Source organism: Acomys minous, assembly GCF_964271855.1.
Source record: "Acomys minous genome assembly, chromosome: 18".
NCBI classification, from domain to species: domain Eukaryota; kingdom Metazoa; phylum Chordata; class Mammalia; order Rodentia; family Muridae; genus Acomys; species Acomys minous.
The window spans coordinates 63,449,396-63,519,590 of NC_140501.1; the positions used below are offsets into that span (position 1 = coordinate 63,449,396).

The 70,195-nt window shown below is 44.7% G+C and overlaps 4 protein-coding genes across 5 annotated transcripts; all 4 read left to right on the forward strand.

The window, feature by feature from the left end:
• Positions 1–13,730: 13,730 nt before the first annotated feature.
• On the forward strand, positions 13,731–16,761 carry LOC311589636 (granzyme E-like). 2 transcript variants are annotated; one of them, XM_084768195.1, is made up of 5 exons: positions 13,731–13,878; positions 14,937–15,087; positions 15,526–15,661; positions 15,867–16,127; positions 16,520–16,761. In XM_084768195.1, exons 1-5 carry the CDS (start codon positions 13,803–13,805, stop codon positions 16,661–16,663), a joined length of 768 nt encoding a protein of 255 aa, XP_084624321.1. In that variant the 5' UTR covers positions 13,731–13,802; the 3' UTR covers positions 16,664–16,761. The 2 variants fall into 2 exon arrangements, with proteins under 2 accessions (XP_084624321.1, XP_084624322.1); XM_084768196.1 differs by lacking the exon at positions 15,867–16,127.
• A 22,273-nt stretch (positions 16,762–39,034) lies between these two features.
• On the forward strand, positions 39,035–42,005 carry LOC311589646 (granzyme E-like). Its single transcript, XM_084768207.1, has 5 exons — positions 39,035–39,174; positions 40,167–40,317; positions 40,783–40,918; positions 41,123–41,383; positions 41,777–42,005. The coding sequence occupies exons 1-5, from the start codon at positions 39,120–39,122 to the stop codon at positions 41,915–41,917; spliced, it is 744 nt and encodes a 247-aa protein (XP_084624333.1). The 5' UTR covers positions 39,035–39,119; the 3' UTR covers positions 41,918–42,005.
• Positions 42,006–50,444: 8,439 nt separating this feature from the next.
• On the forward strand, positions 50,445–53,906 carry LOC311589641 (granzyme C-like). The gene is made up of 5 exons (XM_084768201.1): positions 50,445–50,573; positions 51,570–51,720; positions 52,171–52,306; positions 52,434–52,694; positions 53,325–53,906. Exons 1-5 carry the CDS (start codon positions 50,519–50,521, stop codon positions 53,466–53,468), a joined length of 747 nt encoding a protein of 248 aa, XP_084624327.1. The 5' UTR covers positions 50,445–50,518; the 3' UTR covers positions 53,469–53,906.
• A 12,784-nt stretch (positions 53,907–66,690) lies between these two features.
• LOC311589637 (granzyme G-like) lies at positions 66,691–69,854 on the forward strand. The gene is made up of 5 exons (XM_084768197.1): positions 66,691–66,859; positions 67,918–68,068; positions 68,620–68,755; positions 68,960–69,220; positions 69,613–69,854. The coding sequence occupies exons 1-5, from the start codon at positions 66,784–66,786 to the stop codon at positions 69,754–69,756; spliced, it is 768 nt and encodes a 255-aa protein (XP_084624323.1). The 5' UTR covers positions 66,691–66,783; the 3' UTR covers positions 69,757–69,854.
• The last annotated feature ends 341 nt before the right edge of the window (positions 69,855–70,195 follow it).

Genomic DNA, 70,195 nt, shown 5'->3' on the forward strand with positions numbered 1-70,195 from the left:
AATAGCCTCGAAGGCCTGTTGATGGGTGGGCCCCCAGACAAACATCGTTCCTGGCTTGGTGAGGGGGTACAGGGGAGCTGCCAGTTCCGCGAACCCAGGGATCCAGAGGCGGCAAAAGCCCGCTGTTCCTAAAAATTCTCTGAGCTGACGGGGGGACCGCGGTGGCGGGATTTGGAGGACAGTTTGTTTTCTAGCCGGAGTGAGCCACCTCTGTCCATCCTTGATGGAGTAACCTAGGTAGGTTACTTCAGTCTGGCAAATTTGTGCCTTTTTGAAAGAGGCTCGATACCTCAGCCGTCCTAGGACTTGTAGGAGGGCGTGGGTTCCCCGTCGGCAGCTCTCCTTAGAGGGGGCTGTCAGGAGGAGATCGTCCACATATTGGAGCAATATGAGGTCTGGGTATCGTACCCTGAAGTCGGCCAAATCACGGTGTAAGGCCTCATCGAACAGGGTGGGACTATTTTTAAATCCCTGTGGCAGCCGTGTCCATGTTAGTTGCCCCGAAATCCCCAAGTCGGGGTCCTTCCATTCGAATGCAAAGAGAGGCTGGCTGGAGGGATGCAGTCTTAGGCAGAAGAAAGCATCCTTTAAGTCCAGCACAGTGTACCAGACATGGTCTGGGGATAGCCCCGTCAATAGGTTGTAAGGGTTGGGGACAGTAGGATGTATGTCTTTAACCCGTTTGTTGACTTCTCTTAAGTCTTGGACCGGCCGATAATCCCCCGTTCCGGGCTTTTTAACAGGAAGCAAGGGGGTGTTCCAGGGAGACTGACAAGGAGTCAGTATGCCTTGGTCCAGGAGTCTCCGAATATGAGGCCGTATTCCCAGGTAGGCTGCCTGTGACATAGGGTACTGCCGGATAGAGACTGGGGTGGCAGAAGCCTTAAGGTGTACTAATATGGGGGGCTGTTGGTGAGCTAGGCCCATTCCCCCAGTTTCGGCCCATGATGATGGATACAGGGCTTGCCAGTCTGGGCTAGGGGTATCGCTCCCAGGGGGGTCAGTCTCATACAATCTGTATTCATCCTCTAAATTTAATACCAAAGTCTGAATAGGCCGCCCTTGTGGTCCTGTCACACGAGTGTGCCCTTCTTCGAAGTGAATTTGGGCCTTGAGTTTGGTTAATAAGTCTCTTCCCAGGAGGGGATATGGGCAGTCCGGGACGTGAAGAAAGGAATGTGAGACCTTACCGGTGGCAAGATGTACTTTTCTCTCGGTGGTCCAGCGGTAAGGCTTCCCGCCAGTCGCTCCTTGCACCCAGGCAGTCTTTGTTGTCAGGGGCCCCGGTGCGGTGGTAAGGACGGAGTGCTGAGCTCCCGTATCCACCAAGAAGGTGACGGGTTGCCCCCCCACATTTAGAGTTAGCCGGGGTTCAGGGGGAGGCTCCTGACCCTGACTTTTTCAGTCTTCCAGGTTGAGGAGAGCCGCGGAGGGGGGGGTTTTACGGGGCCCTTTGGGACGCCTGGGACAGTCCCGTACCCAGTGACCTCTCTCCTTACAATAGGCACATTGGTCCTTATCCACAGGGGTTTTTCTCCGTCCTCCCTGGCCCTGACTATCCTGGCGTCCTGAAACTACGGTGGCCAAAAGTCTACTCATTTCTCTATGTCTCTTTTTATCTCTAGCATTTTTCCTCTCTTCCGCTTCTTTTTTCAATCTCTCTTCCCTTTCTTCAGACTCTTTCCTAAGCCTTTCTTCTCTCTCTTCCGGCGTCTCTCTCTTATTATAAACTTTCTCTGCCTCCTTTAAAAGATCCTGAACTGTACTCTCTTTAAGTTCCTCCAATTTCTCCAATTTGCGTCTGATATCTGGGGCAGACTGCCAGATAAAAGCCATGGCCAGGGTGGTGGCCAGGAGGGGGTCCTCCGGATCATATGGAGTATAGACCCTATAAGCTTCTTTTAGACGCTCAAGGAAAGCTGACGGCGTCTCATCTGCTTTTTGAGTAACCATCTTAACCTGGGCCAAATTGGTGGGCCGCCTGGCGGCTTTTTGGAGACCCGCTATAAGCAGCTGACGATAAAGGCGTAGGTGGGCCCTACCTTCCTCAGTATTGAAGTCCCAGTCGGGTCGTTCCAAGGGGAAGGCACTGGCTATCTCATTTGGCAGCTGGGTAGGCCGCCCATTAGCTCCTGGGACGCTCTTGCGTGCCTCCAGAAGGACGCGCTGCTTTTTCTCAGAGGTAAGGAGCGTCTGTAGAAGCTGTTGACAATCATCCCAAGTGGGTTGATGGGTGACTAGAATGGACTCAATAAGGGAGGTTAGCCGGGAGGGGTCCTTAGAAAAAGAAGGGTTATTATTTTTCCAGTTATAAAGATCTGAGGCGGAAAACGGCCAATATTGTACCTGGCCACCCATGCCAGCCCGAAGGGGGAAGGCCTGAGAGGTCTGGGGTGGAACCTCGCGCCGGCTGCGTAGTCGGCCGGCCATTGGTGAGGCCTCGGTTGCTGCGGTGGGAGCAATATCGTCAGGGTGAGGCATGGGTCCGGAGCGCTCAGGCGGCGGCGGCGCAAGATCTTCAGGTGGCCCCGGCAAGGGAGGAGCCGAGGGAGCCTGAAGTCCGGCCGGTGAGGCTGGGCCTGGGGCCCGATAAGGGGGTGGTTCTTCAGTCAGGAGATCCAGGAGGGGTCCCTCATCCGGTGGCAAGACCTTGGGGGGGGCGCGTACAATGGCGGGGTAGAGACCTGCCCCAGCGGGGGCCGCTGGAGTCTGGGCCGGCGGCTGCGTCAAAGCGGAATGGGGAGCGGCCCCAGGGGAAGCCGCTGGAGTCTGGGCCGGCGGCTGCGTCAAAGCGGAATGGGGAGCGGCCCCAGGGGAAGCCGCTGGAGTCTGGGCCGGCGGCTGCGTCAAAGCGGAATGGGGAGCGGCCCCAGGGGAAGCCGCTGGAGTCTGGGCCGGCGGCTGTTCTAAGGTGGGCGTGATAAGAGAGGTGGGGATAGTAGGGGGCTGAATGAGGAAAGGTCTGACCCATGGAGGAGGGTCACGAACGAGAGATTCCCAAGTCATTATGTAGGGGACCTGGTCCGGATGACCGTGTGGTCCAGGGTCTATAATTTTGGACTTGATCTGTAGAATGAGAGAAAGGTTAAAAGTGCCATCTTGTGGCCACCCGGTATAAAGCGTAGGCCATTCAGCGGAACAAAGAGTTTCCCATCTGCCCTTGCGAACTTCTACTGACAAATTGTGCGCTATGGCACGGACCTCTTTGAAGTGCTGCAAAGTAAGGGTTAGTGGGGTGACAAGAGTCTGACCCATGGTGCCGAAAATATAGAACGAAACACAACAGAGAAACACTACACACAGAAGACCAGACACAGCCTGCGCGGGACGCTTGCGCCAAAGCGAAAATAAAGCGGCGGTTGCAGGCGGCGGCTCGGCCGCCGCAGGGGATCCGTACCCCCCGCCTTCCAGATGAGGCGAATAGCCTCTCAGATGGGCCGGAGCCCCAAATAACCCTGGAGGAGACAGGGTTCTAGTACAGAATTCCACAGGGACGTCTCCCCGGGCCACAAGGGGGGAGTACAAGCTCGTCAGCTTCCCCCGCCCTTGCCAGATTCAGAGAGTTTGCGCAAACACCGAGACACGTAACGATTAACAACGATCAACAACGACAAAGCCGGCCGGCGCAAAGACAAAGGCTTACCTCCCGAATTTGGGTCGATGGTCCCCAGGCGGGGGTCTCGATCTCGGTGGAACCTCCAAATGTAAGACCCCCGACACGGCGGTCTTAACGCGGAGACCCCCACCAAGAACCAACGAGACCAAGGCTTCGGCTGCAACAAGCAAGAGGCTTTATTATTAAGGGGACGGGTACCCGGGCGTTTCAGTCTCCCAAGAGGCTGGCGCGCCGGGCGAGTCTTTAGGGGGTCCTTTATAGGGAGTTTGGCGGGAAGCTCGGTTACAGAAGCGAAAAAGCATAGTTACAGGGCTCTGATTGGTAAATTTAAATGAGGCGAGGTTATAGTCCGGTCATTAGGTGGGCTCTGGGAGCAGGGGAGTTTACCCGTTCTCTGGGCCAGGTGGCCATCCATAAATATCTTGTTTGACATGGAGCGAGGTTATGGCCCGGCCATCGGATGGGAACAGGGGAGTTTGTCCACTCCCTGGGCCAGATGGCCGACCATAAATATTTTGTTTGACAAGGACAAGCACGCTTTTATCTTTCTCCTCTGAGCTCCAGGCCTTATCTTACCTCGGGAACCCATTATTTTAGTCTTGCCTTGCAAGATAACGTTACTGCTGCTATGCTTGCTATGCCGGGTGCACAGGGGAGGGGGTCTTACAGGACGCTCTTGATCTCATTTGTTTTTCCTGTGAAACGATATTATGATGAGTTAGCACAGGCTCAGCTCCTGGTACAGCTGTGGGGAGATGCTGAGGCATTGGTGCTAAGGACAGCCATCATGTGGCAGAGGAGAAGGCTTAACATGTGATTTCATTTAGAAAAACTAGGAGGTTTGAAGGTGGTTGAGTCATTTCTCGGGCAACTTCCTTAAGCTGTGTTGTAGCTGTAAAGGCTTTGGCCAGGGAGGAGGCCTGGTAAGAGGCAGTCCCAATATCATAGGCATAAACCATTTGTCATAATGTTCATGTTTAGTCCCTGGCATGTTTGCCTGTACTCTGGGGTCATTCCTTCCCAGATAACATTGTTTAGGATCGCTGCTTTTGCAGCAGGGTCTGCTGTCTTTTGTCTAAACTGGCTTGTATCTTTAGTATAAAGTATTGGAGGGTCTCAGTTGGTTTTTTTAAAAGAGAGCCAGTAGAGAAACCTCTCCAGGGCCTGTGGATAAGAGAGTTAGGTGGTCCAAGGCCTGAAGTGCAATTGAACGAATTTGGGCCAGGAAGACAGCAGGGAGTAAAACCTGCTGAAGTTTTGTGGAGAAATTACCTTGGCCAAACAGTTGTTCGTAATTCCAGTTTATTAATTGCTCTCTGTGTGTGTGTGCGCATGTGTGTGCGTGTGTGTGCATGTGTGTGCGCGCATGTGTGTGTGGTTGTCCTTGCTGTAGTCCTACCTGTGGATTATATATTTTGTTTTCTCTGTCTTGAATTTGGCATTTATTCATCCCTAAACAGGGCCTCCCATTGTATAAACAGAGAGCTGGGGAGAGGAGACCCACATAAATCTTTCCAGTCTTGCAGAGTTAAAAAGTTTGCATTGAAAATTTGTAAAATAGATTTGGTCCATGGGGTATGAATTGTGTCCTCTCCCAACGGCTTGGTGTAGCTTTTAAAATTATGCTGTCTGAAGCGCGTACCAGACTAGTGAGTGTTGTCTTGTTTAAACATAAATTAACAGGAAAAATCCCCATGGGCAGGTGTCTCAAGGTTCCTGGAAATTAGGACCTAGGTGGCTGGGGATAGCTACTTCCAGGCTGGGGATAACTATTCTTAGCCAGCAAGTCTCTGAGTCTCTGAGTCTCCATGGTTAGAAAGCTGTCTTATGGCTGTGGGTGGAGGAGGTTCCTCAGGTGGAGGTGGGAGAGGTGGGGGGAGGGCTTATCTGAGTCTCGTTTTAAGGGTCTTCACCCTCTGCATCCAATGAGGAGTTAGAATCTTTGTTCTCTGTGGTCAGTGAAGGGTCATAAGGCGGAGGGGGAAGGGAGGGAGGGAGGGAGGGAAGTGGTGGTGTGGAATTAAATCATGTGCTTTATTTAAGAGCATTGCTTTTAAAAAGACAACTGGGTCATCTACGGGGCGATTTTTAGGGTCTTCCTCTTCATTTGAGACCTGTCATTTGGTTTTCTTTTCAGTCTTTCCCTCTGATGGGTCACTCTGAGGTTTGGGGGTGGTTTTTGTTACTCATTGTCTAATAGCAGCTATTACCGGGAGAAAGGAGGGAGGCAAATTGTAGCCTCCCTGGGACGTTCTCTTATGAGCTAGGTAAGCCATCAGGTCCAAAGATCTGAGATATCTGCTGATAGGACCCAAGGGATGAATTGAAGCATCTCACCGCAGAATTCTAAAGCTTTCTTTTTGGGAGATTTTAAGTCATCTGGACTTAAGTAAAGCTCTGAGGGAGTGAATTTGGATATCTCTTTGATGTGATGTCCAGTTTCCTGTGGTTAGAAAGGAAGGAAAGTGCTTGATAGAGACTTGATTCTCCCTCGAGAAAGTTGAAGTTTCCGTGAGCAATCAGCTTGGGGGAGTGAGTAAGCCCCAGGCAGCACAAGCTTGGAAGGAAAGTGACCAGTCCTCAGGATGGAAAGGCCAGGCAGAGTTTCACTACCCATTGCCTGGAGGGGGCGATGCGGGGGGTGTAGCAGACGCTTAGCAGAGCCTGGAGCCAGAATTCCTTATCCACTCATCTTGGTACCCGTTGCTCTCTACAGCGGGGGACCTCCAGACTCCTAATGTACAGTGGGGAGCCTGACTACCCTTCTTGTAAGGGGCTGCTTACCTTTCCTGGTATAGTCTCGAGCCCCACACCAGGCACCAGCTGTGGTTCTCTTCCTCCCTGGGGAGCTGATGGCCACCAGACCACCTAGGCAAGGGGAGCAAAAGATGAGATACAGGGCCTGGAAGACCATAAGCATGACAGAGATAAAACACTCTGGGATACACTTCAGGAGCTAGTTCAACTTTACTCAGGGAGAAAAAAGGTTATATACCCCTTGGGGAGTGTGTGTGGGGCTTCCAGGACAGCTGTTTATAAGTGGTTGAAACCAGACACTTTAGCATGCGTATTTTACATTTGGCAGCACACTCCTATCGTATGACTGGAACACAGTACCTAATTATCCTATAGGCGCAGGGAAGGGAAAGCCAGCAGGGAGCTGTGTCAAGGGCCATATATCAAAGGTGGTTAGGGACATTTATGTCTAAAGACACTCTCCAGATGGAGTCAGGCACAGAGCCAAAGGCCCTGCTGGGGAGAGGGAGTCCTGCACCTATCACTGAGCTCAGAATGGCTACCTGGACTGTAAGGGCTGCAGCCTCAAGCAGCAGGATTCTTCCAACAATCTCCCACATGCTACAAGTGGTGAAGGGGAAGGGAGAGGGAAGGTATCTCTCCATCACCCATGCTGCCACAAGGAAACAAGTGGTAGGGTAAGTCCTTTCATGCCCATGTCCTTGAGGCAAGCTCATGCACAACTCTTGGAATGTATGGGACTCCATTCTCAGGAGTACTACAGCTCAGCAGCATGAGGGTGAGGCCAGCTCTCTTGCTGTCATGCCTCCAGGGCCAGCTCTCTCATGATGCCCAGGTGAGGGGTAGGGACAGGTCTGCACAGCCTTCAGACATCAATTTGCCCTCAGAAGGCAGCCTAGACCGGGAACATCCACCTGGACGTTGGTGATAACAGGTGCTATGGTGCTGCAGGCTATGGACCCAGATGTGCTGCCTGATGGCAGCACAGGTCTGGACCGCATCATGGTTGCAGGTAGTACTACAAGAGGCTGTTCCTCACTACCCTCGGCTCTCCAGCTCTGCCTCTCTTTGTTGTGCTCACATTCTGTTTCTGTTTCTCTTCCATTTCTCTGCCACTTACTTTCTCTTCTTAGTGGCACCTGGAGTGTCTGTGTGTTGTCTCAGGAGTGGTCTCAGATGTGCTATACCCTGCTCTCTCCTGCGCTCATGCATTACAGGACAGGGAAGGGGTCATCTGTTGCATGATCTGCACCTCCCTGCCAGGCCTGCACTGTGATGGACTGGTGTTCATCTTAGACTAGCTCCCTGTCTGGGCCCCTTGGTGCGAGACTGGTGGTCGGTTCAAGGTTGGTTTTTGTTGTTGTTTTTTTGTTGTTGTTTTTTTGTTTTTTGTTTTTTTTTCCCAGAGAATGTTAGGCTAATCATTCAGATGTTCACAGGTCAAAACACTGAGTGGAGACATAGCCTCTCTCTTTGCCGCCACCTGCTGTAGCACATGTGACACAGCAGCCACCTCTGCAAAGCCTCTTGGGGTAGATAGGGGATTTATTTTATTTTATTTTATATTGGGTGTACATTTGAAATTTCCAGACCTGTGGTTCTTGTAGTTGGGAGGGGGAATCCGAAGACAGTGGGAAAAGGGAGAGGGCCAAGGAAAGGGGGAAGAGGTTCCACCCTCAGAAGTAGGCAGGTGGGAAAATTTAGGCTGCTGGTTGACAGGAGTTCTTACTTGGAGTCTATTTGGCTTTTGAGAGGTGGATTTAAATCAAATCCCTGAAGCTTTTAAGTTTTTTAAGATTTTAAGTTCATAAAAAGAGATACAATTTTACCACTGTAATCTTTACTGAAACCCATATTGTATAAAGGGTAGAATATTTATGTCTTTGAGTTATAGTAAAAGTTTGGGATCCCAAACAATAGCATAAAGAGAGGGAAAGAAGTCTGAAAATCTTAAATCATTTTCTCAGACCCATAATTAATTTTTTTAAATCCTCACAATTTACTTAAATTCTCACATCCTCAGTCATTAAAACATTTTCTTAGACCATTTTTCTACAGACTCTCACAACTTAGTTTATATATTTTCAGATCTTTACAACTTCTATTTATCTACATTAGAACTTTTTTTAGACTTTCATAACCTCAAACCTTTATAACTCGGTGAATAGGAAAACTAGCAGTTCATATAGTCGAGGTGAGGTTAGTTCGCTGGTATACATTGCAGGTTTGGGTTATGTTCTGTAAAAAAAAAAATCATATCTTCTGAGAGTCAGGTGGGTTTGAATAAATAATAAAAAGGATTTATAGGTTAGAGTAAAATATTTGTTATAAGTATCAGACAATGTCCTGTGTTGAAGGAGGGCCAGGGGTGTTGTTTTCTGAGTTAAGTAGTAGAGTCATGTGGAGGGAAGTGTGGAGAGCCATAAGAGATAAAAGAGCAGGCTGAAGGGCTGCCATGTTGGGACAATTATTGCCTTTACCAGCAATGGAGGGTTCTGTCTGATGTGCCTTGGAATGAACCAAGCCACTTTGAGAAAATAAAAGAGAGGCCCTGAGGAGGTCATGGATATATGAAGAGTTAATAATTGAGTTGGCTTCTTGTGTTTAGAAATCCTTGTTCCTTCCAGATGGTGGAGTGTGTTAGCAAGATAAGAAAAACATAAATGGAGAATAGGTAGACTCTGTTAATGATGTGGTTTTGGCAATTTGGAAGGCTCTGGTGAGGGCTAGTAATTCTGCCTGTTGGTGGGTAGCATGTGGGTATAAGGAGGCCTCCTCAATGATGGCAGCATCTGGGGCCATGCTGCAACATGGTGGCTATCAGAGAGGAAGAAATGCCATTTATATACAAAGTGTAGGAAGAAGTCACTAGATGACCCTCTTGTGTGTGAGATGGATGGCGGGGGGGGGGGAGGTATTCTAGAGTCTCTGACAGGAGTGAAGCAGGTCTGGAGGATGTTGGAGTAAAGGGATAAACATGGAGGGGTTGAGGGGATGTGAGGTAAGAAACAAGAGTTGTACTTTTTTTTTTAATAAGAGAAGTTTTGAGGGATAGAATCCAAGATGGTGGAAGTGATTGGAGTCCTTCATAAATTGGACTTGAAAGAGTGAGTGGTAGATTGTCAGGGGGATCTTAGTGTTAATTTGTTAGATTTAGAGATGAGCAGAGAGGCTGTGACAAGAGTACTTTAACAGGAAGGCCAGATGGGATGGTGTTGCCTAGGCTCTGGATAGATAAGTGTCAGGAGCAAAGTAGGACCTAGAAAGTGTCTGAGACCTCCTCAAAGGCATAATCTTGTTTTTGTAAGTCTAAAAATAGAAAGATCTGCATATCTGGGAGGTTGATGGCTGGGGTTAATAGGAGAGCATTTTTTAAAGAGTTGTTTCATCTAAGGGGAGGTCCCCCTTAGTCACAGTCAGAGGGGAGGGGAATAGGGTGAAAGCGGGAGGGAGGGAGGAAGGAATGGGAGGATACAAGAGATGGGATAACAATTGAGATGTAATATGAATATTGTCAACAAAAAGAAAAAAAACCAAAAGAAAAAAAAAAGAGTTGTTTGTCAGAGAGATTCAAGATGGCAGCGCCGATCATGCACTGTGTCCGACTGGAGAAGGGTTGGGAGCTACAGAGTGCCACAACAGGGGTGCACTGTGTGAGAGGACTCCACACTGTGTGGTGCACAGGTGGGTCTGGCCCGGGACCATCCAGTTGGTCCATGGAGGAGTCTCTGGGTCTCTGCAGGTGTGTGCCCAGTCCCCAGAGTCTGGATGCATGCCTGTCTACAAGCTGTATCTATGCTCTATCTACATCTCAGACTCAGTCTGGACTGAACTGTGGCCTACAGGGCACCAGAGTCTGGGTCGGCTAGCCCAGGGGAGACCACAGGGCGTGGAGGACCAGTGAATCTGACCTCGGAATATCAACTAGTCAATACAAGGAAGGCTCCAGTGTTCAGGAGGGCCCAGGCACAGTTGCCAAAGCCATATACTGGCTAGCTCACTGCACTCCCTCTCCGTCTTAGACTGAACTGTGGGCTGCAGGGTACCAACATGTGGTGTGGAGCATGGGCAGATCTGACCTCAGGTCACCTGGCTAATCCATGGAGAGTTCACAGGTTCAAGAAGGTGCAGGCACAGGTCAGGAGCAGGAGTGACTCCCAAAACTTAGCCACATGTGGGGAAGCAAGGAGCACCCTTGCTCTCTGTCTCGATCCAAACAGTAGGCCATAAGTCTCTGGTTCTTCTAGCCCAGAGGAAACCAGAACATGGAACACGGGTGGTCACCCAGCCAATCCAGAGAGAGGGCGCAGGCTCCAATGCTTAGCTAGCCACAGCATGCTAGCAAGCAGCACCCCTCTCTGTGCATCAAAAGGAACTGTGGACCAGAAGGCACCAGTGTCTGGGTCTTTTAGCCCAGAGGAGACCCCACGGTGTAGAGCACAATTGACTCTGACGTCAGGCCACCCAACCAATACATGGAAAGTTCCTAGATCTGAACTGAGGTTACCCACCTGATCCATGGAAGAGTTCGCTGATTCGTTGCAGCTGAAAACAATTTTATGAAGAGTGATGTTGCCTTGCTTTTACATTTGGCATGAGAATTTGAAAACAATTTCATGATTTCCAGAAATATTGTAACTACTTTGGTATTTTCACAAATCCATTTTTAGTCACCATATATATGGTACCAGCTGGTTGTCAAATGGAATGCATAGAACTGCAATTCTTCATTCAACTTAAAAATATTTTTGATCATGTCCATTCATGACCTTTATGGGGCTTTTATAGGTCCTTCTCAGAGATGGATGCTCACACTTTACAGTCACACTGCATTCACACCACTGCTATTTCACAGCAGCTACATTTGTGAGCAACCAATTTCAAGGACTGAGCACACAATGACTGGAGAGATGGTTCAGAAGACTGAACAGGATGGGTTGTTCTTCAGAGGATCCAAGTTCAATTCTGAGCAGCCATGTTGCGTACTTTATATCCACTTGTTATTTCAGATCCTCTAGTTTCCAAGGGCACCTGTACTCAAGTACACATACCCAAGCACCTGCACTCATGGGCACATACCCAAACTCAGATATGTACACTCAATAAAACGTTAAAATCTTTTAGCTCTATGCCCTCTAGAATTGACAAGAAAATCATACCCAGGAAACCTCAAAAATGCGGCTGCTAAAACGAGACCTGAGCGATGACAACAACCAGGTGATCTTCCAAAGAGGATGGGGAAATAGGAAGTGGCCCCATCGCTTGATGAGGAGCAAGAAACAATTATAAGCTGCTGAGAGGGAGAATCAGTCTTTCCCTAATATGGTCATCCAATCCCAAGTTGTCAGACCTGGTAGAAATATGTGTTCAAGAAATATTAAGATGACGTAGTAACTTGGATTTATATATTTACTCCCTTGTAATTGTGTGAGTGAGAATAATAATTAAAGAATAAGAGATCATGAATCTGAAGGGGGTTGAGAGACATGGGAGGAATGAGAGCAAAAGTGGGGGAAATATATCTTAATTTAAAGTGTTAAGCACACTAAGAGGAAAGCAAAACCAAAATATATGAGCAGGACTTTAGGAATTCACTGAGATCAGACCTATGTCCATCAAGCATGGGAGTGAAACATTCATTTCTCAAAAGCAATGTTGGATATCCGTGCAGATTCCTGTTGTCCTCCTCTCCTTTATGGCAAAAGCATAATGAAGTAAATGTTATGACTTATATGTTTTCAATTTATTTATTAGACATGACCAACATAGAGCTTGCTTCCTGGTTTTAAAAGATCATCTCCAAATGTGCACCCACATAATTAAGATTATTTTATTCTATAAGGGTGTTATAGCTTATCTGTGTGTGCAGATATTGTGTCATTTATATACAGTCTCTTTTCAGGGGGAAATTAGCAACTTTCCTTATAGCTTGTGTAAGAAATGTGTAGCCCAAAAGTTATCCCTTCAATGTGGCACAGAAAAGGCAAAAGATTAAGTACATGTGGACTACATGATTAATTTTAAATCCAATTAATATAAGCACTTTAGTTTACAACTAAGACAGGAAAACCTCCACTGGTATATGATGAAGAAATTTTTAAAAATCTGAAAAACATAAAGTAGTGATGGAAAAGCAGGAACTGAGTAGGTCTGTGGGTTACCTAGATACGCACCCTACCCCCCCACCAACACCTGTCTTCAGGGCAAGGCCAGCCTGTCTCACCCACAGCTGACCCCACACAGCTCTCAGCATCTTGTCCTCTAAGCTCATGTTCTCAGCTCCCTCCAGGCAAGTTCAGCCTTCTCAGCGCTGCATCCCTGTCTCTCTCACTCCTGACCTAGATCATTAAATCATCATTCAAGATCTTAACAAGATCCTGTTTGTCTATAGAAAATGCTAGGCAGACCTGTAGACAGTACCCTGAAGTCCTCAGAGGGAAGCCAATGCTGAGCTTGCTGACCATTAAACTCAATCTTGGAGCTCTTGCCCCAGACATAAATGACAGTAGCTAATAAACAAGTACCTACACCTGTCACTTGTGATTCGTTATTATACTTAACTACATATGACAGTAACGTGTGATCCTTGGATACAGGGCAAACACTTGCTTTGAGATTTCTCTCTAACTTCTTAGCAGTTTCAGAAGAGTCAGAGTGAGATATGATTAATTCATCAGATTATTCAAACAGATTGTTCCATAGTATGATCAGTTGTCCCAAAGGTTAGTGAGATGATGAACTGCAATACTGCCTAGCCAGTGGTATCAAGACTTTAAGTACTGTGTTATAGTAGTGCTATAATTGTTTTTAGGATAAATTGGTTGTCAGTATTATTTAAAAAAGAAAGTTTTTTTTTTGGAGACAGATTCTGTCTGTGTTAGTCTTGGTTGTCCCAGACTTCCTTTGTAGACCAGGCTGGCTTCGAACTCACAGCAACCTGCCTGCCTCTGCCTCCCGAGTGCTGGGATTAAAGGCTTGCATAAAAAAAAAACCTAACCAAACCAACAACCAACCACCAACAACAAAGAAGAAGAAGAAGAAGAAGAAGAAGAAGAAGAAGAAGAAGAAGAAGAAGAAGAAGAAGAAAAGAAGGAAGGAAGGAAAAAAAGAAACCCAAATAGATCTTACCACAATGTAAAAGGATTTAATAGAAAAAGACACATTTTTGTCTCAATGCAGCCACAGTAGACTTCCTGGGTGCTCAGGACTATTCAACCACAGTGTCTACACTCTCTACTTTCTTGCTAGCTTAGCTGATAATAGGTAAATGTGGTGACAGCGTCATGTTTACCCAAATCAGAAAACTTCCTTATATGATGTGACACAGATGAGAAGCAGAGCTGCACAGGTTTAAAAGCCCGTGAGGCCACTGAGCACACACCTGCTTCATCCCCTTCCCAGGGCTGTGTCTACTCTGCCCTCCTCAAACATGAGCAGCCCTCCTGGGAAGATGGCACCAGTGCTGATTCTCCTGGCCTTTCTTCTGCCCCTTGGAGCTCAAGCAGGTAAGTGAGCAGCCCTGTTGCAGAGGTGTCATCTCATGACACCACTGCTGTCCTTCTGCCAGGCAGGAGTCAGGAATGATTCTGACAGTGCACACAGGAGCTTTGTGAACCTCAGGTCCCTCCTAAAGCCAGACTTGGAAATTTGACACTGGCTAGATTCTAACAAGGTCTGAGGAAGGGAGGTGTTTTCAGAAAGCTTAATAGAGACTGGCTTCTTCCAGCTTTTCTTCATCACGTGGGGACTAGATCATCCTTAGAAAGAGTTGTAACAGAGATGCAAAGATAGAAAATGTATGTCATTAACTTTCTTGAGCCTAGGTTAATGGCAACTTTAATGACCAGCATGCAATGAGTGAGGCCACCAGGTCAAGAATACTAACATTCTTCATTAACCTCCACCATTAGCCTGCTGAAAATCATGCCCAGGGTAACAAGATGCCTGCACTGCACATGCCACTAACTCTTCTGTCTAGTGCTAGTTGGCCTCTTCACTCTTTTCTGCAGCTCACCAACTATTTCCATCTTTGCCAGCACACTGAATGTCCCCCAGGCTCTGAATCCCACCAGCACCGCATCACCTATGCTCCAACTAAGTAGAAGTCATCATTCATTCTTGTAGCCAAAAGCATTTGCTGGGAGTCTAAGATGTGTTGGGCACCAGAATAGGAGAATGTCAGAAAATCCACATCCATAGTGCTTGGGGGTAAAAGGCATAGAAATGACACCAATCTCCATGTTAGAGAGGTTAGGGTGACTCACTAACAAAGAAAGGACCAAGGTGAGCCATACAGGATCCCCTTGGCTTCTAGCATCATGAAGACAGGGATTATTTCTCCATGCGCTTGTAAAATTGAGCCTGGTGGACAAGGGCTACCCAAGCCTTCTCAGAGCAGGATCTGAGGCTTAAGATTCACCAAAGATTATTCCATGTGCAAGGAATCCTGTCTGCAACCGTCTTAGGGGACTGCCGATCCCACCCTCTATCATCCTCCTTTCTAGATATTATCTCCTGACCTCATCTGTTGCAAGGTAACTCATATTCTATCCTTTTCTTTCAGAGGAGATCATTGGGGGCCATGAGGCCAGGCCCCACTCCCGCCCCTACATGGCATTTATTGAGTCTAAGGATATTGATGGGAATAGGAGTCGCTGCGGAGGCTTCCTGATTCGATACAACTTCGTGCTGACAGCTGCTCACTGCACTGGAAGGTGAGGAGAAGCAGCTCGCCCACAGTTTCTGAGACCCCCACACAGGTGCTTCTGTCCTTTCCTGTGGCTGCTCCCCTGAGAGCTCACTAGAAGACAGGACTGTGAAAATGAAAGTCTGATGTATATGGCATCAGAGGGTGTGAGGGCTGAGCCAGCAGCACACTTGAGCTGAAATCAACTGCACTGGCCCAACTAAAGCAGTGGTTGAGGTGGAATGTTCACCTTAAATCTCAGTGCAAGCTTTACAATACTATCTAGAAGCAAGAGGGAGCCGCCAGGACTCTCAGAGCCCTGAGAAACAGAGAGAAGTTGGTCACATATTGAGGCCGTCTTGTGTCCTCAAGTCCCCTCAGCTAGAACCCCATCCTGTCTTTCACAGCACCTGGATTACATCCTCCCTGACTGCACATCTCTCATGTTCTTTCTGTCTCTGCACAGCTCAAAGAAAGTCACGCTGGGGGCCCATAACATCAAGACACAGGAGCAGACCCAGCAGATCATCCCTGTGGCAAAAGCCATTCCCCACCCGGACTATAATCCTAAGGACTACTCCAATGACATCATGCTGTTAAAGGTGAGACCTGCCACCCTTCCCACCCACACACCTCCACTCCCCCTCACCCTCCACCCCACCCCTGCTGCCTGTGTTCTTCCTGGTGCAGCTCTTCCCCTCCCTTCTGCTCTCATCCTGCTTCTTTCCTCCCTTCTATCCTGGCTTTCGTGTGACCCAGGGCAGCAGGCTCCTGGCTGAGCTGGTCTCTCCTGTCTCTTCCCATCAGCTGGAGAGAAAGGCCAGGAGGAGTAAAGCTGTGAGGCTCCTCAACCTACCCAGGCGCAATGTCCATGTGAGGACTGGGGATGTGTGCCATGTGGCTGGCTGGGGATCAAAATCCCTTAAGGAGTTTTCTGTAACTGACCTCCTTCAAGAGGCTGAACTGATCATCGAGGGGGACAAGGAATGCAAAAAATGCTTCCGTCACTATTCCAACACCACACAGATATGTGCTGGAGACCCCAAAAAAGAGCAGCTTGCTTTCACGGTGAGGTTCAAGCATTTATCAGACAAGACACAGGGAGAGAGGAACCTGAGAGAGGCCTGCCAGTGAGACTGGCCAGACCCTCAAGCCTCAGAGCAGAGAAGGCTCAGTCCAAGAGTGCACTTATTAGTCCCTTGTGTGGAGGTAGCAAGAGTGGGAGGTGGGGAAACTTCAGTCATCCCCCCAAATGCATCAATTATCCCACAGCATTCCTGAGGACTTCAGGGAATGCCTTGGACTGAGCTGGTAGGAAAAGTTGGGCTTCCCTGGAGCTCTGGCACTGAGGGAAGTTGGAAAGTCTGTCCTTACCCTGATCTGACTGTTTACCTTGCCAGGAGGAGGCCAGTGTAGAGCCAGAGGGAGCCAGGCTCAGTTCTTCCTTTCTCTGCCTACAGGGTGACTCTGGGGGACCCCTCATATGTGACAACAGAGCTTATGGGGTTGTATCCTATGGAAAATCCAAGAGGATCACTCCAGAAGTCTTCACTAAGGTTGCACACTTCCTGCCCTGGATAAACAGAAACATGAATCTCCCCTAACAGGTTTTAAACCATATGTGCCTGACCATCTTGTCTGTACTCAGACAAGAACTATAGGCATTGGACAGCAAAGGCTGAAATTTCATAATAAATGATCTCCTAAGTGCATATACCTGAAGTCTGTTGTTGTCTGAGCCACTTTATTTTTTGTGCACCTCGTTGGTCTAGGCAGCCATGTCCTGTCAGTTCTGGGCTTTGCTTCCTCCTCCTTCCCCAGCCCCTCCCCTCACTGGAACTTCAGGCTATAAAATTCCCACATATTTATCACCCATACATGGTGGGAGTAGGGGATTGGTTTTTTTTTTTTAATTTTTGATATAGGATCTCACTGTATAGTATGGCTGGCCTGGAATTTACTATGGAAACCATCCTGGACTTAAACTCACAGAGATCTGCCCCTCTCTACTTTGCCAGTGCTGGGATTAACATTGTCTGCCAGGACATCCTACCATACACATATTTAATTCTCAACTCTCCAAGGCTGGCTTTCTTACAATACATCCATCAGGAGGCTACAGCACTGCAGAGGTGCCATACACTCAGTCACTCTTCTTCATACTGGAAATGAATCTTCCTGGGCCTAGGACATTCATGTCATCTCTAACCCACTGTCATCAGCACCCAACATTTAGAAGAGAGCCGAACAAGGCTTTGAGGCAAAGGATGAGTCCTCTCTGGAAATTCAGTAGGCTGTGGGCAGGACCACCCATTCAATGTGCTATACCAGGACCTTCCGGTCTCTAGCAGGGCAGGCTACTTTCGTCACCTGAACTGTCAGCAGTCTAGAAGGCTGAGACATGCCTCTGATAGCCCCAGGATCACTTCAGTCCTATTTCCCAGCCCAGCACAAAGCTCAGTCCACTTTTGTAACCCTTCTGGCCTACCAGGGTTTGCCTTCTGACTTCTTCCAGCCCCTCCTGCCACAGGCCTGATTTCAGCCAGCCTTTCACTCCTCTACCTATATGTTCCAAACACTGTGGACTTTCCTCTTCCTCATATTCCAGCTAGACTTGGGCTGCCAGTCACCTGATGCTCACACCTGCCACCTAGGCTAGCTGAGCTCTCTTCCAACTCAATTCTTCCATGGAGAGAGAGGCTCAGCAATGACCTCCAGTCTCTCAACAACCCTGGTTCAGTCTGAAGTCCGGGCTTCCCCTCCTGGCCAGTGGGGATATGGCAGTTTGTGAACCTTATGCATCTAAGTGATGCTAGTATCTTTTGACACCATCAACTAACACATGCATGTCTATGGCTTTGTATCAGGTACTTGATAGACTCTTTCTTCGCTTTAACCCTCTTGTTTCACTGGACAGGTCAGTATTGATCTGTATTTGTAATTTAAAAAATGTTTTAACAAGGATTAAGTTGGGAGTACAGCCAGCATACTGTCCCCTGAGCCTCATTGCCCACACTCCTGGGGAGGCCCACAGGGCCCCAGGAACATCCAGGTTAGATATCTCCACCAATTCCTGCCAGTCTCCTTCCTGTTGCTTCCATCTAAGGACAGACAGCACACTGTCTCTCAAAACCTATCAGCTACTTTCCTGAGGATGTCTGTAGAGTTCCCAGAAACATCTAGTTTAGATACCTCCCTGCCTGCCTGGTCCTCCTGGGCCACAGAGAGCAGAGATGAGCTGTGTTCTGTCTCTTGAGCTCCATTGTTAGGCTCACAGCTCTGTCTCCCTTCATGAGGAGGCTTGCAGGACTCTAGGAACAGCCAGTAGAGGTGAGCCACAGGCTGTTCCCTGAACTGCATTGTGAGGACCAAGGCTCTGTCTGCCTCCTGAGTCCTGCCATCATGAGGAACATCTATTCCACTCTGGGGACAACCAGATGGCTAATGGTCAGCATGAAACACAATCAACAAGAGCCAGGGCACCAGAGGCCAGTTATCCTATTACAATAAACCCTGGATTTCCTAACAAAGACAAAGAACAAGAGATGACCTTCAATCCTACCTTATAAAGATGATAGAAGCTTTTAGAGAGGCAGTGAATGAACCCATTAAAGAAATATAGGAAAATTCAATCAAACAATGAAGCAAAGGAAATAGAATCAATAAAGGAAACACAAACTGAGTGAATCCTGGAGATGGAAAACCAGGGATTAGAACAGGAACTACAGACACAAGATCATCAACAGAATAGAAGAGATGGAAGAGAGAATCTCAGGCATAGATGATACAACTGAAGACATTGATGTATTGGTCAAATAAAATGCTAAATCTGAAAAGTTCCTGACACAAACATGTAGAAATCTGGGATACTATGATAAACCCAAACCTAAGAATAATAGGAATAGGAGGAGAAGGAGAAGATGAAGAAGAGGAAGAAGTGGAAGACAAGGAAGAAGAGGGAGAAGGAGAAGGAGAAAGAGAAGACCTTCAGCTCCAAGTCCCATTTTTAAAAAAAATTGTAGAAATTAACTTCCCCAATCTAAAGAAAGAGATGTCTATAAACATGTAAGAAGCTTACAAAACATCAAATTGATTAGATCAGTAAAGAAAATATCCCACCACAAAATAATCAAAACATTAAATGTACTGAACAAAGAAGGAATATTAAAATTGCAAGGGAAAAGGACTAAGTAGCATGTAAAGGCAGACATATTATAATTACACCTGACTTCCCAACAGAGATTCAGAAAGTCACAAGGGCTTGAGCAGATATACTGCAGACTCTAAGAGACCACAGAGTCAGCCCAGACCACTATACTCAGCACAACTTTTAATCATCATAGATGGAAAAAACAAGATATTCCATGACAAAACTAAATGTAAACAATATTTATCTATAAACCCAGCCCCACAGAAGATACTAGAAGGAAAACTCCAACCCAAGGAGGTTAACTATACCCAAGAAAACATGAGAAATAAATTACTCCATACCTGCAGATCCAAGAGAATGGACACCCCCCCAAAAAAACCCCATCAATGTAATCCACCAATAAATAAACTAAAATACAACAACCACGTTAACTTTGCATTAGATGCTAAAAAATCTTTGACAAAATCCAATACTCCTGCATGTTAAAAGTCTTTGAGAGACCAGAGATACAATGTGCATGCCTAAACTCAATGATTCCAGTACAACAAGCCTATAGGCAACATCAAATTAAATGGGGAGAAACTTAAGGCATTTTCTTTCAAATCTTGGACAAGACAAGTGTTTGAAGTTCTAGCTAGAGCAATAAGACGACTAAAGGAGCTCGAGGGGGATATGAATTGGGAAGGAAGAAGTTAAATTTTCAGTATTTGAAGATGATATCATAGTATGCAAAGTGAGCCCCAAATTTCTACCAGAGACCTCCTCCTGCTGATAAACATCTTCAGCAAAATGGCTTGAATCAAAATTACTTCAAAACATCAGTATCCCTCCTTTAGATTAGAGATTAATGGGCTGAGAAAGAAATTAGGGCAACAACATTCTTCACAATAGACACAAACAATACAATAAATCTTTGTGTGACTTTAGCCAAGCAAGTGAAAGACCTGAATGACATTAATTTCAAGTCTTTGAAGAAGATATCAGAAGATGGAAAGATTGCCCATGCTCATGCATCAGTAGGATTGATATAGTTAGAGTGTCATCTTCTGAAAAGTAATCCATGGATTCAATGCAATTTCCATAAAAATTCCAACAAAATTCCTTACAGACTTTTAAAGAGCAATTCTCAACTTCAAATGGGAAAACCAAAAACACAGGATAGCTATAGCAATCCTGCACAGTAAAAACTTCAGGAGGTACCACCATCCTTCATTTAAAGCTGTACTACAGAGCAACAATAATACAAACCACATACTATTGGCATAAACACAGATAGACCGATCAATGGAATCAAATTGAAAGTACAGAAATAAAACCACACACCTAAAGACACTTGGATTTGGACAAAGAAACCAAAACCATACAATGGAAAAAAGAAAACATCTTTAAAAAATGGTCCTGTTATAACTGGGTGTCTACATGGGGAAAAATGCAAATAGATCTGTATCTATCACCCTTTGCAAAACTCAAGAGCAAATGGATCACGTCTTCAACATAAACCAGATACACTATATCCAATAGAAGAGAAAGTAGGGAATGGCCTTGAATGCATTGGTACAGGAGAGCACTTTCTGAACAGAACACCAACAACCTAGGCCTCATGAGACCTCATGAAGCTGAGAAGTTTCTGTAAGGAAAAAAAATCCACTGTCAATAGGACAAAAATGGCAGCCTACCAGATGGAGAAAGATGTTCACCAACCCTCCATTTGACAGATGGCTGATATCCAATATAAATATATATTTCAAGAAATTAGATACCAACAAACCAAATAACCTAATTTAAAAATGAGGTACAGAGCTAAATGGAAAATTCTCAACGGTGGAATCTCTAATGGCCAATAGGCACTTAATGTTCAATGTCCTTAGTCATCAGTGAAGTACAAATCAAAATGTACAAATCAAACTTGTACAACCACTTTAGAAATCAATCTGGTGGTGTCTCAGAAAATTAGGAATAATTCTATCACAGGACCCAGCTACACCACTCCTGGGAATATACAGAAAAGATGCTCCACAATACCACAAGAACATTAGCTCAACTGTGTTCCTAGCTGCTTTATTTGTAATAGGCAGAAGCTTGAAACATCCTACAGTCCCTCAACCAAAGAATCGATAGAGAAAATGTGGCATATTTATACAATGGAATACTATTCAGGTATTAAAAACAAATATATCATGCAATTTGGAGGCAAATGGGTGGAACTAGAAAATATTAGCCTGAGTTAGGTAACTCAGACCCAGAAGGAAAAACATGTCATGTACTCACTTATAAAAGGATATTGACCATAAAATACAAGATAACAGTGCTACAGTCCACAGACCCTAAGAAACTAATAAGGAAGACCCAAAAATGGCTGCTTGAATATAACTAGAAGAGGAAATAAAATAGACCCTGGAAATGGATGGAGGGAAGGAGCTGGGAGCCAGGGTGGTTTGTGATGAAAATGGGGATGGAGAACAGGTGTGGGGAGAAAGGAGAGTTCAGAGGAGAACTTGGAGAGATAATAAAAAGATGAGAGGGCATCTCTGTGACAGCAGAGGTTCCTAGGAATCTATGGGGATAATCCTCTGTGGTGAGACTCCAAGCAGTGGGAGATATGGAGCCTGAAGTCGCCACCTCCTCTAGCCAGGTGGGACTTCCAGTGGAGGAATGGGGACACCCAAAATTTGTCTTGCCTACAAGAAGTATAGAGATAAAGATGGAGTAGATATTGAGGGAATGGCCAAGCAATGACTGGCTCAACTTGATCTACCCCAAGGGAGAGAGCCAGCCACTGACAATATCAATGATATTCTGCAGTGCTTTCAGACAGGAGCCTAGCATAACTGTCTTCTGAGAGGTTTTACCCAGTAGCTGATGAAAACAGATGCAGAGACTCAAAGCCAACCATTAGACAATGTTCGGGGAGTCTTGTGGAAGAGTGTGAGGAATAACTGAGGAGCCGGAAAGGTAAATCACAGCATAAGAAGACCTACGGGGTCAACTATGCTGGGTCCATGGGACTTCACAGAGACTGAACCACTGGCCAAAGAGCATGCATAGGCTGGACCTAGGTCCATTACACATATATAGCAGATGTACAGCTTACACTGGGAGTAGGGGCTATCTCTGACTCTGCTGCCTGGTTTTGAATCCATTTGCTCTAGTGCCTTGTCTGTCCTAAGTGGGAAAGGATGCTCTTAGTCCTTCTGCAAATTGATGTGCTGGGGTGAGTTGGTATCCTTTGAGGGGGGAGATTACCCTTCTCTGAGCAGAAGGGCAGTATGGAATAGGGCAGGGGATGTGACATGGGACTGGGAAGAATGGGGGAGGGGCTGCAAAGTGATTAAATAGATAAATTAATGAAGAAAATTATTAAATTCTCTATATTATAACAGTGTCATGTACATATCTGATTTGGATCAGAATGCAATGTGTGAAAGTAGGAGAAAGATAGAAAACCTTCAACCCTGTGGTTTTCAATGCCCTCAAGTGGAGCTCTCACAGAAAGAGGTGAGCAGGAGAAAGACAGAGAGACTTTAGCTTGCTTGATATCCAAAGCATAGACCACAATATGCCAACTGTCTTATAAAACAGTGTATGGTGACCATGAGACCATGTTTAAGTCCCTCACAAAGCACCACTGGCTTATTATACTTTTTCCTTCTCTTATATCCTAACCATAGTTTCTCCTCCCTCCAATTCTCCCAGTGTGTTCCCCCAACTCTCCTCTCCCAAGATCCCACTTCTCCCCTCTTTCTCTTCAGAAAAGGGCAGGCTTCCTAGGCATTTCAATTGAACACAGATTAACAAGTTACAATAAGACTGGGCACAGACCTTCATATCAAACCTCGGTGAAGCAACCTAGTAGGAAGGAAAGAATTCCAAGAGTAAGTGAAAGAGTCAGAGACATGTCCACTCCCTCTGTTAGGAGTCCTACAAGTACATCAAGCTACACAGACATAACAAATGTGCAGATGACCTGGCTCAGACCCATACAAGCTCCATATTTGTCATTTCAGTCTCTGTGAGCCCCTATAAAGCCTGCTTAGTTAATTCTGAGGGCCTCGTTCTCCTAGTGTCCTTGACACATTGCTCCTAATTTCCTTCATCCTCCCTTCAAATGAGGTTCCTCCAGCTCTGCCTAATGTTTGGCTGTGGGTCTTTGCAGCTGCTCCCATCAGTTGCTGGATGATGCCTCTGATGACGTTTGCTCTTGGCACCCATCTGTGAATTTAGCAGAATACCTCTAGGAATCATTTCATTGACATCTCTTCTTATGGCAAGTTGTATTTGCTTCTCTTTTCTCTCTGACTACCAAGCCTCTGGTTCCTGACCATCTAGGCAGTACCAGGCATGGGCTCCTTCTTGCGGTATGATCCTCACATTGGACCATTCATTGGTTGGTCACTCCATAAGTGCTTTACCCCAGCACATCTTGTAGACAGGGCAAATTGTAGGTCAAAGGTTTTGTGGCTGGGTTGTTGTCCCAGTCACACCCCTGGAAGTCTTGCCTGGTTATAGGAGATGCAAGTTCAGGCTTAGTATCCCCAAGTACTTGATTCTTCCCTAGGGTCACCCTTATGACAAACAAAGCTACTATGCACAGAGTTGAGCAAGTTTCCTTTTGGTAGGATGGAGCATCATTTGTGTTTATACCCAGGACTGGTTACCTGGGCCTTGAGTTAGATTGATTCCCAATTTTCCAAGAAAGCACTATATTAATTTTCATATTGGTTGTACAAATTTTCACTTTTGCCAGCAATGGAGGAATGTTCCCCTTTCTCCACATCCTTGGTAGCATGTGCTGTCACTTTAGTTTTTGATCTAAGCCATTCTGACAGGAGTAAGATGGAGTCTCAAAGTATTGATTTACATTTTTCAGATAGCTGAGGATGTTGAACCTTTATTTTTTAAAAATAATTTTAATATATTATAATTTATCCATATTATATCCTGAATGTTATTGCCTTGCTTTTATCCTCCAGTATCCAGCATCCCTCCCTCTCTCCCTCTTCTGTCCTATTCCCTCTCCTACCTCAGACAGAAGGGGACCTCCTCCCACACCATATGGCTATACCATATCATGTCTCATCTAGATAGCCTGTTTCCCTTCCTCTTTGTGCCACCATCCTCCCCACCAAGGGGAAGTGATCAAACGGGGAGCACCAGAGTTCATGTCAGAGGTAGTCACCATTTCCCTACAGCTGTGGAGAATGAGCTCTTCATTGGCTAGCCCTGAACATGGAGTCTGGGTTTACTGCATGCATTGTCTGTAGTTGGTGCAATAGTTTCTGCAGCGCCCCTGTGTCCAGATCCTCCAGCCTTGATGATCTCCTTGTGGGGCTTCTGAATCCTCTGGGTCCTTCCATCCCTCCATTCTTCCATACATTCACAGAGCTTCCTCAGGAGTCCAGCAGTGAGTTCCAGCATCTATCCTGAGCCCCCTCTGGGTGAAGTCTTTCAGAGGACATCTATGTTGGGCTGTTATCCACTTATAAGTGTATATATACCGTGCGTGTTTTTCTGGGTCTGGGTAACCTCACTCAGGATGATCATTTTTTTTGGTTTTTGTTCTTTTGGTTTTTTGAGACAGAGTTTTTCTTTGTAGCTTTCGCTGTCCTGGACTAACTTTGTAGACCAAGCTGGCCTTGAACTCACAGTGATCTGTCTGCCTCTGCCTCCCAAGTGCTGTGATTAAAAGGATGATCATTTCTAATTCCATCCATTTTCCTGCAAATTTCAGGATTTCCTTCTTTTTAATAGCTAAGTAATACTCCATTGTGTAAAAGTACCACAGTTTCTTATTTCATTCTTCAGTTGAGGGACATCTAGACAGTTTCCAGATATTGGCTATTATGAAAAAAAAACTGTTATGAACACAGTTGAGCAAATGTATATTGGATCATCTTTTGAGTATATAGCCAGGAGTGGTATAGCTGGGTCTTGAGGTATCACTACCCCAAGTTTCTGAGAAAGTGCCAGATTGATTTCTAAGGTGGTTGTACAAGTTTGCACTCCCATCAGCAATGGAAGAGTGTCCCTCTTTCTCCACATCCTGGTCAGCATGTACTGTTACTTGAGTTTCTGATCTAAGCCATTTTGACTGGTGTATGATGGAATCTCAGAGTTGTTTTGATTTACATTTCCCTCATTGAGCATTTCTTTAGGTGATTCTCAGCCACTCTATATATCTCTGTTGGGAATTTTCTGTTTAGCTCTGTACCCCATTTTTTTCCTTTATTAATTTATTCTTGTTACATCTCAATGGTTATCCCATCCCTTGTATCCTCCCATTCTTCCCTCCCTCCTCTTTTCCCCTTATTCCCCTCTCCTATGATTGTTCCTGAGGGGGATTACCTCCCCCTGTATATGCTCATAGGATATCAAGTCTCTTCTTGGTAACCTGCTGTCCTTCCTCTGAGTGCCACCAGGTCTCCCCCTTCAGGGGACATGGTCAAAGGTGAGGCACCAGAGTATGTGAGAAAGTCATATCCCACTCTCCACTCTACTGTGGAGAATGTTCTGTCCATTGGCTAGATCTGGGTAGGGGTTTAAGGTTTACCGCCTATATTGTCCTTGGCTGGTGCCTTAGTTTGAGTGGGACCCCTGGGACCAAATCTGCCTATCATAATGTTCTACTTGTAGGCTTCTAGGACCCTCTGGATTCTTCTATTTTGTCATTCTCCCATGCTTCTCTCATCTAGAGTCCCACTAGAATGTCCTTCCCTTGGTCTCAGTTTCTTGGTAAGCGAAGGCTTTTGTGGGACATGCCCCTTGGGCTAATATGCAGATATAAGTGAGTATATACCATTTGAGTCTCTCTGCTTCTGGGTTAACTCACTCATTATGATCATTTCTAGCTCAATCCATTTATCCACAAATTTTGGGAATTTCTTGTTTTTAATAGCTGAATAGTATTCCACAGTGTATATGTACCACAGTTTCTTTATCCATTCTTCTACTGATGGACACTTAGGCTGTTTCCATGTTCTGGCTATTATGAATAAGGCTGCTATAAACATGGTTGAGCAAATGTTCTTGTTGTGTGCTGAAGCATCTTCTGGGTATATTCCAAGGAGTGGAATAGCTGGGTCTTGAGGAAGCGCTATTCCCATTTTTCTGAGATAGCACCAGATAGATTTCCAAAGTGGCTGTACTAGTTTGCATTCCCACCAGCAATTGTATCCCATTTTTAATTGTATTTGGTTTGGAGGTATTTAATTTCTTGAGTTCTTTATATGTTTTGGATATTAGCCCTTTTTCAGATGTAAGGTTACTGGAGATCTTTTTCTTTGCTTTCCAGAAGCTTATAAGTTTCAGGAGATCCCATTTCTTAATTGCCGATCTCAGAGCATGAGCTATTGGTGTTTTGTTCAAGAAGTTGTCTCCTGTGTCAATGAGTTCTAGGCTCTTCATCACTTTTTCTTCTAACTGATTTAGTGTGTCTGGTTTTATGTTGAGATCTTTTATCCACTTGGACTTTAGGTTTCTGCAGGGTAATAAATATGAATCTACTTGCATTTTTCTCCATGTAGACATCCAGTTAGACCAGCATCATTTGTTGAAGGTGCTATCTTTTTCCATTGAATAGATTTGGCTCCTTTGTCACAAATCAAGTGTCTATATGTGTGTGGATTCATTTCTGGGTCTTCGATTTGATTCCGTTGATCAACCAGCCTATTGTTGTGCCAGTACCATGCTGTTTTAATTACTATTGCTCTATACTACAGGTTGAGATTAGGTATGGAGATTCCTCCAGAGAATCTTTTATTGTACAAGCTTGTTTTAGCTATTTTGGGTTTTTTGTTTTTCTATATGAAGTTCAGAATTGATTTTTCAATGTCTTTAAAAAATGTGTAGGTATTTTGATAGGGATTGCATTGAATCTGTAAATTGCTTTTGGTAAGATGGCCATTTTTACTATGTTATTTCTCCCAATCCACAAACAAGGGAGATCCTTCCATCTTCTGATACCATCTTCAATCTCTTTCTTCAGAAATTTAAAGTTTTTTTCAAACAAGTCCTTCACTTGCTTGGTTAGAGTTACTCCTAGATATTTTATATTGCTTATGGATATCATGAAGGGTGTAGTTTTCCTAATTTATTCCTCTGCATGATTGTCATTTATATATAGGAAGGTTTCTGACTCTTTTGAGTTAATTTTGTATCCAGACAATTTGTTGCAGGTGTTTATCAGCTGTAGAAGTTCCCTGGTGGAATTTTGAGGGTCACTTATGTATACTATCATATCATCTGCAAATAGGGATAATTTGACTTCCTCCTTTCCCCTTGCATGCCCTTTATCTACTTTTGTTGTCTTATTGCTCTGGTTAGAACTTCAAGAACTATATTGAAGAGATATGGAGATAGTGGGCAGCCTTGTCTGGTGTCTGATTTTAGAGGAATTTCCTTGAGTATCTCTCCAATTATTTGATGTTGGCTATTAGCTTGCTGTATACAGCCTTTATTATGTTTAGGTATGTGCCTTGTATCTCTAATCTCTCTAGAAATTTAAACATAAATGGGTGTTGGATTTTGTCAAATGCTTTTTCTGCATCTAAGGAGATGATCATGTGGTTTTTCTCTTTCAGTTTGTTTATATGGTGTATTACATTGATTGATTTCTGTACACTAAACCTATATTTAATGAATGAATGCCGCCTACTTGGTTATGGTGAATGATATCTTTGATATGTTCTTGTATTTGCTTTGTGGGTATTCTATTGAGTATTTTTCCATCTATGTTTATAAGAGAAATTTGTCTGAAACTCTCTTTTTTTGTTGGGTCTATCTGAAGTTTAGGTATCAATGTGGCTGTGGCCTCATAGAAAGAATCTGGTAATGTTCCATCCATTTCTATCTTTTGGAGTAGCTAGAAGAGTGTCATTATTAGCTCCTCTTTGAGGGTCTGGTAGAGTTCTGCACTGAAACCATCTGGCCCTGGCCTTTTTGGTTGGGGAGCTATGAATATTCCTTCTATTTATAAAGCAGAAATAAGGCTATTTAATTTGTTTATCTGACCTTCTTTCAATTTTGGCAAGTGAAATCAGTCAAGAAAACTGTCCATTTCTCTTAGATTTTGAAATTTTGTGGAATACATGCTTTGGAGTAGGATCTTATGATTCTTTGTATTTCTTCAGTGTCTGTTGTTATGTCTCCTTTTTCATTTCTGATTTTGTTGATTTGGATAGTATCTCTCTGTCTTTTAGTTAGTTTGTCTACCTTGTTGAATTTTTCAAAGAACCAGATCGTGGTTCTGTTGATTCTTTGAATTGTTCTCTTTGTTTGTAATTTATTGATTTCAGCCCTGTGTTTGATTATTTCCAGACATCTACTCCTCTTGGGTGTTTCTGCTTCCTTTTTCTTTAGGGCTTCCAGATGTGTTGTTAATTTGCTTATGTGGGATGTTTTATTTATAATGTCACTTAGTGCTAAGAATTTTCCTCTTAGCACTGCTTTCAAAGTGTCCCACGAATTTGGGTATGTTGTTCCTTCATTTTCATTAAATTTCAGGAAGTCCTTAATTTCTTTCTTTCTTTCTTCCTTGACCCAGGTGTCATTAAATAGAAAGTTGTTTAGTTTCCATGTATATGTAGGTTTTTATTATTTCTGCTGTTGTTGAAGTCCTTCCTTAGACCATGGTGATACAATAGGATACAAGGTATTATTTCAGTGTTGTATCTGTTGAGGCTTGCTTTGTGACCTACTATGTGATCAGGTTCGGAGAAGGTTCCATGAGGTGCTGAGAAGAAGGTATAATCCTTTTTATTTGAGTGAAAAGTTCTGTAGATATCTGTTAGATCCATTTGATTCATGACGTTGGTTAGTGTAGTTATTTCTTGGTTTAGTTTCTGTTTCAATGACTTATCCTTTGATGAAAGTGGGGTGTTGATGTCTCCCACTATTAATGTGAGAGGATCAATGTGTGGTTTAAGCTTTGTTAATAGATCTTTTACAAATGTGGGTGCCCTTGTATTTGGAACATAGATGTTGAGAATTGTGATGTCATCTTGGTTGACTTTACCTTTGATGACTATGAAGTGTCCTTCCTCATCCCTTTTGACTAATTTTGGTTGAAAGTCTATTTTATTAGATATTAAAATGGCTACACCAGCTTGCTTCCTGTGACTGTTTGCTGGGAATATCTTTTTCCAGCCTTTTACCTTGAGGTAATGTCTATCCTTGTGCCTGAGATGTGTTTCTTGAACACAGAAGAATATTAGATCTTGTTTATGCATCCATTTAGCTAGTCTGTGTCTTTTTATTGGCAAAGTGAGACCATTGTTGTTAAGAGATAGTAATGACCAGTGACTGTTAAGTCCCTTGATTTTGATGTTGGTTGCAACAGAGAGTTTGTGTCATTGTGTTATTGCAATGGTGTAGTTATCTACTTCCCATGTAATTTTTGTTGTAGCTTGTTCCTTTGTGGTGGAGTTTTCCTTATAGTAATTTCTATAAAGCTGGATTTGTGGATAGGTACTGTTTGAATTTACTTTTGCATTGGAATATTTTGTTTTCTCTATCAATGTTTATTGATAGTTTCTCTGGGTATAGTAGTCTGGCCTGGCACATGTGGTCTCTTAGGGTTGGCAGGACCTCTGTCCAGGCCCTTCTGGCTGTTATGGTCTCTGCTAAGAAGTCGGGTGTAATTCTGTTAGGTTTGCCATTGTATGTTACTTGGCCCTTTTCCCTTGATACTTTTAATATTTTTCTTTTTTTCTGTATATTTTGTGTTTTTACTAATATGTGGTGGGAAGATTTCATTTTCTATTCTAGTCTATTGGGTCTTCTGTAGGCCTCCTGTATGTTTATAAACATCTCCTCTTTAAATTGGGAAAATTTTCTTCTATGATTTCTTGAATATATTTTCTGCATCTTGGAGTTGGGCTTCTTCTCTTTCCTCAATGCCTATTATCCTCAGGTTTCCTCTTTCATGGTGTCCTTGATTTTTTGGATGTTGTGTGTCAGGAATTTTTCAGATTTAGCATTTTCTTTGATGGTTGCTTCAAGATCTACTTTTGCATCTTCTAGTCCTGAGTTTCATTCCTCCATCTCTTTGATTCTTTTAGAGAAGCTCACCTCTATGTTGTTTGCTTTCTTCTCTAAGCTTTCACATTCCTGTTTTCTTTCTGTCTGTGCCTTTATTATTGTTTCCATTTTCATCTTCAGATCTTGAACTGTTTTATTGATTTCCTTCATTTCATTGTTTGTATTTTCCTGAATTTCTTCCAGTGCCTCTCTATAGGCCTCTTTTATGTCTTCCACCTGTTTGATTGTGCTGCATTTATTTATGGATTTTAATCTTTAACTCCATTATCATCTTCATTACTAAGGAGTTGAGGTTATTTTCTTGTATAACAATTGTTTTTGAGTTCTCTGGGTTGCTTTCTTTTGGATAGCTAGGATCTGGAGTGGCCATATTGTTTTTGTTTTTGTATTTTTTTGTTTTTATGCTAGCCTTTAGTTATCTTGTTGTTGCTGATGTTGGGAGGTAGTCTCTGGTGTCTTTCACTGGTCATTGAGAACAGTTTTTCTGGTGTGTGATTATAGGTCGACGGTTTTTGCCTGTGGTTGTCAGAGAACTCTTCCCCGAGACAGGCAGGTGACCTGGATTTGGCTCCTTGAGACTTTGCTCCCCACACTGAGCTCCTCACTGGATCAGCCAAGGTAGGTTGGTGCTGGTGCTCAGCAACTCTAGTACAGTTTGAGGCAGTGTATGTGTAGAGACTGTTATCCTGTCTTTGGCTGGGCTTTGGATTCCCTGCCCTCAGGCCCTGGGCCTTTGGGTCCTAGGCTCAGATAGCCCTCGAGTCCCTCATCCCCTGCTGGCTTCCAGAAGAATTTTTTAGCTTTCTGCCTGCTCCAACTAGGTAGTGGGGCCTAGGTTCCGAGAGAGAGAGAGAGAGAGAGAGAGAGAGAGAGAGAGAGAGAGAGGGAGAGCAGATACTGCCTTCTGATTGTTTGTGGTTGGGTAGATTTTTGCCCTATCTCCTCCATCCTGCTAAGCCCCACCAAGAGCACCTGAGTCCTTCCTAGGCTGGGGAGCCTGGCTACACTGGGTCTGTTGTGACCAATTGTGCTAGGACTGTCCTCTGGGGCCAGCAGTTAGGCTCCTGCACAGCCCTGCTCAGATAGCTACTGTGGTCAGTGACTCCTGATAGCATCTCTGGTATTAGACCACTGCATGGTGGCTGGATGTCTCTGGTCTCAGACCTCCCTGCTGTAGCTGAGCAATGTTCCCACAGCTGTCTGGGCCCCAGTGTGCCACCTGGACTTTCTGTGGACTGACACAGAGTGGATAGCGGGGTCTGACGACAGATCCACCCATTTACCCGAGACTTCCCTGGGCCAGGATCTCTGATGCTTTCCTGCCAGGATTTCAGTCCCAAATACAAAGTTTGTGCTGCCAAGCAAGGCCACAGCTCACAGCTTGCAGCTTGCAGGCGGGGACTGGACTGCTATCCTCCATGGGCCACTGCATGACACAAGGTCATACCCACCCACGGTCTGTACTGTGCACATCTCTCTCACCCAGTGATCCCCAGATTCTGCGGTCCATGGCTCCCAGTAGCATCTGTGGTCTCCTCCCTGCAGATCAGACACTGAGTGTCTTCGTCATCACCATCTTGGAACTTCCCCCAAAATACAAATCTTGGAAATGTCAGATAAATTCTGTTGAAAGCTAAAAATGTAGATGGCATTCTTCACAGAACTCTAGTTCATATGGAAGCACAGAGAGACTAGAGAGATGGCTCAAGCATTAAGAGCATGTCCTGCTCTTTCAGAAGACCAGAATTCAGTTCCCAGCAACCATGTCTGATATCTTGTCCCAGGAGAACCAGTGCTCTCTGGCTTCCACAGACACTTGTGCATGTATGGTATAAACAAGTCATTGTCAGAGGGATGAGTCTCTTGCTTCCTCAGAAGAGCGGCTATTCAGGGCTAGGCAGCATCTTGCTGACATCGAGGTCCCAGTTTTTAATTGTTGATCTTAGTACCTGAAGTATCCATGTTCTGCTGAAGAAGCCATCTCTTTTGCCAATGTGTTTAAGGTTATGCCCCACTCTGTACTACCAGGTTCAGTGTATCTGGAGTCATGTTGAGGTCTTTGATCCACTTGTACTTGAGTTTTGTGCAGGGTGATAGATATAGGTCTATTTGCATTCTACATGTTGACATTCAGTTAAACCAGCACCATTTGTTGAAGGTGCTTTCTTTTCCATTGTATATTTGTAATTTCTTTATCAAAACCAGCTATCCACAGGTGTTCAGATTTACATTTGGGTCTTCCATTCAATTCTGCAGATCAACATGTCTATTTTTATGCTAATACCAGGCAGTACTTATTACTAAAACTCACTACTAATAGAAATCAAAGGTTGATATTCTACATTTCTAAAGAATAGTTATTAAATATTTCTTCTTTCATTCATACTTTCCCCTTTTTTTTTTTAAAAACCTGACTGTTCCCTTCCAATGCTCATTTGTGGTCTTGAAGTTTTACTTCCTTGGTATTTAATTTCTGAAATTCTTTGTCTATTTTGGATAATAGTCTGCGATGACTAATTTTGTTTTTCTACTTTACTGCATTCAGAAATAACTAAAACCTAAGGTTCTGGGCACACTAGTGAGGGATTTTCTTCATTGGTTTATTTGAGGTGGAAGGTATACACTAAGTCTAGGCCCCACCTTCTAGCATCAGCCTACATAAAAGAACATGGAAAAAGTTAGGGTTACTTCTTCCACATGCCCTCACACTTTCTGGCTGTGTATACCGTGTTGTTGTTCCATCCTTGGTATGAGAAACCACTTCTTTAGGAATCCATAACAGATGAGACCAGCAGCTCTGTAGGAATCCTCAGGTCCAGCAGCAGATTGGGACATCTGACACATCTGGTCCTGGGGACGGAATCACTGGACCCTTGGCTTCCTGTCAGGAGGCTGTCACTATTCTTTCTTTTGCTGCACAGAATTTTATTTTCATGAGGTCTCACCTGTTGATCCTTGAGTCAGTTCCTCTGCCTTTAGTGTTCTGTTAAAAAATATTGCTTTTACCAATATATTGAAGGATTCCCCTTGTTTTTTCTTCTAAGGCTTATGTTTCCAGCTTTAAAGTAAGGCTTTTGATCCATTTTGAAATGTTTTTTGTAGGACGTTAAGGACAAAAATCTAATTTTGCTTTTCTCCAGGTGGGTGTCCAGTTCTGTCAGCACATTTGTTGGACACTTATTTTCAAATGTTGTTTTGGTTGTTGTTTAATTTTTGTTTTTTGATCCTTGTCAACAATTAAGTGGGCATTGTGATGCATCTTGATGCCCAAAACCTCTGTGCTATTCATTGGTCTTCCTGTCTATTTTTGTACCACTTGCAGGAAGCCTTACCACTATGGTTGTGTAGTACAATTTAGCATGAGATACTGTCATATTTCCAGCAGTGTTCTTATTCCTTAGGACTGCTTTGGTATTTGTAGTCTTTTGTGGTCCCACTTGATATTTTTGTTATTTTTCTAAGCCTGTGAAATATGACATGGGAATTTTGATATGTACTCCATTAATTTTTTATATTAATTTTGGCAGTATAAATTTTACTGACAAGGCTGTTTCTGCCTATTCAGGAACAGGGAGTATCTTTCTATCCTGTATCATCTTCTGTGATTTCCTCTTGTGATATTTTGAAACTTCAGAGGAGTCAACCCCATTTTCTCTCTCACATTTTGAAAAACCAACATATAGCATAATGAAAACTGCACATATGAGTACAGTATAATGTGAGGAAAAGACAGCAAGAAAGATGAAAATAAGAAAACGAGGAAGGAGCACAGGCGATGGGCAAGAGCAATGAAAGAGCACATTAAAGTAATTGTTTTTTATTTCTTTTTTATACTCTTTATTGTTTCTTACTGAATTTCTCACTTACATCCCAATCCCATGCATCCCATCCCCTTCTCATCTGACCTTTGTCCTTGAAAACCCCACATGAAAAAAATGAGAAAATAAGAGAAGATTGAATTTGGAAGGAGATTTAAATAATTCCAGAAATAGTGTCACTATTCTGTAATATCCAGAAGTTTATTTTTAGTCACCAAAAATATGGTGCCTGCCAATTTTTCCCCAAGTGGGTTGCCACATTTGAAGCTATCTCCGTGAGGAGGTTCTGCAATGCTCATTACCTTCTTTGAGTTAGGCTGGGTGTTGCCAGGAAACCTGGAGTCCTGCCAGGAGACAGTAAACCTGTCTCATTTTCAAAACAATAAGAAACTTTAGATGCCATATTCTGGAGGTCTCTGAGGTTTTTGAAGACCTTACCTATCTATTGAACCTAGAATATGTATTCTTGTGGTAAAACTGAGTAGTGCAATGAGTTAAAGATAAACCTTATGTTACATCAACATATAACATTCTATACCAATGAATTAAAAAATAACCTTGTGAGTAACAAATTAGGCCTTAAGTTGAGGAGTAGATTCAATAATCTACGTCTTGTCATATCATCCTTATGCATTTCTATATTCTCAGAGAGAAATCCCCGAGTCCAATCTCCTTCTCTCTCTCTGAATAAGACCAATAGTAATGTAACTAACTCCCAATGAAAACAGACATCCATAGCTCGAAACCTTACCCAAAGCCCCTTTAAGGGAAATGGACATAGTCCTCTTTTTAAGGCTTCTTCTGGCTGATTTGGGATGAATAATACTATGTAGGGGCTGAAATAAAAATGGTAAAATGGTTAAACAAGCTAGAGACAGCATTTGTAGTCCAGTCCCTAAATGTTGAAATTCCAGGCTTAATAAAAGTCCTGTGTGAGACAGTTTGAAGTGCTGGACCAATTGTCTACCAGGAGCTTTTCTTTGAAGCTGTCCTGGGAGATCGTCTGTTCTGATGACGAACAGCAACCAAAGCACTTGTGTCTGGATCATGAAGAATGCAGGGTTTCATCATTTTAGCATGCTGGAGGATGAATCCTGTCATGTCTGATCCAGCGCCAGTGTCTGGTTCTTTTGTTCTGAAAATATATAATTTCTCACAAACATTATACAGTTCTTCAACTACAAATGCATGAGGTGAGCAGGATGCACAGAGCAATCAAAGCTGGTTCTGTAGTTTGAATTCTTGTACATACAGACTGACTTAAATTAGCAGTCTCCCTTTCATCCAGTTCTGTTTCGTTTTGACCTCTTTCAAGGAGGAAGTATAATATTACCACTACCAAAGACTGTACAACCCTTATTTAATTGAAGTGAAAATGAGATTGTATGGTTTTAAATGTCCTCTCTAGGTTCTGTGTTGCTTGATATATAGGACAGGATGCTACTTGTTTCCCAAGAAAATGTGTCTCATTTTTAGAGACAAGGTGGTTTCCCTGAGCAAAAGACAAGGCATTAAGCTTTAAATAAACTTATACATACCCTAGGCATCTTGTACCCGGGTTTTCACACTTGTGGAGGGCATTTTTTTCTCATACCTTATCTCCATAGGGACATTTTCACTTTTTAGTTCTGAATGTCCTTCTCTAGGCTCTATGCTGCCTGACGTATGGCCAGGCCACTACCTGTTTCCCAAGAAAATGTATCTCATTTTAGAGACAAGCCAGTTGCCCTGAGCAAAAAAGAAGGCATTAATCTTACCTGAGGCATCTAGTACCTGGGATTTTGCACTTGTGGAAGTGTTTTTGTCTCACTCTTTCTCTCCATAGCAGATCGATGCTGATGTGTAATTTGTCGCCTGTAAGTCCTCGGTGTCTTTTTGCATCTGGTGTGGCCGTCACCTGTCCCCCATGAAAGTAGCTCATGTTTAGAGGGATAAGCTGGCTTCCAGAGCAGTGACACAACAACTCACCATATGAAGGCATGCAGCTTGCTTGTCTGTCTCCCCACCCAACCTTGGTCCTTACATAGACCAACAGAATGTATCTCTTAGGCCAATTACCCCTTCCCATCCCTTTTCCCAACTGAAGATCCATTTTTTTTTGTTTTTTTGAGACAGGGTTTCTCTGGGTAGCTGTGGCTGTCCTGGACTCACTTTGTAGACCAGGCTGGCCTTGAACTCACAGCGATCTGCCTGCCTCTGCCTCCCGAGTGCTGGGATTAAAGGTGTGCGCCAGCACGCCTGGCTGAAGCTCCATTTTTAAGGAGATTGGCTGGCCTTTTTTTTCAGAGCAGTTACATCATTTTCTTTACATAAACCTAAGATTAATGTGTATCCATCCTTTAAATCAGTAAGGACATATAATCAATTGTTAAGAAAATGGAACTTACATAGTAAAATGTAAGGAAAAATTTTGTCAATTTAAATCCTAGGCTGTGTCTGCAAGTAACTTATCAGTAGGGGATTATGCTTAGAACTCACAGAGATCAGCCTGTATTTTTCTCTATTGTGTTAAGATTAAGGGTGTATGACATGACAACTCTGCACAAATATTTCATTTCAATTCCAGTCAAAATCTATAGAAATATCAAATAAAATTCAAAAGTTAACAAAAAATACTAAGTCTTGGGTCAGTTGCTCCAATTTAGGCTTCAGTAAGCAAAAGCCTGTCCACCATTATTTTGAATTCAGTTATTGCTAATTTGCATAGGTGGACCCTTTCCAGAGAAAGCTGACAAACATCTTGCAGCTAATGAGTTCTGAATTCCAGCCGCTATCAACTCTATGGAAAATAGTTTGGCTTCTTCTTAACTTCTCATTTTTGGTAAATTAGCTTTGCGTGTCCCAGCTTTCTGCTGTTCTCCCTGAAAAACAAAAGCAAAAACAAAGCCTAAAAAGGATCCAGGGGCCTTCTGCCATAGTGACTTGGAGAGTGACCACAGCAGTCTCTATTATTTGCGTTATTTCTTTGGGAGATATTTCCACCACCAAACTATATCAAAGTATGGGTTTTCAAGGGTGTGGATACACGAAATTCATTGGGCATCATTTTCTTGCAGATATGTATCTGTATGGCCTAGGAAGCCAATAGCTGACACAAAGAAACTGAAGTGTAATTCAAAGTTGGTAGCACTACGCTGGGCAGAATCTAAACTACTAGTAATGTACTAGTAAAGTAAAACTAAACTAATCTAATATTATGTCCTCATAACCTACTCTATTCTAGGCACTTGCCAATCTGATTGTCCTTGGGCAGCTTCTCTCCACCAACCCCTCTGTCAACTGTTCATCTCAATTGTCAACCCCTGGCTCCTCCTCCTCTCCAGGAAGTCCCACCTTATACTCCCTGTCCTTCTGCCCAACTGATTGGCTAAACAGCACATTATTGACCATTGCTACATCCACTCAGGCATTCCTGCACTCATATAATTGAGATTATTATATGCTGAAAGAATTTTTTGCATGTCTGCCTGTGAAGATATCCTGCTATTCATATACAGTTCCTTTTCAGGGGAATTATCAACCTTCATTATACCTTGCGTAAGTAACGTACAGTCAAAACCAATTATCTCTTTAAGGAGGATCAGAAATGCAAAAAGTTTTATACCAGTAGATTATGTGAGTAATTTTGATACAATTAATATCAGGACTTTAGTTCATAGCAAAGGAAACAGCCTCTATTAGTCCCACAATATGAAAGGAGAAGATTAAAATATCCAGAAATATAACGTAGTGATGAGCAAACAAAATCTAGGTAGCTCCATGGGTTACCTGGATACACACACACACACACACACACACACACACACACACACACACACACACACAAACACAGCTGTCTTCAGTGCAAGAGCATCCTGTCTCTCCCACAGCTGACGTCACACAGTTCTCAGCATCTTGTCCTCTTAGCTCAGATTCTCAGCTCCCTCCAGTCCAGTTCAGTTTTCTCAGGGGCTGCATCCCTGTCTTTCTAATTCCTGATCTAGATCATTAAACCATCATTCAAGATCTTAACAAGGTTCTGTTTGTCTATAGAAAATGCTAGGCAGAGCTGTAGACAACACCATTGCATCCTCAGAGGGAAGCCAATGAGATACATGGCAATACCTAATAAACATGTAGTTTCATCTGCCATTTTTGATTCATTATAATACTTAACTATGTATGACAGTAACATGTGATCAAAGGACACATGGAAAACAGTTGCTTTGAGATTTCTCTGTGACTTCCTAGCAGCTTCTGGAGAGTCAGAGTGAGTCAAGATTCACTCATCAGACTATTCAGACAGATTCTTCCTCAGTATGATCAGTCATCTTGATGGTTAGTGAGATGATGTGCAGCAGGGCTGCCTAGCTGTATGTGGAGCAGTATCCAGTCTCACTGAGCACTGTCAAACTGTGCAGGTATACCTTAGTGCTGTAACTGTTGTTAGGACTAACAGGTTGTTGATAGCAACTTAAACAGAGAGACAGAGAGAGAAAGACAGAGAGAGAGAGAGAGAGAGAGAGAGAGAGAGAGAGAGAGAGAGAGAGAGAGAGAGAGAGAGAGAGAGAGAGAGAGAGAGAGAGAGAGAGAGAGAGAGACAGAGACAGAGACAGAGACAGAGAGAGACAGAGACAGAGAGAGAGACAAAGAGAGACAAAGATAGAGACAGAGAGACAGAGAGACACAAAGAGAGAGGAGAGAGAAAAGGAAGAAAAATATCATTGGTATCAAAAGACATATCACCAGAATGGGAAGGGGTGTAAGAGTTAGAAAATGACACACTTTGGTCTCAGTTCAGTCAGTGTGGACTTCCTGGGGTCTCAGGCCACCAACCACAGCCTCCACACCATCTACTTTCTTGGTATTCATCCAGCTTAGCTCATAGGATGTGAATGTGGTGACAGGGTCATTTTTACCCAAACCAGAAAACTTCCTTAAGTGATGTGACACAAATCAGAAGCAGAGCTGCATAGGTTTAACAGCCCGTGAGGCCACTGAGCACACACCTGCTTCATCCCCCTCGCCAGGGCTGTGTCTACTCTGCCCTCCTCCAACCTGACCAGCCTTCCTGGGAAGATGACATCAGCGCTGATTCTCCTGGTCTTTCTTCTGCCCCTTGGAGCTCATGTAGGTGAGTGAACAGTCCTATTGGAAAGGTTCCATCACATGACACCTCTGTTGACCTTCTGCCCAGCAGGAGTCAGGAATGATCCATGCATTGCACCTGGGAGCTTTCTGAAGTTCAAGACCCAACTAAATCCAGACTTGGAAATCTGACACTGTCTAGATCCTCAACAAGATGTGAGGAATGGAGGTGTTCTCAGAAAGCTTAGTAGGCACTGGCTTTTCTTAGCTTTTCCTCTTCATGTGGAGACTGAATCATCCTTAGAAAGAGATGTTGCAGAGAGTTCTATGACAGAAAATATACACCATTAACTTAGTGGAGTCCAGGGAAAGAACAGATTTAATGACCAGCATGCAATGGGTAAGACCACCAGCACAAGAATATTACCATCACTGTTAACATCCATCCCCAGCCTGTTGAGGAAAGAGGCCCAGGGTGACAAGATGCCTGCACTGCAAACTACAGTTGCTCTGCTGTGTAGTTGTAGTTGGTATCTCCACTGCTGTTTGCATGTCCTTTGCTTTTTCTATAATTTCCTCCAAATCCCAGGCTCTGCATTCCACCAGCATGGCATCACCAGCCGTCTGGTTAACTAGAAGTCACTCCTTCATGCACAGAAAGCAGTTACTGAACCACAAATAGGAGAATGTTAGAAAATCCACCTCCATAGGCTTAGGGAAAAAGCTGAGAAAATGACACTCACTGACAAAGAAAGTTACAAAGAAGCTGCCCAGGATCCTCTCAGCTTCTGGCAGGATGGAGAGAAAATGTACCCCCACTGTAATTCTAAGCAGGATTGGGGGACAAGTGCTACCCTCTCCTTCTGAGAACAGCATCTGAGGTTTAAGATTCAGCAAAGGTTTTTCTACGTGTGAGGAACCCTGTCTGCCACAGTCTTGGGGACAGCAGTTCCCACCCTCTATCTTACCCTTCTCAATCTTCCCTCCTGACCTCATCTGCTGCTCCCAGACACCCCATATCCTTGCCTTTTCTTTCAGAGGAGATCATCGGGGGCCATGAGGTCAAGCCCCACTCCCGCCCCTACATGGCATTTGTTAGGTCTCTGAAAGAAGATGGGAGTAGGAGTCGTTGCGGAGGCTTCCTGGTGCAAGACAACTTTGTGCTGACAGCTGCTCACTGCAGGGGAAGGTGAGGAGATGCAGCTCGCTCACGTTATCTGAGACGCTCCCCCAGGAGCTTCTGTCCTTTACTGTGGATGCTCCCCTGGGAGCTCACTGGGAAGCAGGGTTGTGAAAAAGGAAGTCTGATAACATTAATATTTGAGGTCACAGGGTGAAAGGTCAGAGGCAACAGCACACTTGCGTTAATCAACTGCACTGGCAAACTAAAGCAGTGGTTGAGGTTGAAAGTTCAGGTTAAGAGTCGATGGAATCTTTGGAGTATTGCCTAGAAGCAAGAGGGAGCCTCCAGGAGTCTCATGATGCTGAGAGGAAGGGAGTAGTAAGTCAACACTGAGCACCCTGGGTCCTCACATCCCCTCCCTGCCTATCCTGTGTTCTCCGTGTTTCTGGAAGAGCTCCACCCTGCCCACCCACTCTGCACTGCATCCTCCCTGATTCCACATCTCTCATGTCCACTCTCCTCTCTGTGCAGCTCAATGAAAGTCACGCTGGGAGCCCACAACATCAAGGCACACGAGCAGTCTCAGCAGATCATCCGTGTGGCAAAAGCCATTCCCCACCCTGATTATAATTCTGAGAACAAGATCAATGACATCATGCTGTTAAAGGTGAGACCTGTGCCCAGTCCACCCACATTCCTCAACTCACCCCTCACCTCCCACCCCACCCCTGCTGCCTGTGTTCTTCCTGGTGCAGCTCTTCCCCTCCCCTCCTGCTCATCCTGCTTCTTCCCTCCCTTCCATCATGGCTTTTGTGTGGCCCAGGGCAGCAGGCTCCTGGCTGAGCTGGTCTTTACTCCCTCTTCCCATCAGCTGGAGAGAAAGGCCAAGAGGACTAAAGCTGTGAAGCTCCTCAAGTTGACCAGAGCCAATGCCCGGGTGAGGCCAGGGAAGAAGTGCCATGTGTCTGGCTGGGGGATAACATCCCTCGATGCTACTAAAGCATCTGACGTCCTACAAGAGGCTGAACTGAGCATCCAGGTGGACCAGCAATGCCAGAAACGCTTCCCTCACTATTCAGAGACAACACAGATATGTGTTGGAGACCCCCGAAAGATACAACTGGCTTTCAAGGTGATGTTCAAACATTTAACAGACAAAATATAGGGAGAGAGGAGCCTGTAAGATGCCTGACTGTGAGAATGGCCAGACTCTCAAGCCTCAGCTCAGAGAAGGGACAGCCTAATAGTGCCCCTGCTAGTCCCTTGCTTGGAGCTAACAGCAGTATGAGGTGGGAAACATCAGTCATCTCACATCTGTATTAATTATCCCAGAGTATCCATGAGGACTTTAGGGAAAGCCTTGCACTGTGCTATAAGAAAAAAAAAATCAGACTTCCCTGGAGCTGTGCAACTGAGGGAAGTTGGAATGCCTGTCTCACCCTTATCTGACACTTATCCTTGCCAGGAGTGAGAGCAAGAGCAGATATGGGGTTCTAAGCTTAGGTCTTCCATTCTCTGCCCACAGGGTGACTCTGGGGGACCCCTTGTGTGTGAAAACAGAGCCTACGGAGTTTGTGCTCGTGCTACCAAGAACACCACTCTAGACATCATCACTAAAATCTCCCCCTTCCTGCCATGGATACGCAGAAACATGAAGCTCCCCTAGCAGGTGTTAAACCACCTGTGATGACCAGCTTTCCTGGCCACAGACAACAACCGAATGGAGTGGGCAGTAAAGGCTGAAAACTGTTAATAAATAAACCCCTGATTGCATGTAACTGATGTTGTTTGTTATTTGAGCCAATTTATGGTTTGTGCATCTCACTGGTCCAGGCAGCCATCGCCTGTCAGTTCTAGGCTTTGCTTCCTCCTCCTTCCTCAGCCCCTCCACTCACTGGAACATCAGACTGCACATTTCCGCACTGTTATCACTCTACATGGTGGGCAGTAAGGATTGCTTTATGTTTTAACATTTGATATAGGCTCTCAGTGTATAGCTCTAAATTGCCTGGAATTTGCTATGGAAACCACCATGAACTTAAACCCACAGAGACCTTCCCCACTTTGCTCTCCTAGTGCTCAAATTAAAAGTGTGTGCTACAGCATCCCATCATGATCGTGTTTTAATTCTCAACTCCCCAAGGTTGGCTTTCTCATAACGCAGTCCTCAGGAGGCTACAGCACTGCGGCGGTGTCCTACACTCAGTCACTCATATTTGTACTTAGCCCTCCAGAAACGGTTCTTCCTGGATGTAGGAAATTCCTACTATCTCTAGGCCACCTTCATCATGCCAAGAACACTAGCCAGAGAGCCGTACAAGCAAGGCAATGGATGGAGGGAGATTTTTATCTGCGAATTTGGAGCCTATGGATGTGCCACCCTTTCAGTGTCCTATTCCAGGACCTCCTGGTATCTAGCAGGGCAGGCTACTCTCACCATCCGAACTATCTGCAGTCTAGAAGGCTGAGACATTCCTCTGAAGGCCCAGGCACCACCTCTGTACTGTTTCCCAGCCCGGAACAGAAAACACTCAACTTCTGTATCCCTTTTGGCCTGCTAGTGTTTTCCAATAGACTACCCCCAGCCCCACATTCCCCAGGCCTGGTTAAGCCAGCCTTTCACTCCTCTATCTATAAGTTCCAAGCACTGTTGACTCTCCTCTACTTCATATCCCAGGTAGACTTGTGGTGCCAATCACTTGATGCTCAGACCTCCCACCTAGGCCAATCTTCCCTGCAAAAAGTGGCTCTGCCATGCCCTCAGGTTTTTCAACATCCTTGGTCAGCCTCCCCCTGCTGGTCACATGGTGATATGGCAGTTTGTGATCCTGAGGGAGCCAAGGGATGCTAGGCTACAAGTATCTTTTGACATCATCAACTAACACTTGTAGGTCACTGGCTTTGTATCAGGTGTTCAGTAGACTCCTTCTTCACCTTCATCCTTTAATTTCACTAGACAGGTCAATGTGCCACAAATGGATCTATGTTTGGAATAAACAAAAAAAACCATGTTGTAAAATAGGATTAAATTCTGCATGTTCTAACAGTGCCATGTGCCTGGGCTTCAGAATGCACTGTGTGAAGTTGAAGCAAAGTTGTAAACCCTCCAACCCTGTGGTTTCAGCTGTACCCAGTGTGGAGCCCTCATAGAAAGAGGTGAGCAGGAGAAAGGCAAGCAGAGAGGCTCTAGTTTGCTTGATGTTCAAACCAGTGACCCTGCCACTGCAGTTGGCCTAAAAGATATTTCATGGTGACCCAGGTGACCCTGTTAAGTTCCTTACACAACAGCACTGGTGAGTTATACTTTCTTTCCTTCTCTCATACATTACACCCTGAAAACCATTTTCCTCCATCCACTTCTCCCCGAGCCCCACACACCTCCCTCAGATGCACTTCTCCCCCATTTCCTTGCTGAAAAAGGTAGGTTTCCTAGGATTATCAACTGAACACAGATTAAACAGTTAAAATGAGATTAGACACAAACCACCATACCAAGACTGGAGGAGGCTCCCAGCATGAGAAAAAAGGCCCCAGCATAGGCAAAACAGTCAGAGACTGCCCCAGCTCTCACTGTTAGGTGTCCCACAAGAACAGCAAGCTAACAGACATAACATTATGCAGAGGACCTAGTTTAGTCCCATACAGGCTCCCTGATGGTCACTTCAGTCTCTCTGAGCCCATATGAATCCTGCTTCATTGATTTAGTGGGCCTTGGTCTTCTAGGGTCTTTGCATCCTTTGTCTCCTAAAATCCTTCCTCAACCATTTCAGAGAGTTGCCCCCCCAAGTTCAGCCTAGGGTTTGGCTGTGAGTCACTGCAACTGCTCCCATCAGTTCCTGGATGACGCTCTCTGAAGGACAACTGGGAAAAGCACCCATATATAAGTTTAGCAGGCTGTCATTAGGAATCATTTCATTGGTTTCTGTTTTTATGGCCCAGTTGTGTTGGTTCTATCCTTGGTCTCAGGGATACCTGGCCTGTTTCCTGACCATCCAGGCAGTGTCAGGCATGGGATTCTGTTTTATGAAAATAAGCTTACCAGGCTTCCACTCATTGTATTATCTTACAGTTGAATTACTCATTGGTGGTTTCTCCACAACGTCTGCTCCACCTTTACCCCAGCACATCATGTAGGCAGTAAAATTGTAGGTCAAAGGTTTTGTGGCTGCTTTGGTGTCCCAGTCACACCACTGGAAGTCTTGTCTGGTTACAGACAGACAGTAAAGGCTCCATAAGCTGCAGTCCTTTGAGTCTTTGCAAATGTCACCCTCATAGCCTCCAGGGAGTTTCTAGTTCACTAGGTTTCCACATCACCCTTCAAGTGCTCCAACCAGTCGACTTCTTAGGGCTTTCTCCCTTCATTGCCCCTCCCTCACCTGATTCTTCCTCTTCACATCCCCACCCACCTCCAGGTCATGTGCAAATTCTATTCTATTTCCTCTTCCCATGGAGATCCATGATTCTTTCCTTGAGCCCCATTGTCACATAGGCTGTCTGGGTTGTGGATTGTAGCAGGATGATCCTTTACAGCTAATATCCTGTCATGTTTGTGAGTAGGTCATGTTTGTCTTTCTAGGTCTTGGTTCTCTTGGGTAGGGTTTTTTCTACTTCCATCCATTTGCCTGTAATTTCATGATGTCATTTATTAACAGCCGAGTAACACTAACACATCTTTTTAACAGTCTTTTTATGTGGTGGGAAATCTAGTTTTTTTTTTTTAACCAGTTCTAACTATTGCAAACAAAGCTACCATAAACATAGTTGAGAAAGTTTCCTTTTGGAAGGATGGAGCACCCTTTGTGTGGTTTAGCTGGGCCTTGAGTTAGATTGATTCCTAATTTTTTGAGAAAGCACTATATTAATTTTCATACTGATTGTACAAATTTCCACTTCCATCAGCAATGGAGGAGGGTTCCCCTTTCTCCACATCCTTGTCAGCATGTGCTGTCACTTGAGTTTTTTTTTTTAATCTAAGTCATTCTGACTGGTGTAAGATGGAATCTCAATGTATTGATTTGCATATCTCAAATAGCTGAGGATGTTGAATCTTTCATTATTTTCAAATTTATTATAATTTATTCGGATTACATCCTGAATGTTATCACCTTGCTTTTATCTTCCCATTCCCACCTTCTCTCCCTCTTCTGCCCTGTTCTGTCTCCTAGACCTCCGACAGAAGGGGGCCTCCTCCCTCACCGTATGGCTACAGCATATCAGGACTCATCCAGGTAGCCTGTTTCCCCTTCCTCTTTGTGCCACCTGTAGCTCCCACCAAGCGGAAGTGGTCACATTGGGAGCACCAGAGTTCATGTCATATGCAATCATGCTTCCCCACAAGGATGGAGAATGAGATGTCAGTCGGCTAGCTCTGAACATGGAGTCTGGGTTTACTGCATGCGTTGTCCTTGGTTGGTGCAATAGTTTCTGCAGTGACCCTGTGTCCAGCTCCTCCAGCCTTGATGGTCTCCTTGTGTGGCTCCTGAACCCTCTGTGTCCTTCCATCCCCCCATTCTTCCATACACTCACAGGGTTTCCCCAGGAGTCCAGCAGTGAGTTCTGGTATCTATCCTGACTCCCTCCTCTGGATGGAGTCTCTCAGAAGACATCGATGTTGGGCTGATACTCACTTACAAGTGAGTATATACCATGCGTGTTTTTCTGGGTCAGTGTTACCTCACTCAGGTTGATCATTTCTAGTTCTGTCCATTAGTCTGCAAATTTCAAGATTTCCTTGTTTTTAATAGGTGAATAATACTTCATTGCCTAAAAGTACCACAGTTTCCTATTCCATTCTTTGGTTGAGGAACATCTAGGTGGTTTATAGATACTGGTTATTATGAATAAGGCTGCTATTAAAGTAGTTGAGCAAATGTATTATGGTGGCGCATCTTCTGAGTATATGCCCAGGAGTGGTATAGCTGGGTCTTTAGGCAGTACTATTCTCAATTTTCTGAGAAAGTGCCAGACTGAGTTCCAAAGTGGTTGTACAAGATTGCACTCTGCCCCCAGCAATGTAGGGGTGTATCCCTTTATCCACATCCTTGTCAGCATGTGCTGTCACTTGAGTTTTTGATCTAAGCCAATCTGACTGGTGTACGATGGAATCTCAGAGTTGGCTTGACTTACATTTCCCTCATTGAGCATATCTTTAATTGCTTCTCAGCTGTTCTGTATTCCCCTGTTGAGAATTCTCTTTTTAGCTCTGTACCTCATTTTTAATTGTGACATTTGGTTTGGTGGTATTTAATTTCTTGAATATATATATTTGATATTAGCCCTTTTTAGGATGTAGGGTTAGTGGAGAGCCTTTCCCAAGCTGCAGGCTGTCATTTTTGTTCTGTTGATAGTATCTTTTGCTTTACAGAAGCTTTTCAGTTTCATGAGGTCCCATTTATTAATTGCCTATCTTAGAGCCTGAGATGTTACTATTCTGTCTAGGAAGTTGTCTCCTGTGCCAATGAGTTCTAGGCTCTTTCCACTATTTCTTCTAAGTGATTTAGTGTGTCTGGTTGTATACTGAGATCTTTTATCCACATGGACTTTAGGTTTGTGCATGGTGATAAATATGGATCTATTTTCATTTTCCTACATGTAGACATCCAATTTGATGAGGGCCATTTGTTGAAGATGCTATCTTTTTTCCATTGTATGGTTTTGTCTCCTTTGTCAAAAACCAAGTTTCCATAGTATGATGGTTTTTTTTCTGGGTCTTCTACTTTTCCTTTTTTTCCCCCTTCCAATGCCCATTAGTGGAGGGGTAGTTTTACTTTCTTTGTATTTAATTTCTGAAATCCTTTGTCTATTTTGGATAATAGTCTGTGATGACTAATTTTGCTTGTGTACTTGAATGCATTTAGAAATAATGAAATAACTAAAACCTAAGTATCTGAGGGATTTACTTCATTAGTTTATTTGAATCGGAAGATGAACACTAAATATGGGCCACACATTCTAGTACTATCCTAAAAAAGAGACATGGAAAAAGGATGAGTGTACTTTTTCCACTTACCGTCACACTTTCTGGCTGTATATACACTGTTGTTGTTCCTTCCTTGGTATGAGAACCTACTTCTTCAGGATTCCATAACAGATGAGACCAGCAGCTCTGTAGGAATCCTCAGAAACTCCAGCATCAGATTGGGACAGCTGAGACTTCCAGTGCTGGGGGCTGAAACAATGGACCCTTGGCTTCCTGTCAGGAGACAGCCACTGTACAGAATTGTTATTTTCATGAGTTCCCACCTATTAATACTTGAGTCAGTTCCTTTGACTTTAGTGTTCTATTTATAAAAAACAGTGTTTTCGTTTCCCAATATCTTGGAGGATTTCCCCTGTGTTGTCTGCTCAAGTTTAGGTTTCCAGCTTTAAACTCAGGCTGTTGATCCATTTTGGAATTGTTTTTGTAGAAAGTTAAGGATAAGAACCTGATTTTGTTCCTTTCCAGGTGGATGTCCAATTTGCCTGCACATTTGTTGAAATTTTATTCTGAAAGATTTTTTTGGGGGTGTTCCTTGTCAATACCTAAGTGGACATTGTCTTGTCCCTTGATGTCCAAAATCTCTGTTTTATTTATTGATCTTTCTGTCTATTTTTTACAACAGTACTAGGCTGTCTTATCACTATGGTTGTGTAGTATAATTTAGAGTGAGATATTGTACCATTTCCAGCAGTTTTCTGATTCCTTGGGATTGTTTTGATATTTGTGGTCTTTTGTGGTCTCATGTGAACTCTTTTTATATTTTTCTATTCCTGTGAAATATGACATGGGAATTTGGATATGCACTCAATTTATTTTATATATTAATTTTGGTAGTATAAATTTGATTCACAAGGATAGTTCTGCCTATGCAGGAACAGGGTGTATTTTTCTGTCATGTATCATCTCTTCTGATTTTCTTTTGTAATATCTTGAGACATCAGAGAAAAACAAACCCGATTATCTGTCTCACATTTTGAATATAGCCAATGTGTAGCATAATGAAACCTGCACATATGAGTACATTATGATGGGAGGAAATGCAACAGCACAACCAAAAATAAGAAAACGAAGAAGAAACACAGGTGATGGGCATGCTCCATGAAAGAGTATATTAAACTAATTAGGTTTTTCTTTCTATTTCCTTTTTAAACTATTGTTTCTTCTTGAATTTCTCAAATGTGTCCAAATCCCACACATCCCATTCCTTTCTTATCTGACCTCAGTTCTTGAGAACCCCCCCACCCAGAAAGGAGAAAATGAAATGAGACAGAAATTGGAAAGAGATTTCAATATTTCCAGAAATATTATCACTATCCTGTAATATTCAGAAGTCCATTTTTAGTCACCATAAATATGGTACCTGCCAAGTTTTCAAATGGAATGCATAGAACTGCAATCTTTCAATCAAATTAAATATATATATTTTATCATAGCCCTTCATGAACTTCATGGGCTTTTATAGGTCCTTCTCAGACATTGCTACTGACACTTTACAGTCACACTGCCTTCGCACCACCAGTGTTTAACAGAAGCTACATTTGTGAGCAACTACTCTTAAAAACTGAGCACACAGGACTGCATAGATGGCTTAGAAAACTGAACAACACAGGCTGGTCTTGCAGAGGCTACAGGTTTACTTTGAGCAGCCGTCTTGAGTAACTCATCACCACTAGTAACTTTAGCCTCTCTGGCCTGCAAGAGCACCTCTACTCATGGGCACACACCAAATACAGACACAAACTCATAATCAAAAGCTGAAAGTCTTGTATCTATATGTCCTCTAGATAGGGCAAAGAAACCACTCCCAGGAGATCTCCACAACATGACTGCTCAAACAAGACCTGAGCAATGACAACCAGCTGACCTTCCAAAGTGGATGGGGAAATAGGAAGTGGCCGCACCACTAGAAGATCAACTGAAATTATAAACTGCTGATAGTGGGAGAATCAGCCTCTTTAAAGAAGATCAGAAATGCAAAAAGGCCACATACCAGTACGCTATGTGATCATTCAATCCAATTAATATCAGCATTTTAGTTTATTTCAAACAAATCAAGCTTCCATTGGTATCAAAATATGAAAGGAGGAGATTAAAACATCCAGAAACATAACATAATGATGAGAAAACAGGATCAAGATAGCTCCATGGGTTTCCTGGATACACACACACACACACACACACACACACACACACACACACACACACACACACACCAGTTCTCAGGGCAAGAGAAACCTGTTTCACCCACAGCTGACTTCACTCAGCCTCAGCATCTTCTGATCTTAGTTCAGATTCTCAGCTCCCTCCAGTCACGTTCATCCTTCTCAGGGGCTGCATCCCTGTCTCTCTCACTCCTGAGCTAGATCATCAAACCATCATTCAAGATCGTAACAAGGTCCTGTTTGTCTATAGAAAATGCTAGGCAGGGCTGTAGACAACACCACTGCATCCTCAGAGGGAAGCCAATGAGATACATGACGACACCAAATAAACCTGTAATTACACCTGCCATTTCTGATTCATTATAATACTTAACTGTATATATGGCAGTAGCATGTGATCAAAGGACACATGGAAAACAGTTGCTTTGAGATTTCTCTGTGACTTCCTAGCAGCTTCAGGAGAGTCAGAGTGAGTGGAGATTCACTTACCAGACTATTCTAACAGAGTCTTCCCCAGTATGATCTGTCCATTTGAAAGTTAGTGAGAAGATGATCTGCAGGAGTGCCTAGCCAGAAGTGGTGTGCTGTCAATTCTCACTTAGTACTATCGAACTGTGTGAATGTAATTGTAGAGCTATAACTGTCCTTAGGATTAACTGGTATTGGTATTACTTTAGAAGAAAGGAAGAGACAAAGATCAAGAGAGAGAGACTGAGGCAGAGACAGAGAGAGGGAGGCAGAGAGAGACAGAGAGAGGAAAGGAAGAAAAATTGATACAAAAGACATCTCACCAGAATGCAAAAGGGTGTAAGAGTTAGGAAATGACACCCTTTGGTCTCAGTGCAGTCACTGTGGACTTCCTGGGGTCTAAGGCCTCCTCAACCACAGCCTCCACACCATCAACCTTCTTGGTCTTTATCCCAGCTTAGTTCATAGGATGTGGATGTGGTGACAGTGTCATTTTCACCCAAGCCAGAAAACTTCCTTAAGTGGTGTGACGCAGATCACAAGCAGAGCTGCATAGGTTTAAAAGCCTGTGAGGCCACTGAGCACACACTTGCTTCATCCCCTGGCCAGAGCTGTGTCTACTCTGCCCTCCTCCAACCTGAGCAGCCTTCTTGGGAAGATGGCACCAGTGCTGATTCTCCTGGCCTTTCTCCTGCCACTAGGAGGTCATGCAGGTGAGTGAACATTCCTGTTGTAGTGCCATCCATGACACTTCTGCTGTCCTTGTGCTCAGCAGGAGTCAGGAATTTTCCTGGCAGTGCATGTAGTAGCTTTCTGAACCTCAGGTCCCTACAGAATCCAGACTTGGAAATGAGACACTGGCTAGATCCTCAACAAGTGGGGGTGTTCTCAGAAAGCTTAGAAGGCGCTGGCTTCTCCCAGCTTTTCTTCATCATGTAGAGACTGGGTCGTTCTTAGAAAAAAACATGTTGCAGAGAGTTCAATGATAGAAAATGTACATCAATAACTTCCTTGAGCCCAGAGACAGAGAAGCTTTAATGACCAGCATGCAATGGGTAAGGCCACCAGCACAAGAATATTACCATCATTGTTAAAACCCATGCTCAGCCTGCTGAAGAGAGAGGCCCAGGGTGACAAGATGCCTGCACTGTACACTACAGGACTCTGCTGTGAAGTTGTAGTTGGTCTCTCCATTTCTTTACACAGGTCCTCTGCTCCTTCTGTAATTTCCTGCACACTACTCAAAATGCTAGGCTCTGAATCTGAACCCCACCAGCACTGCATTACTAAGTCTCTGACTAACTAGAAGTCACTCATTAATTCACAGAAACCATTTACTGAACCACAAATAGGAGAATGTTAGAAAATTTATCTCCATAGGCTAGGCGGGGGGAGGGGCAAAGCTGGGAAACAAACAAACAAACAAAAAGTTTGAAATGAACTGCCTGGATCCACTCAGCCTCTGGCAGGATGGAGAGAAACTTACCCCTAATGTAACGTAAAGCAGGATTGGGGCCAAGTGCTACCCACTCCTTCCAGAGCAGGATCTGAGGCTTAAGATTCAGCAAAGGTTTTTCTATGTGCAAGGAATCCTGTCTGCAACAGTCTTGGGGAAAGCAGGTCCCACTCTCTATCTCACCCTTCCCAATCTTTCCTCCTGACCTCATCTCCTGCTCCCAGACACCCCATATCTTTGCCTTTTCTTTCAGAGGAGATCATCGGGGGCCATGAGGTCAAGCCCCACTCCCGCCCCTACATGGCATTTGTTAAGTATGTGAAAGAAGACGGGAAGATGAGTCGCTGTGGAGGCTTCCTGGTGCAAGACAACTTCGTGCTGACAGCTGCTCACTGCAGGGGAAGGTGAGGAGAAGCATCCTGCCTTTGCCCCCATCCTCTGAGACCCCCACACAGGTGCTTCTTTCCTTTACTGTGGATGCTTCCCTGAGAGCTCACTAGACAGCAGGGCTAAGAAAATGGAAGTCTAATTTTAGGAATATTTGAGGTCACAGGGTGAAATTTCAGAGCCAGCAGCACACTTGGGTTGATCAACTGCACTTTTGTAAAAAAAAAAATCAGTGGTTGAGGTGACAGTACACATTCAGAATCAGTGAAAACTAGGGAACATTACCTAGAAGCAAGAGGGAGCTTTCAGGAGTCTCTTGACACTGAGAAGGAGGGAACTGCAGGTCCCATACTGAGCAACCTCTGGGTCCTGAAGTCCCCTCAGCTAGAGCCCCACCCTGCCTACCCTCCCTGGGCTGCATCCTCTCTGACTGCACATCTCTTGTGTCCACTCTGCTCTCTGCACAGCTCAATGACAGTCACACTGGGGGCCCACAACATCATGGCACAGGAGCAGACCCAGCAGATCATCCCTGTGGCAAAATTCATTCCCCACCCTGAGTATAATCCTAAGTACTTCTTCAATGACATCATGCTCTTAAAGGTGAGACCTGTGCCCAGGGATTGCCCCTCCTGCTCGCATCCTGCTCAGTTCTCTCCTTTCCATCCTGATATTCATGGTGTCTCAGGCCAGCAGATGATAAGATGGACTCTTGTTTGTTTCCCAACAGCTGAAGAGAAAGGCCAAGACCACTACTGCTGTGAGGCTCCTCAACCTGCCCAGGCGCAATGCCCACGTGAAGCCAGGGGATGTGTGCTATGTGGCTGGTTGGGGAATGTTGGACCGAGTGGGTAAATACGCAAACACGTTACAGGAGGTTGAGCTGACAGTACAGAAGGATCAGGAGTGTGAATTGCTCTATCCAGATTATTATAAGAAAGCCAGTGAGATATGTGTGGGGGACCCAAAGATCAAACATGCTTCTTTTAAGGTAAGTTGGGTTGCCCTCCTCTCTGGGCTCAGTGGGAGGGGAAAAGGATTCTGGGACCTAGAGACCCAATGTCAAGAGACTCCTTTACCCACTGGCTGTGATCTTTTTTTCATGGAAACAAGAGGCACCAGGAACTTTCTAGGGCTTTCTGGGCTGACAAGGAGCTTCTGCTGTAGGCAGCTTGTGTATCAGGAGGTGTGTGCAACACAACATGTGACTTATCGGCTCAGGCTTTAGAAAGCTATGCTCCTGCGTGTCTCAATACCACAACCAGGTGTCTCCTCAGAGCAGACACACACTTTTGTCAATGGGCTTGTCCTCCATGCCCACATCAGGCCCACTCACCTCTTCCCACTTTCTTAAACAACAGCCTGGCGATGAGGGTCCCTCACACCTTCATGAAGAGTGGTTCACAGGCCTGGGGAAAGGGCAGAGGCAGCCTCAGGAGGGAGGTGAAGCAGTAACCATGCCCACAGTCAGGGCTGGGAAGCCAGGGTCCCCAGGCCTGCCCTCTGGCCTCCTAGAAACAGAGCATACAAGTCAGCTTCTCTGAGAGCATCCTGGCGTGAGAGGGAGGTTGGGACAAGAATGAACAACATCTCTGTCCCCTGCTCCCCTCTCACTTCCCAGGGAGACTCTGGAGGACCTCTCGTGTGTAACAAAGCAGCAGCAGGCATCGTCTCCTTTGGGAAAACAAATGGTTTAGCTCCACGGGTCTTCACCAGAGTCTCAAGTTTCCTGTCCTGGATAAAGAAAACGATGAAACGCAGCTAACTACAAGAAGCAAACTGGATCTCTTTCTGACTAGCCATGTACCCTACATCTGAGTCCAGCATTGTTCCAGGGCAGATGCCCACAAGTGAATAAAGGAGCCTTTGCAGAATGGAAAGACTGTTTCATGTCCACTCTTAGGGACCAACTCTGTGCCTGGAAGGCCAGTGGCACACTCCTCTGACACCCTGCTGTGACAGCCCAGCTGACAGCTTCCTATTGTAGTTTGCATTCTCTATAGGGAAAGCAGAAAGTCTGCATTTGACTCAGGCATGTGCTGTTTCCCTTCAGTGTTCTGAGAATGTTATGTAATGCAAATCATCATTAATAGCTACAGGATTTCATACAATTTCACCTAAGTAGCTGATGTGTTCTCTAAAATAGGGCAATAAATGAATAAATATAATTCCTTTTGCTTCTTTGTGATATTTTCCCCCAGTACCAAGATTTGCATGTTTTATAAAGCTAACTTCCTTATCAAATGACAGCTTTAATTTTTTACATTAATTGTATATTTTCATGCTACAACTTGACCTTATATGTATATGATGTAGCATGATTAAATCAAGCTAATTAACTTATTCATCAAGTCCAGTTTTGTAGCAAGAGCATAAATTTGTTTGATAGAAGTTTTCAAATGCACAATACATTATTAATTTTCTTTCCTTTTTAAAATTAACTTATTCAGATCACATCTCAGTTGTGCACAATGCATTATTAACTATCTGTTGTGTAGATCTGAAAAAAAATTTTCATCCCCCTAATTGAAATCCTGTGCTCGTTTATTACCATCTTCTGGTTGTAATCTCTGCAGCCTCCCTTAACCACTATTTTCTCCCCTTCTACAAGTTCCACTGTTTTAGAATTTATACACAGTGAGATCATGCATTATTTTTCCCTACTATGCCTAGCTTATTTTGTTTAGGGTCATGTCAGTTTCAACTGTACATTTTAAGGGATAGAATTTTATCATCGTTTTAATGCCTGGGTAAATGAGCAGGAGAGGCGGCTCAGTGGTTTAGGGTATTTTGGTTGCTCTCGCAGAGGACTCAGGTTCAATTCCCGGTATCCACACGATGTCTCACAGCCATCCTAACTCCAACCTCCATGTAGGAGCAAGGGAAAAGAGGAGGGGGGGAGGGAGGGAGGAAGGGAGGGAGGGAGGAAGGGAGTGAGGGAGGGACGAAGGGAGGGAGGGAGAGAGAGGGAGGGAGGGAGGGAGGGAGGGAGGGGGAGAGAGAGAGAGAGAGAGAGAGAGAGAGAGAGAGAGAGAGAGAGAGAGAGAGAGTTAGTTAGTTTATTGTTTGGATAGTGCTTTGTCTTCTATATGTGTCACACTGTCTCTGTCCTCACATTTATGGATGGACATGGGTCCATATTTAGCTGTTTTCAGTAGTAAAACATGAGAGTACAGCTGTAGAGAGTTGGCACAGAACACACTCAGACACCAAGATCTCAGCACAAAGGAGAAAAAGGGAAAAGAAAGGTGTGTGTGTGTGTGTGTGTGTGTGTGTGTGTGTGTGTGTGTACTTCTAGATCAGACAAAGGCAGCAGCAGGTATATTTTCAGAACTCATCCACTCCACCACCCAGCAGACAAGAGCCAGGGCCTGCTCACCTCAGCCCTCACATTCAGGGCCAGCTCTACTGAGCTGCCTAGGTGAGGTGCAAGGCCCATTCTCCTGAGTGCTGTAGCAGGTAAAGGGCAAGGATAGCTTTCCTGCTTTCAAGACACCAAGGCAAGCTCTCCCACCTGCCACCTGTGGCAAGGGCAAAGTGGAGAAGAGAGGCTCTATCCCCTGACAAGACAAAAGGCAGGGCCCAGATCTCCCATACCTATACCCTTGGGGCTGGTTGCTCTGCCTGCATGAGATCAGGGCCCGCTCTCCCAAGTTCTGCAGCAGGTGAGGGGCAGGGACAGCTCTCCCGTCTGCTGAAGGTGGCCAGAGACTGGGGTGGACATCTCTCCCTTGACTATGTCACTATACAGCCAACATGTCACAGCTCTCCCACACTCACACCCTCAGGCCTGTCCCATCTGTACCCCTGTCACCAGGGTCAGCTTTACCGGGCTGCCCAGGCAAAGTGCAGGGCCTGCTCTCCTGAACGCTCCAGCTGCTGAAGGACAGGGATGGCTATCCTGTGATTCTCCTCTTTCCTGGGGAGCTGATGGCCACCAGACCACCGAGGCAAGAGGAGCAGAAGACAAGACACAGGGCCTGGAAGGCCTTAAGCATGACAGAGATCAAACACCCTGGGAACCACTTCAGGAGAGAATTCAACTTTACTCGGGGAGAAGAAAGGCTATATACCCCTTGGGGAGTGGGTGGGGGAATTCCAGGACGGACATTCATATTTGGTTGGAACCAGGCACTTTAAGGATGCTTATTTTATATTTGTGTACTCCTATCATCTGAATGGGAACAGAGCACCTAATTATCCTATAACAGGGAGGGAAGATCTAGCAGGGAGCTGTGTCAAAGGCCATATATCAAGTGTGGTTAGGGGCATCTATGTCTAAAGACACTCTCCAGATGGAGTCAGGCAGAGAGAGCTGGAGGATCTTCCAGGTAGAAGGAGTCCTGCACCTAACACTGAGCTCAGAATGGCTATCCAGACTAGGAGGACTGCAACCTCAAAGAGCAGGGTTCTTCCAACATCGCCTCCTGTTCCTTTTTTTTTTTTCATAGAGAAGTGTCACCATGAACTTTAAGAAATTTATGGTTTATTTCAGAGGGACTTGGAGTCTGGTAAAGTCCCATGGCCTGACTTGTAGTGATTCTAGCAATGATGGGAATCTGTCACCTGAGGAACTGTATGAGGCAAGGTGCAAGCACCAAAATAAAACACAACACAAATAGAAGGCTAGTAACGGGCATGAGCTAGGAAAACAAGAGGTTCTGAAACTACATAATTGCACAGTGAGTTAAAACCTCCATAGTGAGTATGTACAAAGGGTTTTGAGGGTATTAACATTGATTTAAAAAACATTTGATACATTTACATAAAAGTTACATGCCTTCCCCGAGATCATGTAAGTCCTCATGATCAGCAGTTATTAAGTTTAGTGTTCTTTTGCTCTGTAGCATAACTCAGGCAAGAGAGTTCATCTATCATTGGAGAAAACCTGGGAGAAACTACAGGACATCTGTAGATGTCATCGTCTGCTCGAGGTTGATTCAGAAGTCTCCAGTCAAGTGTGTCTGGACGGTGGCAGCTGTTGTGGTGCAGGCAGATCCAAGGGGGATGGCAGGTCCAGGGAGGGACAGTTCGATTGACAGCACACCAGTGGTCCATTGGTTTAGGTCTAGGAGAGAGTTAGAGGTGTACGGTGAACATTTGATTGAAAAGGGGAATGTCTGGCAAGGTAAAACTGGTGAAAATGTTGGTGGCCCTGCGGTACAGAAGGGTGGTATTAATCAATACTGCAGGCAGCAGAGGTCTATTGCTAGATGTGCAGAGAAACAGGTGTCAGGATGGGTACTGAAAGGAAGTCAGCAATGTGTTGAATGTTATCATTCTCCACTGGCGTTATGCTCAAAGAATGTGTGGGCACTGCAGAAAGCAGGGGCAGGCGTTAGAGGAATCTCAGTCCTGGTCCAGCACCCTTTACCATTTTCCCAGCTGTTTAAAATAGTGGAGGAATTAAAGGTCATGTTAATTACGTGACCTGTATAACAGATTCTCTGTATGTCTTGGTCTTTTTGAAAGTGACTGCATGAGTTATGGAAGCATTAGAAATCAAGTCTCTGAGGTTAATCCTGCTTTCATGAAGGGATTACATCAGTTTGGCGATTGTTGACTAGTAGGACGCTCTTGATCTCATTTGTTTTTCCTGTGAAACGATATTATGATGAGTTAGCACAGGCTCAGCTCCTGGTACAGCTGTGGGGAGATGCTGAGGCATTGGTGCTAAGGACAGCCATCATGTGGCAGAGGAGAAGGCTTAACATGTGATTTCATTTAGAAAAATTAGGAGATTTGAAGGCGGTTGAGTCATTTCTCGGGCAACTTCCTTAAGCTGTGTTGTAGCTGTAAAGGCTTTGGCCAGGGAGGAGGCCTGGTAAGAGGCAGTCCCAATATCATAGGTATAAACCATTTGTTCATGTTCATGTTTTAGTCCCTGGCATGTTTGCCCGTACTCTGGGGTCATTCCTTCCCAGATAACATTGTTTAGGATCGCTGCTTTTGCAGCAGGGTCTGCTGTCTTTTGTCTAAACTGGCTTGTATCTTTAGTATAAAGTATTGGAGGGTCTCAGTTGGTTTTTTTAAAAGAGAGCCAGTAGAGAAACCTCTCCAGGGCCTGTGGATAAGAGAGTTAGGTGGTCCAAGGCCTGAAGTGCAATTGAACGAATTTGGGCCAGGAAGATAGCAGGTAGTAAAACCTGCTGAAGTTTTGTGGAGAAATTACCTTGGCCAAACAGTTGTTCGTAATTCCAGTTTATTAATTGCTCTGTGTGTGTGTGTGTGTGTGTGTGCATGTGTGTGCGTGTGTGTGCATGTGTGTGCGCGCATGTGTGTGTGGTTGTCCTTGCTATAGTCCTACCTGTGGATTATATATTTTGTTTTCTCTGTCTTGAATTTGGCATTTATTCATCCCTAAACAGGGCCTCCCATTGTATAAACAGAGAGCTGGGGAGAGGAGACCCACATAAATCTTTCCAGTCTTGCAGAGTTAAAAAGTTTGCATTGAAAATTTGTAAAATAGATTTGGTCCATGGGGTATGAATTCTGTCCTCTCCCAACGGCTTGGTGGAGCTTTTAAAATTATGCTATCCGAAGCGCGTACCAGACTAGTGAGTGTTGTCTTGTTTAAACATAAATTAACAGGAAAAATCCCCATGGGCAGGTGTCTCAAGGTTCCTGGAAATTAGGACCTAGGTGGCTGGGGATAGCTACTTCCAGGCTGGGGATAACTATTCTTAGCCAGCAAGTCTCTGAGTCTCTGAGTCTCCATGGTTAGAAAGCTGTCTTATGGCTGTGGGTGAAGGCGGTTCCTCAGGTGGAGGTGGGAGAGGTGGGGGGAGGGCTTATCTGAGTCTCGTTTTAAGGGTCTTCACCCTCTGCATCCAATGAGGAGTTAGAATCTTTGTTCTCTGTGGTCAGTGAAGGGCCATAAGGGGGAGGGGGAAGGGAGGGAGGGAGGGAGGGAAGTGGTGGTGTGGAATTAAATCAGGTGCTTTATTTAAGAGCATTGCTTTTAAAAAGACAACTGGGTCATCTACGGGGCGATTTTTAGGGTCTTCCTCTTCATTTGAGACCTGTCATTTGGTTTTCTTTTCAGTCTTTCCCTCTGATGGGTCACTCTGAGGTTTGGGGGTGGTTTTTGTTACTCATTGTCTAATAGCAGCTATTACCGGGAGAAAGGAGGGAGGCAAATTGTAGCCTCCCTGGGACGTTCTCTTATGAGCTAGGTAAGCCATCAGGTCCAAAGATCTGAGATATCTGCTGATAGGACCCAAGGGATGAATTGAAGCATCTCACCGCAGAATTCTAAAGCTTTCTTTTTGGGAGATTTTAAGTCATCTGGACTTAAGTAAAGCTCTGAGGGAGTGAATTTGGATATCTCTTTGATGTGATGTCCAGTTTCCTGTGGTTAGAAAGGAAGGAAAGTGCTTGATAGAGACTTGATTCTCCCTCGAGAAAGTTGAAGTTTCCGTGAGCAATCAGCTTGGGGGAGTGAGTAAGCCCCAGGCAGCACAAGCTTGGAAGGAAAGTGACCAGTCCTCAGGATGGAAAGGCCAGGCAGAGTTTCACTACCCATTGCCTGGAGGGGGCGATGTGGGGGTGTAGCAGACGCTTAGCAGAGCCTGGAGCCAGAATTCCTCATCCACTCATCTTGGTACCCGTTGCTCTCTACAGCAGGGAGCCTCCAGACTCCTAATGTACAGTGGGGAGCCTGACTACCCTTCTTGTAAGGGGGTGCTTACCTTTCCTGGTATAGTCTCGAGCCCCACACCAGGCACCAGCTGTGGTTCTCTTCCTCCCTGGGGAACTGATGGCCACCAGACCACCTAGGCAAGGGGAGCAAAAGATGAGATACAGGGCCTGGAAGACCATAAGCATAACAGATATAAAACACTCTGGGATACACTTCAGGAGCTAGTTCAACTTTACTCAGGGAGAAAAAAGGTTATATACCCCTTGGGGAGTGTGTGGGGCTTCCAGGACAGCTGTTTATAAGTGGTTGAAACCGGACACTTTAGCATGCGTATTTTACATTTGGCAGCACGCTCCTATCATGTGAATGGAACACAGTACCTAATTATCCTATAGGCGCAGGGAAGGGAGAGCCAGCAGGGAGCTGTGTCAAGGGCCATATATCAAATGTCATTAGGGACATTTATGTCTAAAGACACTCTCCAGATGGAGTCAGGCACAGAGCCAAAGGCCCTGCTGGGCAGAGGGAGTCCTGCACCTATCACTGAGCTCAGAATGGCTACCTGGACTGTAAGGGCTGCAGCCTCAAGCAGCAGGATTCTTCCAACAGTCTCCCACCTGCTACAAGTGGTGAAGGGGAAGGGAGAGGGAAGGCATCTCTCCATCACCCATGCCGCCACAAGGAAACAAGTGGTAGGGTCAGTCCTTTCATGCCCATGTCCTTGAGGCAAGCTCACCTACAACTCTTGGAATGTATGGGACTCCATTCTCAGGAATACTACAGCTCAGCAGCATGAGGGTGAGGCCAGCTCTCTTGCTGTCATGCCTCCAGGGCCAGCTCTCTCATGATGCCCAGGTGAGGGGTAGGGACAGGTCTGCACAGCCTTCAGACATCAATTTGCCCTCAGAAGGCAGCCTAGACCAGGAACATCCACCTGGACGTTGGTGATAACAGGTGCTATGGTGCTGCAGGCTATGGACCCAGATGTGCTGCCTAATGGCAGCACAGGTCTGGACCGCATCACGGTCGCAGGTAGTACTACAAGAGGCTGTTCCTCACTACCCTCGGCTCTCCAGCTCTGCCTCTCTTTGTTGTGCTCACATTCTGTTTCTGTTTCTCTTCCATTTCTCTGCCACTTACTTTCTCTTCTTAGTGGCACCTGGAGTGTCTGTGTGTTGTCTCAGGAGTGGTCTCAGATGTGCTATACCCTGCTCTCTCCTGCGCTCATGCATTACAGGACAGGGAATGGGTCATCTGTTGCATGATCTGCACCTCCCTACCAGGCCTGCACTGTGATGGACTGGTGTTCATCTTAGACTAGCTCCCTGTCCGGGCACCCTGGTGCGAGACTGGTGGTCGGTTCAAGGTTGGTTTTTGTTGTTTTTTTTTTGTTTTTTGTTTTTGTTTTTGTTTTTTTCCCCCAGAGAATGTTAGGCTAATCATTCAGATGTTCACAGGTCAAAACACTGAGTGGAGACATAGCCTCTCTCTTTGCCGCCACCTGCTGTAGCACATGTGACACAGCAGCCACCTCTGCAAAGCCTCTTGAGGTAGATAGGGGATTTATTTTATTTTATTTTATATTGGGTGTACATTTGAAATTTCCAGACCTGTGGTTCTTGTAGTTGGGAGGGGGAATCCGAAGACAATGGGAAAAGGGAGAGGGCCAAGGAAAGGGGGAAGAGGTTCCACCCTCAGAAGTAGGCAGGTGGGAAAATTTAGGCTGCTGGTTGACAGGAGTTCTTACTTGGAGTCTATTTGGCTTTTGAGAGGTGGATTTAAATCAATTCCCTGAAGCTTTTAAGTTTTTTAAGATTTTAAGTTCATAAAAAGAGATACAATTTTACCACTGTAATCTTTACTGAAACCCATATTGTATAAAGGGTAGAATATTTATGTCTTTGAGTTATAGTAAAAGTTTGGGATCCCAAACAATAGCATAAAGAGAGGGAAAGAAGTCTGAAAATCTTAAATCATTTTCTCAGACCCATAATTAATTTTTTTAAATCCTCACAATTTACTTAAATTCTCACATCCTCAGTCATTAAAACATTTTCTTAGACTATTTTTCTACAGACTCTCACAACTTAGTTTATATATTTTCAGATCTTTACAACTTCCATTTATCTACATTAGAACTTTTTTTTAGACTTTCATAACCTCAAACCTTTATAACTCAGTGAATAGGAAAACTAGCAGTTCATATAGTCGAGGTGAGGTTAGTTCGCTGGTATACATTGCAGGTTTGGGTTATGTCCTGTAAAAAAAAATCATATCTTCTGAGAGTCAGGTGGGTTTGAATAAATAATAAAAAGGATTTATAGGTTAGAGTAAAATATTTGTTATAAGTATCAGACAATGTCCTGTGTTGAAGGAGGGCCTGGTATGTTGTTTTCTGAGTTAAGTAGTAGAGTCATGTGGAAGGAAGTGTGGAGAGCCAGAAGAGATAAAAGAGCAGGCTGAAGGGCTGCCATGTCGGTACAATTATTGTCTTTACCAGCAATGGAGGGTGGTTCTGCCTGATGTGCCTTGGAATGAACCAAGCCACTTTGAGAAAGTAAAAGAGAGGCCCTGAGGAGGTCATGGATATATGAAGAGTTAATAACTGAGTTGTCTTCTTGTGTTTAGAAATCCTTGTTCCTTCCAGATGGTGGAGTGTGTTAGCAAGATAAGAAAAACATAAATGGAGAATAGGTAGACTCTGTTAATGATGTGGTTTTGGCAATTTGGAAGGCTCTGGTGAGGGCTATTAATTCTGCCTGTTGGTGGGTAGCATGTGGGTGTAAGGAGGTCTCCTCAATGATGGCAGCATCTGGGGCCATGCTGCAACATGGTGGCTATCAGAGAGGAAGAAATGCCATTTATATACAAAGTGTAGGAAGAAGTCACTAGATGACCCTCTTGTGTGTGAGATGGATGGCGTGGGGGGGGGGGAGGTATTCTAGAGTCTCTGACAGGAGTGAAGCAGGTCTGGGGGATGTTGGAGTAAAGGGATAAACATGGAGGGGTTGAGGGGATGTGAGGTAAGAAACAAGAGTGGTAAGTATTTTTTTTAATAAGAGAAGTTTTGAGGGATAGAATCCAAGATGGTGGAAGTGATTGGAGTCCTTCATAGATTGAACTTGAAAGAGTGAGTGTTAGATTGTCAGGGGGATCTTAGTGTTAATTTGTTAGATTTAGAGATGAGCAGAGAGGCTGTGACAAGAGTACTTTAACAGGAAGGCCAGATGGGATGGTGTTGCCTAGGCTCTGGATAGATAAGTGTCAGGAGCAAAGTAGGACCTAGAAAATATCCTGAGACCTCCTCAAAGGCATAATCTTGTTTTTGTAAGTCTAAAAATAGAAAGATCTGCATATCTGGGAGGTTGATGGCTGGGGTTAATAGGAGAGCATTTTTTAAAGAGTTGTTTCATCTAAGGGAAGGTCCCCCTTAGTCACAGTCATAGGGGAGGGGAATAGGGTGAAAGCGGGAGGGAGGGAGGGAGGAATGGGAGGATGCAAGAAATGGGATAACAATTGAGATGTAATATGAATATTATCAACAAAAAGAAAAAAACCAAAAGAAAAAAAAACGAGTTGTTTGTCAGAGAAATTCAAGATGGCAGCACCGATCATGCACTGTGTCGGACTGGCGAAGGGTTGGGAGCTACAGAGTGCCACAACAGGGGTGCACTGTGTGAGAGGAGTCCACACTGTGTGGTGCACAGGTGGGTCTGGCCCGGGGCCATCCAGTTGGTCCATGGAGGAGTCTCTGTAGGTGTGTGCCCAGTCCCCAGAGTCTGGATGCATGCTATATCTATGCTCTATCTACATCTCGGACTCAGTCTGGACTGAACTGTGGCCTACAGAGCACCAGAGTCTGGGTCGGCTAGCCCAGGGGAGACCCCAGGGCGTGGAGGACCAGTGAATCTGACCTCAGAATATCAACTAGTCAATACAAGGAAGGCTCCAGTGTTCAGGAGGGCCCAGGCACAGTTGCCAAAGCCATATACTGGCTAGCTCACTGCACGCTCTCTCCATCTTAGATTGAACTGTGGGCTGCAGGGTACTAACATGTGGTGTGGAGCATGGGCAGATCTGACCTCAGGCCACCTGGCTAATCCATGGAGAGTTCACAGGTTCAAGAAAGTGCAGGCGCAGGTCAGGAGCAGGAGTGACTCCCAAAACTTAGCCACATGTGGGGAAGCAAGGAGCACCCTTGCTCTCTGTCTCGATCCAAACAGTAGGCCATAAGTCTCTGGTTCTTCTAGCCCAGAGGAAACCAGAACATGGAACACGGGTGGTCACCCAGTCAATCCAGAGAGAGGGTGCAGGCGCAGGCGCAGGCTCCAATGCTTAGCTAGCCACAACATGCTAGCAAGCAGCACCCCGCTCTGTGCACCAAAAGGAACTGTGGACCAGAAGGCACCAGTGTCTGGGTCTTTTAGCCTAGAGGAGACCCCACGGTGTAGAGCACAATTGAATCTGATGTCAGGCCACCCAACCAATACACGGAAAGTTCCTAGATCTGAACTGAGGTTACCTGCCTGATCCATGGAAGAGTTCGCTGATTCGTTGCAGCTGAAAACAATTTTATGAAGAGTGATGTTGCCTTGCTTTTGCATTTGGCATGAAAATTTGAAAACAGTTTCATGATTTCCAGAAATATTGTTAACTACTTTGGTATTTTCATAAATCCATTTTTAGTCACCATATATATGGTACCAGCTGGTTGTCAAATGGAATGCATAGAACTGCAATTCTTCATTCAAATTAAAAATATTTTTGATCATGTCCATTCATGACCTTTATGGGGCTTTTATAGGTCCTTCTCAGAGATGGATGCTCACACTTTACAGTCACACTGCATTCACGCCACTGCTATTTCACAGCAGCTACATTTGTGAGCAACCAATTTCAAGGACTGAGCACACAATGACTGGAGAGATGGTTCAGAAGACTGAACAGGATGGGTTGTTCTTCAGAGGATCCAAGTTCAATTCTGAGCAGCCGTGTTGCGTACTTTATATCCACTTGTTATTTCAGATCCTCTAGTTTCCAAGGGCACCTGTACTCAAGTACACACACCCAAGTACCTGCACTCATGGGCACATACCCAAACTCAGATATGTACACTCAATAAAACATTAAAATCTTTTAGCTCTATGCCCTCTAGAATTGACAAGAAAATCATACCCAGGAAACCTCAAAAATGAGGCTGCTAAAACGAGACCTGAGCGATGACAACAACCGGGTGATCTTCCAAAGAGGACGGGGAAATAGGAAGTGGCCCCATCGCTTGATGAGGAGCAAGAAACAATTATAAGCGGCTGAGAGGGAGAATCAGTCTTTCCCTAATATGGTCATCCAATCCCAAGTTGTCAGACCTGGTAGAAATATGTGTTCAAGAAATATTAAGATGACGTAGTAACTTGGATTTATATATTTACTCCCTTGTAATTGGGTGAGTGAGAATAATAAAGAATAAGAGATCATGAATCTGAAGGGGGTTGAGAGACATGGGAGGAATGAGAGCAAAAGTGGGGGAAATATATCTTAATTTAAAGTGTTAAGCACACTAAGAGGAAAGCAAAACAAAAATATATGAGCAGGACTTTCGGAATTCACTGAGATCAGACCTATGTCCATCAAGCAAGGGAGTGAAACATTTATTTCTCAAAAGCAATGTTGGATATCCGTGCAGATTCCTGTTGTCCTACTCTCCTTTATGGCAAAAGCATAATGAAGTAAATGTTATGACTTATATGTTTTCAGTTTATTTATTAGACATGACCAACATAGAGCTTGCTTCTTGGTTTTAAAAATCATCCCCAAATGTGCACCCACATAATTAGGATTATTTTATTCTATAAGGATGTTATAGCTTATCTGTGTGTGCAGATATTGTGTCATTTATATACAGTCTCTTTTCAGGGGGAAATTAGCAACTTTCCTTATAGCTTGTGTAAGAAATGTGTAGCCCAAAAGTTATCCCTTCAATGTGGCACAGAAAAGGCAAAAGATTACATACATGTGGACTACATGATTAATTTTAAATCCAATTAATATAAGCACTTTAGTTTACAACTAAGACAAGAAAACCTTCACTGGTATATGATGAAGAAATTTTTTAAAATCTGAAAAACATAAAGTAGTGATGGAAAAGCAGGAACTGAGTAGGTCTGTGGGTTACCTAGATACGCACCCTACCCCCCCCCACACCTGTCTTCAGGGCAAGGCCAGCCTGTCTCACCCACAGCTGACCCCACACAGCTCTCAGCATCTTGTCCTCTAAGCTCATGTTCTCAGCTCCCTCCAGGCAAGTTCAGCCTTCTCAGCGCTGCATCCCTGTCTCTCTCACTCCTGACCTAGATCATTAAATCATCATTCAAGATCTTAACAAGATCCTGTTTGTCTATAGAAAATGCTAGGCAGACCTGTAGACAGTACCCTGAAGTCCTCAGAGGGAAGCCAATGCTGAGCTTGCTGACCATTAAACTCAATCTTGGAGCTCTTGCCCCAGACATAAATGACAGTAGTTAATAAACAAGTACCTACACCTGTCACTTGTGATTCGTTATTATACTTAACTACATATGACAGTAACGTGTGATCCTTGGATACAGGGCAAACACTTGCTTTGAGATTTCTCTCTAACTTCTTAGCAGTTTCAGAAGAGTCAGAGTGAGATATGATTAATTCATCAGATTATTCAAACAGATTGTTCCATAGTATGATCAGTTGTCCCAAAGGTTAGTGAGATGATGAACTGCAATACTGCCTAGCCAGTGGTATCAAGACTTTAAGTACTGTGTTATAGTAGTGCTATAATTGTTTTTAGGATAAATTGGTTGTCAGTATTATTTAAAAAAGAAAGTTTTTTTTTTTTGGAGACAGATTCTGTCTGTGTTAGTCTTGGTTGTCCCAGACTTCCTTTGTAGACCAGGCTGGCCTCGAACTCACAGCAACCTGCCTGCCTCTGCCTCCCGAGTGCTGGGATTAAAGGCTTGCATAAAAAAAACCTAACCAAACCAACAACCAACCACCAACAACGAAGAAGAAGAAGAAGAAGAAGAAGAAGAAGAAGAAGAAGAAGAAGAAGAAGAAGAAGAAGAAAAGAAGGAAGGAAGGAAAAAAAGAAACCCAAATAGATCTTACCACAATGTAAAAGGATTTAATAGAAAAAGACACATTTTTGTCTCAATGCAGCCACAGTAGACTTCCTGGGTGCTCAGGACTATTCAACCACAGTGTCTACACTCTCTACTTTCTTGCTAGCTTAGCTGATAATAGGTAAATGTGGTGACAGCGTCATGTTTACCCAAATCAGAAAACTTCCTTATATGATGTGACACAGATGAGAAGCAGAGCTGCATAGGTTTAAAAGCCCGTGAGGCCACTGAGCACACACCTGCTTCATCCCCTTCCCAGGGCTGTGTCTACTCTGCCCTCCTCAAACATGAGCAGCCCTCCTGGGAAGATGGCACCAGTGCTGATTCTCCTGGCCTTTCTTCTGCCCCTTGGAGCTCAAGCAGGTAAGTGAGCAGCCCTGTTGCAGAGGTGTCATCTCATGACACCACTGCTGTCCTTCTGCCAGGCAGGAGTCAGGAATGGTTCTGGCAGTGCACACAGGAGCTTTGTGAACCTCAGTTCCCTACCAAAGCCAGGCTTGGAAATTTGACACTGGCTAGATTCTAACAAGGTCTGAGGAAGGGAGGTGTTTTCAGAAAGCGTAATAGAGACTGGCTTCTTCCAGCTTTTCTTCATCATGTGGAGACTAGATCATCCTTAGAAAGAGTTGTTGCAGAGATGCAAAGATAGAAAATGTACGTCATTAACTTTCTTGAGCCCAGGTTAATGGCAACTTTAATGACCAGCATGCAACGAGTGAGGCCACTAGGTCAAGAATACTAACATTCTTCATTAACCTCCACCATTAGCCTGCTGAAAATCATGCCCAGGGTAACAAGATGCCTGCACTGCACATGCCACTAACTCTTCTGTCTAGTGCTAGTTGGCCTCTTCACTCTTTTCTGCAGCTCACCAACTATTTCCATCTTTGCCAGCACACTGAATGTCCCCCAGGCTCTGAATCCCACCAGCACCGCATCACCTATGCTCCAACTAAGTAGAAGTCATCATTCATTCTTGTAGCCAAAAGCATTTGCTGGGAGTCTAAGATGTGTTGGGCACCAGAATAGGAGAATGTCAGAAAATCCACATCCATAGTGCTTGGGGGTAAAAGGCATAGAAATGACACCAATCTCCATGTTAGAGAGGTTAGGGTGACTCACTAACAAAGAAAGGACCAAGGTGAGCCATACAGGATCCCCTTGGCTTCTAGCATCATGAAGACAGAGATTATTCCTCCATGCACTTGTAAAACTGAGCCTGGTGGACAAGGGCTACCCAAGTCTTCTCAGAGCCGGATCTGAGGCTTAAGATTCACCAAAAATTATTCTATGTACAAGGAATCCTGTCTGCAACCATCTTAGGGGACTGCCGATCCCACCTTCTATCATCCTCCTCTCTAGATATTATCTCCTGACCTCATCTGTTGCAAGATACCTCTTATTCTATCCTTTTCTTTCAGAGGAGATCATTGGGGGCCATGAGGCCAGGCCCCACTCCCGCCCCTACATGGTGTTTATTGAGTCTGTGGATACTGATGGGAAGGGGAATCACTGCGGAGGCTTCCTGATTCGATACAACTTCGTGCTGACAGCTGCTCACTGCAGGGGAAGGTGAGGAGAAGCAGCTCGCCCACAGTTTCTGAGACCCCCACACAGGAGCTTCTGTCCTTTACTGTGGCTGCTCCCCTGAGAGCTCACTAGAAGACAGGACTGTGAAAATGAAAGTCTGATATATATGACATCAGAAGGTGAGAGGGCAGAGCCAGCAGCACACTTGAGCTGAAATCAACTGCATTGGCCCAACTAAAGCAGTGGTTGAGGTGGAATGTTCACCTTAAATCTCAATGCAAGCTTTAGAATACTATCTAGAAGCAAGAGGGAGCCGCCAGGACTCTCAGGGCCTTGAGAAACAGAGAGAAGTTGGTCACATATTGAGGCCATCTTGTGTCCTCAAGTCCCCTCAGCTAGAGCCCCACTCTGTCTTCCACAGCACCTGGACTCCATCCTCCCTGATTGCACATCTCTCAAGTTCTTTCTATCTCTGCACAGCTCACAGAAAGTCACCCTGGGGGCCCACAATATTAAGATACAGCTGTCTACCCCGCCTGGGCTGCATCCTTCCTGACTACACATCTCTCATGTTCACTCTGCTCTCCGCACAGCTCAATGACAGTCACACTGGGGGCCCACAACATCACGGCACAGGAGCAGACCCAGCAGATCATCCGTGTGACAAGAGCCATTCCCCACCCGGACTATAATCCTAAAGAGGACTCCAATGACATCATGCTGTTAAAGGTGAGACCTGCCACCCTTCCCACCCACACACCTCCACTCCCTCTCACCCCACCCCACCCCTGCTGCCTGTGTTCTTCCTGGTGCAGTTCTTTGCATCCCATCCTGCTCTCATCCTGCTTCTTCCCTCCCTGACATCCTGGCTTTCGTGTGACCCAGGGCAGCAGCATCCTGGCTGAGCTGGTCTCTCCTGTCTCTTCCCATCAGCTGGAGAGAAGGGCCAGGAGGACTAGAGCTGTGAGGCTCCTCAACCTGCCCCCACACAATGTCCATGTGAGGACTGGGGATGTGTGCCATGTGGCTGGCTGGGGGTCAAAATCCTTTAAGAGCTCTTCCGTAACTGACGTCCTTCAAGAGGCTGAACTGATCATCGAGCGGGACGAAGAATGCAAAAAATGCTTCCCTCACTATTCCAACACCACACAGATATGTGCTGGAGACCCCAAAAAAGAGCAGCTTGCTTTCACGGTGAGGTTCAAGCATTTATCAGACAAGACACAGGGAGAGAGGAACCTGAGAGAGGCCTGCCAGTGAGACTGGCCAGACCCTCAAGCCTCAGAGCAGAGAAGGCTCAGTCCAAGAGTGCACTTATTAGTCCCTTGTGTGGAGGTAGCAAGAGTGGGAGGTGGGGAAACTTCAGTCATCCCCCCAAATGCATCAATTATCCCACAGCATTCCTGAGGACTTCAGGGAATGCCTTGGACTGAGCTGGTAGGAAAAGTTGGGCTTCCCTGGAGCTCTGGCACTGAGGGAAGTTGGAAAGTCTGTCCTTACCCTGATCTGACTGTTTACCTTGCCAGGAGGAGGCCAGTGTAGAGCCAGAGGGAGCCAGGCTCAGTTCTTCCTTTCTCTGCCTACAGGGTGACTCTGGGGGACCCCTCATATGTGACAACAGAGCTTATGGGGTTGTATCCTATGGAAAATCCAAGAGGATCACTCCAGAAGTCTTCACTAAGGTTGCACACTTCCTGCCCTGGATAAACAGAAACATGAATCTCCCCTAACAGGTTTTAAACCATATGTGCCTGACCATCTTGTCTGTACTCAGACAAGAACTATAGGCATTGGACAGCAAAGGCTGAAATTTCATAATAAATGATCTCCTAAGTGCATATACCTGAAGTCTGTTGTTGTCTGAGCCACTTTATTTTTTGTGCACCTCGTTGGTCTAGGCAGCCATGTCCTGTCAGTTCTGGGCTTTGCTTCCTCCTCCTTCCCCAGCCCCTCCCCTCACTGGAACTTCAGGCTATAAAATTCCCACATATTTATCACCCATACATGGTGGGAGTAGGGGATTGGTTTTTTTTTTTTAATTTTTGATATAGGATCTCACTGTATAGTATGGCTGGCCTGGAATTTACTATGGAAACCATCCTGGACTTAAACTCACAGAGATCTGCCCCTCTCTACTTTGCCAGTGCTGGGATTAACATTGTCTGCCAG

Coding starts and splice junctions, on each gene's coding strand:
- LOC311589641 (XM_084768201.1), top strand. CDS start 50,519: ATGGCACCAGTGCTGATTCTCCTGGCCTTTCTCCTGCCACTAGGAGGT. Junction 51,721..52,170: donor GCTGCTCACTGCAGGGGAAG/GTGAGGAGAAGC, acceptor CTCTCTGCACAG/CTCAATGACAGTCACACTGG. Junction 52,695..53,324: donor TCAAACATGCTTCTTTTAAG/GTAAGTTGGGTT, acceptor CTCACTTCCCAG/GGAGACTCTGGAGGACCTCT.
- LOC311589637 (XM_084768197.1), top strand. CDS start 66,784: ATGAGCAGCCCTCCTGGGAAGATGGCACCAGTGCTGATTCTCCTGGCC. Junction 66,860..67,917: donor GCCCCTTGGAGCTCAAGCAG/GTAAGTGAGCAG, acceptor CTTTTCTTTCAG/AGGAGATCATTGGGGGCCAT. Junction 68,069..68,619: donor GCTGCTCACTGCAGGGGAAG/GTGAGGAGAAGC, acceptor CTCTCCGCACAG/CTCAATGACAGTCACACTGG.
- LOC311589636 (XM_084768195.1), top strand. CDS start 13,803: ATGAGCAGCCCTCCTGGGAAGATGGCACCAGTGCTGATTCTCCTGGCC. Junction 15,088..15,525: donor GCTGCTCACTGCACTGGAAG/GTGAGGAGAAGC, acceptor GTCTCTGCACAG/CTCAAAGAAAGTCACGCTGG. Junction 16,128..16,519: donor AAGAGCAGCTTGCTTTCACG/GTGAGGTTCAAG, acceptor CTCTGCCTACAG/GGTGACTCTGGGGGACCCCT.
- LOC311589646 (XM_084768207.1), top strand. CDS start 39,120: ATGACATCAGCGCTGATTCTCCTGGTCTTTCTTCTGCCCCTTGGAGCT. Junction 40,318..40,782: donor GCTGCTCACTGCAGGGGAAG/GTGAGGAGATGC, acceptor CTCTCTGTGCAG/CTCAATGAAAGTCACGCTGG. Junction 41,384..41,776: donor AGATACAACTGGCTTTCAAG/GTGATGTTCAAA, acceptor CTCTGCCCACAG/GGTGACTCTGGGGGACCCCT.